The sequence below is a fragment of the Hemicordylus capensis genome, chromosome 2, assembly GCF_027244095.1.
Source record: "Hemicordylus capensis ecotype Gifberg chromosome 2, rHemCap1.1.pri, whole genome shotgun sequence".
Classification (NCBI taxonomy): Eukaryota; Metazoa; Chordata; class Lepidosauria; order Squamata; family Cordylidae; genus Hemicordylus; species Hemicordylus capensis.
Window position 1 is genome coordinate 188,970,741 of NC_069658.1, and position 55,032 is coordinate 189,025,772.

The 55,032-nt window shown below is 46.2% G+C and overlaps 2 protein-coding genes and 1 non-coding gene across 8 annotated transcripts; 1 reads left to right on the forward strand and 2 right to left on the reverse strand.

The window, feature by feature from the left end:
* Positions 1–12,081: 12,081 nt before the first annotated feature.
* TRNAE-UUC (transfer RNA glutamic acid (anticodon UUC)) lies at positions 12,082–12,153 on the reverse strand. Its single transcript has one exon. It is a non-coding gene; the product is annotated as a tRNA-Glu (tRNA).
* Positions 12,154–12,683: 530 nt separating this feature from the next.
* LOC128346920 (uncharacterized) lies at positions 12,684–36,711 on the forward strand. 3 transcript variants are annotated; one of them, XM_053300701.1, is made up of 21 exons: positions 12,684–12,770; positions 14,708–14,766; positions 16,143–16,235; positions 17,053–17,180; positions 18,301–18,447; positions 21,189–21,272; positions 21,378–21,545; positions 22,275–22,371; positions 22,500–22,723; positions 23,227–23,380; positions 24,071–24,282; positions 25,368–25,485; positions 27,851–28,056; positions 29,143–29,260; positions 29,795–29,964; positions 31,537–31,610; positions 31,990–32,117; positions 32,869–33,058; positions 34,125–34,263; positions 35,400–35,496; positions 36,524–36,711. In XM_053300701.1, exons 3-21 carry the CDS (start codon positions 16,154–16,156, stop codon positions 36,613–36,615), a joined length of 2,628 nt encoding a protein of 875 aa, XP_053156676.1. In that variant the 5' UTR covers positions 12,684–12,770; positions 14,708–14,766; positions 16,143–16,153; the 3' UTR covers positions 36,616–36,711. The 3 variants fall into 3 exon arrangements, with proteins under 3 accessions (XP_053156676.1, XP_053156674.1, XP_053156675.1); XM_053300699.1 differs by lacking the exon at positions 12,684–12,770 and adding an exon at positions 12,780–12,922 and having other exon boundaries at positions 16,122–16,235; XM_053300700.1 differs by lacking the exon at positions 12,684–12,770 and adding an exon at positions 12,780–12,922.
* A 5,085-nt stretch (positions 36,712–41,796) lies between these two features.
* On the reverse strand, positions 41,797–54,536 carry LOC128346925 (transforming protein RhoA-like). Of its 4 annotated transcripts, none has more exons than XM_053300725.1 (6): positions 54,253–54,536; positions 50,612–50,772; positions 46,568–46,725; positions 44,469–44,589; positions 43,900–44,030; positions 41,797–43,068 (listed from the first exon to the last, which is right to left on the reverse strand). In XM_053300725.1, exons 3-6 carry the CDS (start codon positions 46,721–46,723, stop codon positions 42,895–42,897), a joined length of 582 nt encoding a protein of 193 aa, XP_053156700.1. In that variant the 5' UTR covers positions 46,724–46,725; positions 50,612–50,772; positions 54,253–54,536; the 3' UTR covers positions 41,797–42,894. The 4 variants fall into 4 exon arrangements, with proteins under 4 accessions (XP_053156700.1, XP_053156701.1, XP_053156699.1 ...); XM_053300726.1 differs by having other exon boundaries at positions 46,568–46,728; XM_053300724.1 differs by lacking the exon at positions 50,612–50,772 and having other exon boundaries at positions 54,253–54,535.
* Between the last annotated feature and the right edge of the window lie 496 nt (positions 54,537–55,032).

Consider the following 55,032-nt stretch of genomic DNA (forward strand, 5'->3'; position numbering starts at 1 on the left):
CTATATAAGATTACTTTGTGTTTGTGAGGGGAGCAGCTATAAAACAACTTGCTTCCTAATAAGGGTGAAACTAAACATTACATTATGAGGAAAGCAAAGGGTTCCATACTATACTAACCTGATAGTGTTAATGAGGAAACACTGAACATATGAAACTGCCTTGTATTGAGTCAAACCATTGGTCCATCAGTGCTGTCCACACCAGATTGGGTTGGGTCCCCAGATGTTGTTGCATGACAACTCCTGTCCACCCCCCAGAAACAATGGCCTTTTGGCCCCTGTGGCTGAGGAATGATGGGAGTTGTAGTCCATCCAGCAACAACAAGGACACAAGGCTGGCAACCCCTACTATAGAGAGGGAGCACATTGACAATGCCCAGCCGCCCCTCACCACTGTGGGTCACATCCTTCAGGAACTCCTGTAATTAGAAGCTCAGCTTGTGTCAATGCTCAGAGGTGCTGTTAATTAGCGCAATTGCATCTGTTAACACAAGGATTTAAAAGCTTTTTCTTGATTCAGACCTTGTGATTGCCATTAAGCCTTTGGTATCCTATGGCTAAGCTACTACAACACACTCTTTGTGTGACTGCCTTTTATGACAATTCAAATGTATCAGCCAGTGCAGCAAAAGGCAGCCAAGCTTCTGAGAAGCGAGTCAGCACCACTGAAAGCTAATGACACCTCTACATAAGAACATAAGAACAGCCCTGCTGGATCAGGCCCAAGGCCCATCTAGTCCAGCATCCTGTTTCGCACAGTGGCCCACCAGATGCCACTGGAAGCCACAGGCAGGAGTTGAGACCTCTCCTCCATGAAGTTATCCAAACCCCTTGTAAAGCCATCCAGGTTGTTGGCTGTCACCACATCTTGTGGCAGAGAATTCCACAAGTGGATTATGCGTTGTGTGAAAAAGTACTTCCATTTGTTAGTCCTAGATTTCCTGGCAATCAATTTAATGGGTCAGTCACCCTGGTTCTAGTGTTATGGGAGAGGAAGAAGAATTTCTCTCTATCCACTTTCTCCACACCATGCATGATTTTATAGACCTCGATCATGTCTCCCCGCAGTTGTCTTTTTTCAAAAAAAAAAAAAAGCCCCAGGTGTTGTAGCCTTGCCTCATAAGAAAGGTGCTCTAGACCCCTGATCATCTTGGTTGCCCTCTTCTGCACCTTTCCCAGTTCTACAATGCCCTTCTTTAGATGTGGTGACCAGAATTGTATGCAGTACTCCAGGTGTGGCCACACCATAGTGTTGTATAAGGACATTATAATATTAGCTGTTTTATTTTCAATCCCCTTCCTAATGATCCCTAGCATGGAATTGGCCTTTTCCACAGCTGCCACACATTGCGTCAACACTTTCAACAAGCTGTCCACCACAACCCCAGGATCCCTCTCCTGGTCAGTCACCGACAGCTCAGATCCCATCAGCATATTCTTGAAGTTGGGGTTTTTCGTCCCAATGTGCATCACTTTACACTTGCCAACATTGAACCACATTTGCCTGTTTGTCGCCCACTCGCCCAGTTTGGAGAGATCCTTTTGGAGCTCCTCACAATCCGTTTTGGATTTCACTACCCGAAAGAGTTTGGTATCATCTGCAAATCTGGCCACCTCGCTGCTTACCCTTGCTTCTAGATCATTTATGAATAAATTAAAAGGTATCGGTCCCAGTACAGATCCCTGGGGGCCCCCACTTCTTACTTCCCTCCATTGTGAAAACTCTCCATTTATACCTACCCTCTGTTTCCTGTCTTTCAACCAGTTAGCAATCCACACATGTACTTGTCCCCTTATCCCATGACCGCTAAGTTTCCTCAGGAGTCTTTGATGAGGAACTTTGTCAAAAGCTGTTTGGAAGTCCAGGTATACGATGTCAACTGGATCACCTTGTTCCACACACTTCTTGACACTCTCAAAGAACTCCAAAAGGTTTGTGAGGCAAGATTTATCTTTGCAGATGCCATGCTGGTTCACTCCCAGCAGGGCCTGTTCTTCTATGTGCTTTACAATTTTATCCTTGAGGATGCTTTCCATCAATTTTTCCTGGAACGGATGTTAAGCTAACCAGTCTGTAATTTCCCAGATCACCCCTGGATCCCTTTTTGAAAATCGGTGTTACATTGGCTTCTTTCCAGTCCTCCAGTACAGAGCTCGATTGCAGGAATCTATCTAATATATTAATTCTCCTGGGTGTGCCTTGGAATGTGCATCCCAGCACCCAGCTGATTGGCTAGGCGGCGGAGGCGCCTGATTGGCTGAGGTGCACCCAGGAGAATTGGCCAGCCGCGGAGACAAAGCGGCAGCGGGCCCGGCCACGGCGGTGGTTGCGGCGGGTCCGGCCACAGAGGTGAGGCGGCAGCAGGCCTGGCCGCTGAGGTGGCACCTTGGCCGCCACTGCGGCACTCGGCCTGGCAGCCTCGGCCCGGCTGGAGACTGGGGCAGGTGGGGGGGAGAGGTAGCCAGCCCCAAAGAGTGCACAGATGCTCTGTGTGGAGGTTGGCTAGTAAGTTATATATTTTAGCAAGGAGGTCAGCAATCTTACATTTGAGTTCTTTGAGGACTCTTGGATGGATGCCATCTGGCCCTGGCAATTTGTTAGTTTTCACTTTTTACAGACAGTTTAGAACATCATCTCTCGTCACTTCTATCTGACTCAGTTCTTTAGCCTCCATCTCTGACACGGCAGGGCTTCTTAACCTTGGGCCCCCAGATGTTAATGGACTACAACTCCCATCATCCCCAGCCACATTGGACATAGCTGGGGATGATGGGAGTTGTAGTCTATCAACATCTGGGGGCCCAAGGTTAAGAAGCCCTGTTACATGGGCTTTCTGTTGCTTTCCAGGTACAGTTCAAGGTGCTTTGAAGTCTAAAACTCTGCATGGCTTGGGTCTGGAGAATTGCTTTCTCCATGATCTTTCAGAATGACCAAGCTCTATTTCATTCCAAAGAAACTGTTGTGTGAAGAGTCTGTAATTCATTGGTTAATTATGTAATGTTAAGTGAGTAATAGAATATGCATCAGTACTGGAAACTGTTCAAGTCGTTGTTGGCTATGTTAATGTAATTGGTTATGAAAGTGGATGTAATTGCCTTAATTTCTTTCAAGATTCTTGAACTGACACATGTACCGAACTTCCTATTGTAAGTTTTGGGTGCTACCTACACATCTGTAAGAAAATCCTGACACTTTAAAAAAAGAGAGAGAGAAGCAGTTCTGGAGGGGGGAGGACAATTTGGATTGGGGAATAGACAGAGTGGGCATATGCGTGCATACTTAATGCTTTCCATGTGGCCATTTCTCCATTCCAACCCACACGCCACTCCACAGCAGCTTCTCTGCTTGGTTCCAGTGACAAATTTGCAAGGGTAAACACCGATTGGGACCCTGCAGGGGAATTACCACTTCGGAGGACCATCTGGGGAAGGAAAATAGTGGGTAAGGCAATGGTTAAACACTGTCTCCCAACCATGCCTTCACTCTAAATGTCCCTCTCCAAAGAAGATTCCATTAAAAGAAGAAGTTGTTGTTTTAGGATGTTGGACTATAATTCCCACCTCACACACATTTGCGTGTAACATGCACTTAGTCCGTCAGCTGACGCCTGCTTCTCTTGGATTTATGAGCAGCCCGCCTCATGGGTGAAGGAGTGGTTGAAGAACCTGAGGGCTCTGGAGCAGGGAGTTGGGACAGTACAATAGTTGGCCGTGCATCAAGGAAACCAACCTTGACAGTCATTAACCTCACTTTTCCTATAGTGCTTGAGCAGGTATATAGGGGCATTCACAAGACATCTGCTGACCTCATCACATACCACACACCACTCCCAGCATTCCCTACAACAAACAATTCAGGCTGGACTGATTTGTTTATAGTTAGATTTCTATTCCACCGTTCACCTAATAGATGCAAGACAGTGTGCAACACAATTAAGAAGGGATAACACACACCATATAAAGTCAGTAAAAAAACAAAACACTCAAAGATGGCAGCACTGAGAGCAATTCAACAAAAACAAAACCAGTCAGAACAAGGTCTTATAGAAGTGGGCAGACAGAAGGACATCCTCCCTACTGTCCAAAGGCCTGCGTCAAGAGGAGCATCTTCAGGTGGCTGCAGAAGGGGAGGGGGGGGGCGTTTTCTCTAGGAGGGCATTCCACAATCTGGAGGCCACAACCAAGGCAATCCTGTCCCTTGTGCACACAACAACTGGGCCTCATGAAATAGCACCCCCCAGAACATCTTGTTGGGAACATTGGTTCATTTTGGTGCAGGTGGTCTAAGATATCTAGGGCTGGAAAGGTGAAAAACAGCATCTTGAGCTGGATCTAGAAACAAATCAGCAGCCAGTGCAGCTATTTCAAGATAGGAATAATATGTTTGAGAATTTTTTGTTGAAAAGTGGTGTTTGTGTCTACAAATAAATAAATAAATAAATAAATAGTAATCATCATCATCATCATCTACTTGGGCAGCCCCTGATAATAACTTGGTCACACTGCATTTTTAATTATTTATTTATTATTTACTACATCTTTATACCGCCTTTCTGCCTTGACAAAGGCACGCAAAGCAGTTTACAATATTAAAAGAGTTGTCTCAGGCTGTAGGTCTTTTCAGGAGCTGAGGACAAGAGTTCCCTGGCCTGAGTACATCCTTTCTTGAATCCTTTTTCACTAGCTATAGTTTCTGAATACCCTTCAAGGGCAGCCCCATGTAGAACATATTCAGTAATCTAAACACAACGTGACCAAGGTGTGCCAGATCTGCTTTCTCAAGGAAGGGGCACAGCTGGTACACCAGCCAAAACTCAGCAAAGGCATTCCTGCCCACTTGGGCATCCAGGAGTAATGCTAGGTCCAGGGTCTAAACTGCTTACATCTTGTAAGAACCGAATCCCATCTCTCATTGCCGAAGACTAAACTGGTGCTGAAAAGGCTTAGCTTTCCATTTCTTCTCACACTCCAGAACAGGTTGTTCCTGGCTCCAGAGACAGTGTCCTTCAAGAGAGAAAGTCTTTGTGTGCATACCCAAACCCTCCCCATGTCCAATTAAGCAGAAATCTGACTATATTGCGGTTTTCCTGCCTGAAGCACCAGGAAAATGTCTTCCCCCTCCTGCTGCCAGGATGGACATTCCCTTGTCAGATTCTGTTAAGTTAACTCAAGCATGGGCTTGTCAGGGTTCTGCCCATCAGTTTGCCTAACAAGCAGTAGAGACGGAATAAAACTGGTGGATAGCAGGGGTCCAGCTAGGACAAGCCAAGAAACCACAGGCTTCATCCGACTTGTGGGAGAGGTGCATGCAGCTCTCTTTTCAGAAGCAGGGCAAAGGACAGGATGCTGGCAGGTGGGAGCAGAATGGGGTTGCCAAATGACCAGGAAAAAGGATTTGATCTGCTCTTGTGCCATTCACAGCAGCGCAACATGCACAGATAATCCAGTAATGTTTTTCATGATATGGAGACACACATGGTCTCCAGCAAACAGAGGCAGATCAAGCTGCTGTTAGAGGCACAGGAGCTGATTAAAGTGGTAGCAATGGTAGAGAGAGACAGCCTGCTTCTATCAATGTTTACTCAGGTGGAAGCCCCATTGACTTAAATGAGATTTCCTTCCTAAGTAAATGGACATACGACTGCAGCCTTGGAGTTGTGGTTCCCATCCCCACACATATCCTAATGTCATTATCCACAGTTAGGATGTGCCTTGAAATAAAATGGGCACACCACTCACAAGCAATTGTGTGTGTTAAAAACACATAAGGGAGAAGGCGGGAGACAAGCGGAAGACTGGAGTATAAAGACACACAGAGAACAGGGTTGCCAGCTCTTGGCTGGCCCCTGCTCTTCTTCTTTACACTTGATCTTCAGGCATTAGCAGATTATAATCTTTATTTCCATGCTGCAAAAAGCTTCCCCTTTGTTTTCTTTACTCACTGTTAAAGGCACAGGCCAGGCTATTCTTGATGGCCAGCTGGTAACCCTAAAGGTAAAGTGTGCCGTCAAGTCGGTGTCAACTCCTGGCGCCCACAGAGCCCTGTGGTTTTCTTTGGTAGAATACAGGAAGGGTTGACCATTGCCTCCTCCCATGCAGTGTGAGATGATGCCTTTCAGCATCTTCCTATATCGCTGCTGCCCAATATAGGTGTTTCACCAGCAGGGGTTTGAACTGGCAACCTTCTGCTTGTTAGTCAAGTATTTCCCTGCTGCACCACTGAAGGTCAAACTATATGTGGTATTAAATATGCCAATATTTTTCTGTCTTTTAAAAAGAAAATGGCAATTGCAGAAGGCGCACCATGGCACAGGAGGATTCTCTTTTCCCCTCTGTTGCCATCCTGACAAAAATCAATACTCTTAAGCTATTGGTGTTCATAGCAGCTTTCCTGCCAGGGCAAATAACAGCTTTGGGGAGGGCAGTTTTTGTTAGGGCAACAAGATGGGGGATAAGAAGGAAACCCGCTCTCCCTTGCAGGGCAGTCTGGCGAAGGGCAAGGGGGCAGTTGCCTAGAACCCCCAATCTCTACCTGGTAGCACAGCCGCTCTTCTGGCAGGGCTGGAACAATACTGATTCATCCTAGGCGGTCTTGCAAACTATTTTCACTCTCAGCTCTGCAAAAGCTCGAGATGGGCCTCCCCTGGCACCACATTAATTTTTTTATGTTTTGAATTTGTAGACTGCCCCATACTTCTGTCTCTGGGTGGTTTACAGCAACATAAAACAGATTAAAAATGAAAACCTTAAAACAATTAAGACCACAAGTCTAGCTAAAAAGCTTGGGTGAAAAAAAGTCTTTAGAGGCTTTTAAAAAATGGTCAGAGATGGGCTGGCTCTTATTTCATCAGAGAGTGCATTCCAGAGTCTCGGGGCAGCAATGGAAAAGCCCCGCCCCTGAGAAGTCACCAGATGAGCCAGAGGCAACCACAGAGGAACCTCTCCAGATGATCTCAATGATTTCTAACCTTCTTGGGCAGACTATCCTAATAGGCCCCTCACCCCTGCGGAGGCAGGACATGGTTGCAAGATGGTGGGCCATCCATGACAATGGAGAAATCACAGGAGTCCCCATTCACAAACACCACCCTGATCAGAGTAAAAGACCAGATCAAGCATGTGACCAGCAACGTGCATCAGTCTTGAGACCACCTGAGATAGGCCCATAGTTGTCCTGGCCGCTATGAACTCCTGAGCCACCCCAGACAAATTGGTCCTGAAGTGAACATTGAAGTCTACCACCACCACCACCAGAGGGACTCCAATGCCAAGTCTGAGACCAAGCTCAGTTAGGGGCTCCATTGGGCAGCAGGGCGATTGGTACACCAACAGAAGTCCCAGCCTATCCAAACTTGGTCTTAAGGAATATGGTCAGACATTTTGACAGGGATCCTGGTCAGGGATATGTTGTTCTTATAGACCACAGCCACTCCAACTCCCTGCCCACGTCCCCTCACCTGCTCCTCAACAGAGTACCCTGGAGGGAGAAGCTGGGACCAGACCAGACCAGGCCACCAGCCTCGCTCCTCCAACTAAGTCTCTGTGATACATACCAAGGTCGGCCCCTTCATCCATGATCAAATCATGGATCATTTCTCTTTTATTCTGGACCAATTTGGCATTACAAAGGAGCAAGGTGAGGCTTTGTGGGTGGTTGGCACTGCTCCCCAAAGTCAAAGAGCTGGCAGGATAGCTGGAAGGGGCAACAGCTGTGAAATTTCAAATTTATTTTAATTCCCTTCCCTTGTAATGGCCTACTGACCTGCCACAGTTACTTCTTCTATTCCCCACCACCAGAATAGCTACCCCATAATCAGTGTTCCCTCTAACAGGGATTCCCAGATGTTGTTCACTACAACTCCAAGAATCCCCAGCTGCAATGGCTTTTGCTTGGGGATTATGGGAATTGTAGTCATCAACATCTGGGAATCTCTGTTAGAGCAGGCCTGCTCAACTTAGGCCCCCCAGCTGTTTTTGGACTACAACTCCCAGAATCCCCAGCCACAGTGGCCAATAGCCAGGGATTATGGGAGTTGTAGGCCAACATCTGCAGGAGGGCAGAAGTTGAGCAGCCCTGTGTTAGAGGGAACGCTGCCCATAGTCAATGCACACACACACACACACACACCACGTCTCCAGACAAACCTAGACACATTGTAAACCAATCTCACCCAAGACACAAAACAACAGAAGTTAAAATATAAAATACCCACCCACCATTACCACACAACATGTGAATTCAAGGGCCAGGGGACTGAGACTCACCCTCATTGTCCTCCAAAGGGGCAACCCCCTTTGGTGTCATCTCTTTGGTGGCAACCCCACCAGTGGCAAGCCTGAGGCCACAAGCATAGGCCCAGAGTTGGCTAGTTTGGGCAGGTGATATACACAGGAACTGCTGACTCACCCTGGGTCCCACTCCTGCACAAACCCCCGACAAAGCAGCAGCAGCCACAGTCCCACAAGTCACACCGGACATCACAATCCCAAACCCCTTCCTGGCAGCCACTTTTTAAAAAAAAATCATTTTAAAGACAAAAGCGGGATGATGCATTTAAGGTCATGGCCAGTTTGATCCTAGGAGAGAAGGAAAGGTAGAAATGGGCCCCATTTGACAAGCTGCATTTAATGGTGGGTAGGTCCCAGGTCTCTAAAGCTGAAGACTAACCTAACTTGCCAGCAGCTGTGATTCAGTACAGCTATTATCCGGTTTAAGAGATGCAGAAGACTGCATGATGCAGCAAGAATTCTTTTCTCACCATTCATGACCTTGAGATGGGTCAAAGAATTTTTCAGCCCCCAATTAACAGCAATGCTTCAGTTGTGCTTCCTGTCCACTTCAGATGGCTTTGACCTACTTAGCTCACTGAATATTTAATAGGAGGTGAAAACAACAAGCAAGATACGGCATCCAAGCTCTTGAAAAGCTTTTCATCACTTGGTGGTTGACATAAATTAATTCCTGCCTCTCAGTGGGCATAAAGTTCTCTCCAAACTCAATCAGATGCAGAACACCAACCAACCACTAGGGGACAGTGATGCAGAAAAGAGACAAATAGGATAGGGTGTGCGTGGGAGTGGGAGTGAGTGCAGGTACCACCAAGTCTCTGTCTCTCAGAAGATGTGATTGATACCCCAGGCCTGCACAGCTTGTGACTCTCCTGGCTGACCTCAGCCCATCAGCCCCTTATGGAGGCTTATCAAATACCTCCCCTGGTTTCTTTTGAAGGCCCAAAGAGGCTGTAGCACCAAGACACTTTTAAATACAAGTCCACTGGCCCCCTCCCTCTGCATGGTACATGGCTACAGTATTGTAGCTTAAAAACAAAAAACAAATCACAGATACTCTTGTTCTTGATTCTGAAATCCCATGTTTAGGCTTGCCCATTTAGCTTTTTCTAAAGAAATAGTTAGGAAATAGCACTGCATGATAGAGAAAGGAACCTCTGAGCATGTACAGAGTGCATCCCCCACTTTGAGCAACTGTAGCCTTTCTCTACATGCTTAGAATTAAGAAGCTGATGGCAGGATACTCATATAGGCTTGAGTCTCAGTATCTCTTTTTTTTTTTTTTGAAAAAATAAGTACTGCTCCCTCCCTCTTTTGAGATGAGATGATTTTTAAAAGGTTCTTTGAACCTATCTGCTCAATTATGGCTACACCCCTGCACCACCACCACAAACCAAACCTACCTGGAGATTAAAAATTACAACCACGTTGCAGAAAGGTTTTGGCACAGCCACTCCTTGCATGGGGTTTTGTTTTGCTTTTTACAAGGAGAGCATGTGACTACCAACCTGCAATCTGAAGTAGTATAACCTATTCTGCCACCTTATTTCCTTTCCATCTCATTCTTCTGCAGGTGTAAACCAGACTTTAGATTTATGGGGGCACCCAAATGCATTTAAAAGGATCAGTCTAATAATATATTTATTACGAGCAACCAGTATTATCAAAACAATATGTTGAGTTGTACAGATTTTTTTTTTCTTGAGTTGTATACATTTCCCCCCTCAAATACCCTTTGCAGTTGGGTATCTCAACCTTAACACACTAGTGAAAGAAGCCAGACGTGACTGGATTACCATTGTGCTGTGAGCAATTCACAACAGCCCTCTGGTGTCGTTTTAGCTATATAGATACATAGATACATCTATTTCCCTATGCTTAATATCTTATGAAATGATGATCATGCAGCATGATGATTTTTAATAAGAAACAACCAGGAGACGGTTGCCACTTACTTTCTTGACAAAGACCCTGTGCCTTTCACTGGGGCACAAACGGGCCAACATTCAACAGGTGCAACTCTTCACACTGGGAAAATTTCTGCTTGCGATTAGATTGCTAAAGCCACAGGAAACTGTCACGGAGAAGAGCCGACAAGCCACTGGCGACGCTTGCCTAGCTAGCATGTCATGCTGATGAAGTACCTTCACTAAATCGTCTTCTAGGCCAAGCGATCTTTCTGCTAGTTGCAGCCCAAGGGGAAAGCTTGGGGGGGGCGGGGGGAGCACGTTTCCATCAGCAGAAGAGCAACAGAATCACGGCTGGCCCAAGTTCCTCAGCTGAAGAGTTGCAAACCCAAACCCTCATAATTAAAGCCAAAAGCAGACCATCAGTGATGTCGTTGCCAGTTCAGAAGTGCAGGCGTTCTCCATGACAGCCGCCCTGCCCACCCCACTAGCCAGAGAAGCCGAGCAGTAGCGGCGCTCCATCCCTGCGCGTTCCCCCCCCCCCACTACACCCCGCCGGCAGACCATGAGCCACGCCCCCAATTTCTCCTCACGTGCTTTGCTGCTTTCCCTCTCCCAATCCAAGCAGCTCTTCCCTCCCTCCCTCTCTCCCCCCCCCTCCCGCCCTTCCTTCAATCAATCCAGTCTGGTTAGGGTTCACCCAGCCCGAGAATACATAAAGGAAACACCCCCTGCAGAAGATAACGGGCTACAGAATCTTCCAAATTCTATCACCAACGAAAATATTCCGTATACTATCCCCAGATTGCATTCCATTACCAGTCAGGAATCAGAAAGGACAGCTCAGTGAGGATATGGCTTGCAAGGAAGCCTGAGCTCCCGTGGCACGTCTTTTTAAATCAGCAATCCACCCCAGAATCTCTTCTCCTCTTCGCTGAATAGGAACCTATCAAGTTTGGAGGCTATGCAGCCTCAGGGCCAGACCAAGCTTTTCAGCAGGTGAATTAAAACCTGCACCTTCCCCCCGCCCGCTCCACTGCCCCAATTCTTATTGAAGGCTGACAGCATAGCAATAGCACATGCAGTGACCCCAAGTTGACCAGGGTGCCGTTTTCACATCTGAATAATGTTGAATGTCTGTCACTTCCTTCGCTTTGCCAATGTGGCTGTGGCGATCAGACACATTGGCATCAGCCAATGATCATCTCAGCCAGCGGAGAGCAGAAGACCCTTTGATTGGGTTCCCCGCCGCAATGCAAGGGATAAAGGCCCCCGGGTGAGCGGCTAAGCTTCTGCAAACCTCTCCAAAGCGGCGGCTCTCTCTCCGAGCTAAAATTTAGTCGCCAATAGCACTGAAAATTTGATAGTCTGTGAGATTGCTTGCTTCTGTGTTCGGGCCATCCTTGGGACAATACTAACCTCGGTAAATTGTTAAATTGCTCTGTGAACTCTTTTTGTTATAAAGTGGAATGATAATGATAATGTCCATGCTACTAGAAATTAGTTAATTTTCAAGGTGCCACAGGACCCTTGTTGCTACTTTCGTGGCAACACACGAACAAGGATATATACTTTACTGCTGTTGTTTAATATTGTGAGCTGCTTTGGGGACTGTAATAAATAAGCAGGATACAAATCTGATAAATGAACAAACAAATGTTTTGTGGAATGCTGTTCAGAATTGTCAGTTCAAGTTGATTTGGACGCAGATCTCACTTATGGAGAATTTCAGCATGAGTGGCTTGCCTGAATTAAAACTGCATATGGCATTTGTCTAAAAATATATTAGAGACAAAAAGAGAGTGTTTTTCTCTCCTTCAAACACGCAGACAAAACTGATCTTAATATCCTAATTAATGGTTTAATTTGAAACAAAAATAGGTCTTTCCCATACCGGGAGTCGAACCCGGGCCGCCTGGGTGAAAACCAGGAATCCTAACCGCTAGACCATATGGGAGAAACGCGCTGCTGTATTTTTTTCTGCGAGAGTCAATACCAAACTTGAAAAGGACAGCTTGTGCCCGCCATCTCCTGGAATGAAATGAAACTGCATCATTTAAAAAGTTTATTCCCATTCATTGGGAAACATCCTCTGGATTCTAGAACTTTTTAGTCCCGAATTTTAGATTGTGAGCCCTTTTGGGACAGGATACTATTTGCTCTTTCCTTTTGGTATGTAAGGGGCTTTGCGAATTTTTTCTGTTTAAAAGCGGTCTATATATATTCTAAATCACCACCACCACCATCATGCTCGGAAGTCCCCTGTATTTCACTGGGTACTTTCAAGGGTCATGTGTGTGGTGGTGGTGTGATCATGTTACCCCCTCATGTTCCGTGGGAGACGCTGAGATTAGCTTTCGATTCTTCGCGTGCAGATCCCCCCCTATAACGCAAGTTTATTAAAAAGTAAGTCCCACGGAATCCAGTGGGACTTTCTTAGGATTCTCACCTTGGAGTCTTAGGACTGCAACTTTAATTTATCTCCAGATTTCCTCCGCTTCATCATTAAAGACCAGAGAGGCAATTCGATGATGACGCTAATTGCTCGCACCTGGAACACACCACGTGGTTGAGGTATTTAAAAGGAGGCCCGGTGGCTCTTAAGCATTAAGCTTTTTCCTGGGTTGTTTTTGTGTAGAGGAGCTGGCTTGGGTCCCGAGACGGTTTCTCAAGAAGTATCTGGCCCATTTATCTCCCAGCAAAATGGGGTGGTTTCTTGTATTTAGGTGAGTTGGGGGTGGGAAGGAATGGTTGTTGCTGTCTGTAGTCTGCCTGTCCTCCCCCCCCCCATCCCTTGTGCCCATTTGGGGATTGGAGAGTTGATTTTGCAGCGAAAAACTGAGTTGCTCAAAGCTTTCTGTAGGGAAAGGGAGGGGTTTCTATGGGAAAAGGGCTTCTCTAATAGAGAGACAAGGTTTGAGTGGAAAGTAGGGGAGAGACAATTGTCTTGCTCCTTCCAAGGTGGGAGTTATGTGTAGTAATGGTCCAAAGGTGACCCACACATCTCTATGTACACCCATGGGCCCAGTATCTTAGCCTTATTAGAATGGTCTAGGTATAGTACAGATATATTCAGTGTCTCTGCTGGCTAGCCTTGAGTCTAGCCCCTTTCTGTAATTCTCCTTGGCTTGGGGTATTCTCAGTTTGGCTACTCTTATGCTGCTCAAAGCTTCCCTCCTGGCTAGACTTCTCTGGCTAGACCAGGAGAGGAAAGGGTGGATAGGATGGTGTGTGCTATTTGGGCTAATGGACAACCTTTTTGTGTTAGCTTAGCTAAGACCTACTACTCAAAGATCCTATCACTCCTCCTGTATTTCTGAGTTGCTGATAACTGAGGCATACTTCTGCCTGAAGGGCAGCAAACTCTAAACATGTGACTGTTCTCTGAGAACCCTTTGCCTTAAAGGATCCCACCCCTATATTTCTGTATGAGTCGCTGCTGGCTGGGGGAGTGATTTGTGCAGAGATGCAATAGGTAGCCTTGTTGGATGGCAGCTCAGGACCCGCCAAGGGTTTATTGTTGTCGATCTCCAAGACCACCCTTGTGCCCATAACCTGTGGAGGTGGAACAGTGCACTTCACCCAGATAGGAAGAAGGTGTGTGTGAAAAACCCTCTGAAGGCCTTGCTGAGGGTTCTCTGGGACCAGGTGGCAGCCCTATGCAGATGGAGGCATTTGGCTCTCTCAGGAACACACACCCCATTTCCTGCTTGGTGGTTTCAGGGTTACTGAAACTCTGTAGTGCCCTCTTATCCAGACAGGATCTGCTTAGGCCCTCTGTGTCTTCTTCAGCAGGGCTTGTTGTGTTAGGAAGAACAAGCAGCTGTTACTCTGCTTGGAAGTCCTGTTGCTTTCCAGTGGGGGCTGTCCACTGGGTTTGGATCATGATGCCTCCCCTCTACTTGAGGGGCGTGGGATAGGATCTTGATTTATATATATATCTTGGACTGCCTCTTATCATAGATCTCAAAGTGGCTAGCACTTTGAACACACAGGTGTAAAACAGTAGTAAACACAGACAACCTAAAAAGCATAAACTAAAACCTGGCAGTGGTCATAGGTGGCCATAAACAGCCACCTAGTAGTCTCCTCGGTGACCAAAATGTTGCCTGTAGAGAAACCTTTTAATGGTCAACAAAAGGCCAGGAGAGGGGGGAGGGAGCAGACCTTCCCGGAAAGGGGTTTCCACAACTTGAGGGCAATTGCTGAGAAGTCCCTGCCTGGCTACATTCTAGAACAGGGCTGGGCACACTCAGTCCTCTCCAGATGTTGTTGAACTAGAACTACAATTCCCAACAACATCTGGAAGGCTGAGTTTGCCCAGCCCTGTTCTAGAAGTATCTCCACACAGTGTGTGGCCCCCTCCTGCCACAGAAGGTCTTAAAGGGTAGGCAGAACTACTTGAAAGCAAAATGTATTTGAGCTCAGCATCTTCTGGAGTAGCTCAGGGTGGTCTGGTGCTTGGACTTGTTGCTTGTGTTGCTTGGACTTGTTGCTTGTGTTTCCTTCAGGCTCTTTCTTGTTGGTCTTTTGGCCCCTCGAGCGTGGCTTCAAGCTGTTCCTGCAACAGGTAAACTATATGGTTGTGTAAATGCAACCCCTCAACTTTAACAAGTGTGTATGTACATGAAATATTAAGCTCTTACTTGGGGATGGGCAACCTGAAGCTTTCCAGTTGTTGGACTACGGCTCCCATCATCCCCAGCTGCAATTGCTGGAGAGCCTAGGAACATAGGAAGCTGCCATATACTGAGTCAGACCCTGGGTCCATCTAGCTCAGTATTGTCTACACAGACTGGCAGCAGCTTCTCCAGCATTGCAGGCAGGAGTCTCTCTGAGCCTTGCATTCAGGAATGCCAGGGAGGGAATTTGGAACCTCGGATGCTCTTCCTAGAGTGGTCCCATCCCCTAAGGGGAATACTTTGCCCTGTTGATGCAGATAGTCTCCCATTCAAATGCAAACCAGGGTGGACCATGCTTCGCAAAGAGGACAACTCATGCTTGCAGCCTCAAGATCAGATCTCTGCCTCAGGTAGCCTATCCCCAAATCAGAGCTTAACACTACTTATGGGCACATACAACCTATCCCTGCATTCTACCAACACTGGGGGAGAAGTTCAGTCTCTGGAACTGCACAGCTTTGGCCTTCCACCTATCATTGGCCTACAGCTCCCAGCCACAGTGGTCAATAGTTGGGGATGGTGGGAGATGTGCAGCCCTACTCCAGAGTCTAAACAAACCCAGTGAATGTATTGGCTGGTGGGGAAGTCTGAATAATGCTGGCCACTTTGACCAAAGGGCTTGATGACCAAGTACGTGGTCCATCTAGAGGAAGGTGGATGCACTGATCATAGAGTTATGCTAGGCAGGAGTTAACCTGGCCAAAATAAGGAGCCCAAACATCAGGAGTGCCTGCTGCTGCTATTAAAATGTCTTGGAGAGCCCCTGCCTAGGAGGAGGTATGTAGACAGCTTAGCAACTCACTGGCTGGGCAATATCCTTTGTGGTCCAGGCGATTGTGTTCAAATATCTTGGGAGCTTCTTTGGGCAGCATGGGGCATAAACATGGTTGTGCTTACACTTACAGTGCAAATGATGTTTTCACACAACTCCTAATGCCCTTGACTGGCATAACAATGGGAAGTAGCATCCTGGCCAACTCTTGGCAACTGAATGATCTAGTCAGCATAGGGAGGTTTGTCCACTTCTGAACTGACTTGTGTATTTGCACCTCTTTCTATATGTTAGGTGGTTCTAAAAGGTATGGGGTTATGTGGGGGTGGGAAGGTGAGAAATTGGGAATTGAACTGGGGCTTGGAGGTCTACTGCACATCACTGATGGACCTCTGGCCTTGGGGTAGAACCTACGCAATTTGAGAACTTGGCTCTCTCACTGGCTTGAGGCTGGCTTGAAGCCCAGTTCAGTGATTCTCTCTTTCCTACCAGATCAAGTTAAGATGGAATGTCTAGGTAGCTTTGCCCGACTCATATTGAAACCAAGCTATTTCCATAACAAGTATGTCGGCTTTGCAGCTATTGGTGAGTCTTGATCTGTTTCCCACTTTTGGTATAGACTAGAGTAGTATAATGTACAAGGCAAGAGCTTTTCACTGGGTGTGATCCAGAGTCTGGATTCCAGATGAAGTTACTCATGAGTCACTTGCATTGACATAGGATTTTTGTCTTGTTTGGATCCTGCCCTATGTGTCAAAATGGAGGAATCAATGGATGCCCCAAATGTGCCTTAATATTCTTCCAATTATGAACAGCAGAATTGGTTCACCTGATTTTCATTAATCTCCTAACTGAAGCACTAGTGGGCAGTGGTGGCACCAGAAGAAAATTGGTGGGTAGATGGGCCAAAGTGCATTTATGGGTGGGGGAGCTGTGTCCAACAAATGACTTATTTATTTGATTTATATACTGCCCTTCCAAAGGTGGTTTACACTAAAATAAATAAAATATAACAATTAAAATTATAACAAGATTAAACAAATTAAGACTTGTGACACAAATGGGGGCAGTAGGGGGGGTGCTTGCCTCATGCCTAGCTCCGTAGCTGTCCTTGCTAGTGGGCATCCTTGGCACAGGTTGCAGAACTACTTCAATGCAAAATGTCTCTTGCTGCCACCATTCATGCTACGTGGCCAAATTCTGAGGCTGGTGCCAGAGACGGTGAGTGTGAAGCACTCGCTGGGGCCTCCTGCTGGGGCCTCCTGCTAGGGCTGTTACCTTTGTGGTCACATTCCTCAGCCGCTCACAGGAACTAAACTTCTCCCCACAATGCTGATGTTCTAGACTTGGGCAGGACTCCAAAGCAACTCTTCCTAAACTGCCTACATCTTTATCCTTCCAGATAAGTATGGCAGGTCCTGGCTTATTGATGAGGTCCTAGCTACACAATGTGGCTACACGGTTGTCCAGGATGTCTGGGGAAACCTTGAGCTCCATGTCTCCCTGATTGGCTGCTATGCTCAGATGGTGGTATGTAAGACAGGTGTATACTGTGAAAGAGATGTCTGGACTGTGTGCAGCTGCCTTAATATCAGTGGTGGCTCTCCAAGGCCTCCCTGTTCCCATTTGCAGAGCAAGATCTCTCTCCTTGCTGGAGTAATACTTCCTGCGTGTGAAGCACCTGCTTTATTGCTGAGCCTCTTGCCTGTAAGAGTCCTGGTTCTGGATGCCTCTTATTGGGAGAAACTAGGTTGAGTTTCTGGCTACTCAACTTCCTTAGCCTATTGCAGACCTATATGCCTAGCTACCTTGAGGTGCACAAGTTACCACATCGGCTGGATAGAAATAGCGGAAGTCAGCTCTCAGTTGCAAGAAACCGTGCATTTAACTTGAATGAACCTTCTCTTCCACAAAACCTGAAACTGCACCCACAAATAAAATGCAGATTGCATGCATGTTTGATTTTCAGGGATGATAATACTACATGCAGAAGGATCAAAGGCCCTGGTATTGAATGAAAGAGAGAGAAGTGTGCTCCCATGTAGTAGAACTAGCACTTAAACGTCTTTACAACAAAGTTGTATGGCAAATCTTGGACTAGAAGTCTGTAGCCACAGAACTGGCTAGCTCAATATTAACAGCCCTCATTGTTAACCTGGGAATCCTAAGGGGACAGCATTCTAGTTGCTGACAAAATTGTGCTTCTGTGCAAAACCCCCCCCCCAATAAGTAGCCCTGTATCCATTTTTATACCCATCAAAACTACTTGCTGTCGCAATCCCTTTAAACTTTGTTCCTTACTTACTGATGACTCCAAACATTATTCCTTTAGGTCCTTAAATTCTGAACCCTACCTCTTGGGACAGGATCCCAGTCTTTGACCTACCCCTATAGGGTAGGGTCAAATACTGTTGCCATCTCTAAGGCAACATGAAACCTTAATCCCAGACAAATGACTTCCTTTCCTGCATAGACATCGCACTTCAGACATTCTAATAGCTTGTCCCCTGAGCAGCTGGAATACTGAGGTTGCATCCCAACTTGGCCAATTGCTGTTGGGAGGGCTTCACCACCATCACTTAAATGTTATGGAATGAAGTCTGTGATCTAACTAGACTGATCCTTTTTCTTCCTGCCATTCCATACTCAGGATGACCAGCACTTCACTCTGACCATACAAATAACGGCAGCAACAAATCCAGCGATGCGTGATGCTGCTACATTCAGAGTCCCAGTGAGCTGTTCATATGGCCCATGGCAGCCACGGGAAGTTGTCTGTGAGGCAAATTACATGGAGGTAAGTTCAGGGGGAGGCCAAATAGCAGCCCTAAAATGCTGAAGGGGATTGCTGGCAAGTGCGATAGCAGCCTGGCTTGGAAATAGCAAGGTTTAACTTGCTGGGTTATAGATCAGGGAAGGCAACCTGGGTTCTCCAGCTGTTGCCTATGACTCCCAGATCAACCCCAATGATTTATTTTGACTGGGCATGATGGGAGTTGTAGTTCATCCACAACTGGAGAGCTCTTCAATACTGTCGACCACACGAATGCAGAAGAGAAATTGCATGCGTTCTAGCACTGCAGGACCTCTGACTTCTCTTGGTTTGTCTTTAGTATATTACAGAGCCAGGATGATACAGTGGTTAGCATGTCTCCATTGGACTAAGGAGATCTGAGTTCAAATCCTGCTCTGCTATGAGTCACTGGATGGCTTCAGGCCAGTTGCATGCACTCGTCCTAACCCACCTCACAAGATTGTTGTGGAGTTGTGAAGAACTGTGAGAGCTGCCCGGGGCTGCTTGTAACAAGGGTGGGGCGCAAACAAAATACTAAGTGGGTAAAGCCTTGTATAAAAATTCTATTTCCGAAAGCCAGGCTGTGACAGGGATGGCAAATAGATTCTGCTGCTGTGTCATACAGAATCTGTGCCAAAAACCAGATTTGGCAACTTGCATAAGTCAGACAAAGCTATAATTCTACTGCCTTCCTTGCAGTGTTGCACAATCCTGGCTGTTAGTCATGGGAAAAGGCAAGGACACTGAACTTCACTCAACATCCTGTTTCTGGAGAGCTTGGCAGGCTTTGTCCTCCACATACATTCAAGCATATCTCTCTAGTCTTCATGACTAGAAACTTCACTTCTTAATAATGAAAGTTAAGATTCTCAGAGGTACCACAGTTCTGCATTCAATACCATGTTCTCTCCTGCAGAAATGCACCATATGGATGTACTTGAATTGCTTGAGGAAGGGGCCCAGCCTGCTTTAGGTACTACTCAAAAGGCTGGCCCGGCTGCAAGCGGTCTTATATTGGCTTAAACTTACTAGCTGTCCCCAAGGGTTAGGTTCACTAACTTTGGTGGATGATTTCTGTTCCACTTGGAAGAGAAATATACATGACACCCTGGGTAAGTATGGCCTTTCGGAGCAATATATATAATTGTTAAATTATGATCAGGCAAAAAAAAAAATCATTACACAGATGGTAAGAGACATAGAAAAGCAGAGTGATCTTAGCCTGATTGCTTCCAGATATAATTATATTAGCTTTTCAAATTACTCGAGACCAGCTGCGTACCTTACACATTTTCCTACACCCAGGCTGAGAAGGGTCTTCTCTCAAGCCTGTTTTAATGTCCTCCCTTCTGCTGTTTTGGAGGGCAGATTTCAAGGGATCCCCTTGGAGGAACATTTGTGCCCATGTGGAGCTGCTGAGGTGGAAACATTAACACGTACTTTAATTGCCCTTTATATGATATTGCCCATTCCATTCAGATTACCCCCTATCAAAAGAAACATTTGGACTGGTCTGAGGAACATTTTATAGTTTTTTAAGGAGATAAGCATGAGGAAGTTACTCATAGGATTGCTTGTTTTTGTTTGGAGGCATGTAAAATAAGCTGTCTGCAACCTGGCTTTTAAATTTTTTCTTATGTTATTGCATTCTTTGCTGTAGTATCTATTTGGTCGACCATAAATAAATGAATTCAATCAAAAGGCTATAGGGAAGCTATGATCTGGCTAAATTCTGGAGGAGTAGATTGGCCCCATAACCTAAGCACTAGTCCGAGGTGTAGCCAGTGCCCTTGTTAAGCTTTGCATCAGCTCTGGACCTTTCAATTAGGCTTCCAGAACTTGGAGTGCTGTACTGAATAGTTGGAGCAGAACTGAAGATGCTTGACTCGTGATGGGGAAAGTGCAGCTTAAACCAGGAGTGTGTATGTGCATTTCAAATTAGACAACTTTGCTTAATTATGAGAAGCAATAACAGGTGTCCAGCCTAGAGGCTGAATTGTTGACCAAACTCCTTCAAAAGGCAGCAAGGACTCATCTCTTCTAGCAGAGAAGCCTCTTTCAGAGCTGAGCCACCAAAGTTGGATCACTTTTCTAAGTGGGAGGAAGATCACCCTTAAACTAGAATGTGGGGTTCTGTTTGGAGTTGCCCAGTTTCCCGATAATATATGAGCCTGGACTAAATGACTTTAGAACAGGTCTTCACATCAATGTGTGGTCCACCAAGCCAAATGCAGGGATTGCTAGCTATGCAGAGTGGCCTGCCAGGTACCCAATAACATCACCCCTCATTCCTGTCCATGCATTCTTGGGTGGCAAAAACAGGAGGTTTATTGAGATTGTGGTCAGCTATTATATGTGGCCTTCTAGTTTGGGTTGCAAGTTACTGAAGAGGTCTAGGTTTATAAACCTCACTCCACCTCTAAAACCTCATGGCTCAACGCAATTGTTTTTAGAATTCTCAACTGAATGAGGACTCCTGAATCCAGGGGAAAGAACAGGAGAAGGCAGGGTGGAGTGTAGCATGTTCAGTGGTGACTATTGGTGCAAAAGCTCTGTCTGTGAATTGAGGGTATATACTTCAAAAGATGGCACTTAACCAGTCTTTCCTTTCCTAGTAACTATCCTGAAAGCAAACTAGTCCAGATGCATGTGGTCGACTGGCAACCCTAATGTCAAGGAAAGTAGGGGGGTGGGGCAACTTGCCTGTACAGAGTCCATCAAATATGTCATGTTTCCTCCTCCAGGTCTCTGTGAGAAGGAATGTACCACCCATCCCAGATGGCTTCCTTCAAGACCAACCTGAAGACTGGGTAGCTGCCTTCCCTGAGGTATCTCTCTCCCCCTCCTGCCGCCCTGGTTTGGGCTACTCCTTGGGTGAGAGAACACCTGAATCTGGAGTTCTCATCCCCCTCCCCCATCTCAACCCCCTGCAGGTCCAGGAAGGAGCACCCTCCATCTGGCAAATCGTCTTCCACATGGACACTGGGAAAAAGGCCATGCTGGTTGCAGAAGCTCACACTGCTGGTTACGGGATCAACACAACAGACACAAGGATTGTGTTGAGGGCTTCCTACAATGCAACGGAGGCACAAATGGTAGAGGTGGGTGTTTCTTGGGTTGGAGGATGATGGGCTAGTCTTTCAAACATGGATGGGCAAAAGGTTGTGGAGAAATCCTCTGAGATTCTTCTGGGGGAGAGCCCTGGAATAGTCTACCTCTGCTAGGGGGGAATCTTGTTTCCAGCCCTGAAGTATAACACATGTTTGGATATGCTGCCCAAGTAACTATTCCTTCTAGTTCATATACTTACTACAGCAGTTATTCCCTCTTGTGTGAGAAGGGATGCCTCAAAGTTGGTACCTGTGACCCACAGTTTGCTGCCTGTACTTGGATAAGCATTTGCTGGTTTATAGTGGCAGCATTAAGAAGCATCAGCTGCATTATCTATGGATTAGTCCTCTTGCTGCATCATCCCATCTTCAGCAGGTCAGAATTGGCTTGGATGACCAGAGACAACGTGATCACTTCAGCTAGGAAGCGTCTAGTTTTGTCATGGACAAAGTAAGTCTGAAACTCATGGGCGGCCGACCCTGGCAGCATTCAGCTGATAAAGCCCGGTCTCCTACCATTGCACTTCTAGCTGTTAACCGTCTGAGCATTCCATTCCGCACACTCTGAGCTATGAGCTGGGATATGTAGAATCCTAAACTTATTAGGAGACAGAGTTCAAGATGTGGTGTGAGATGCCACACTCCATGCTTTGCCAAGTCTAGGAATCTGCTGCAGCCTCTTTGGTTGAGCCATTGAGGAGTGTCTTGCTGCTTTTTCAGGTTCATGGAGTCCCCTTCTCTGCTGTGAGATCCAGCACTTACTACAAGCAGCGCTGGATGCTCCTGATGGTAGACACAGCTGTGGCTTGTCCAGTAGGTGGGTAAATGGTGTAACTCCAATCTCTGAATGCTCTTATGTTCACAAGGCTATTGGATGAAGCACTGCATGCCTGGGCTCCCCTCTCTGTGGCTAGAAGACTGAGCTGTGATCTCCTTTGCCCATAGATGGAGTCAGCTACACAAAGGAAACCATCACCTGGACTATCCCAAAAGACATCTCTCCCCTCATGTCTGGAGTAAGCAATATCAAAGAGCTGCATGTGAAGATGGGTGTTGACCTGCACAAACTGCCTGAACAAGACATAGCCAGTCGAGGGTACTTGGTGGCCAGTGACAAGGATGCCATCACAGTCAAGCTCCCCATTGGTGCAGTGGGTGGTAACTATAAAGTGAGTATAGCAGATGCAGTTCTTGAGTATCTAAGGCTCTAGGACAGGCATCCCCAAACTGCGGCCCTCCAGATGTTGCTGAACTACAACTTCCAGCATACCCAGCCACAAAAAATTGTGTCTAGGGATGCTGGGAGTTGTAGTTCAGCAACATCTGGAGGGCCGCAGTTTGGGGATGCCTGCTCTAGGATAAGGTGTTCTCGAATGGGGTGCAACCCCACAGTGTGGAAGGGGAGATGGATGACCATGAATTACTTCATTTGTCATGTGACAAATGGTGGTGGTATCCAAAATGGCAGCATTGAGATGGCCGAAGCAGAATGAAAGGCTTCTAAAATTGATGCACATCTAGAACTAACTTAAATCCTGTGTGCCCTTCAGAGTCCTTGATCCTATGTGGAGGGTTCATTGGCAACTAGGGTGGGATGTTGGGCGCCTCCCACCCATACATTGGTGCTAATATTGGGCTTCCTTAACCAAAGACGAAGCATTTGATCTTTCAGAGCGATGTGGTGGCTGGACAGCTAGGTGTTGTCTACAAAATCAGACCGTTTGTAGAGCATCTGTGGGAAGATGACAAGAGAGGCATTACAAAGCACACCATCCTGAAGGAGATCAGCACCCCTCTGCAGCTTGTTCCAATCAAGGTCATAGATGGTGAGTCTTGAACAAAGCTCCTGTGCTCTCAAGTTGGGAGCTGCCCAACAGCTAACTTCTGGTGTGTAATAAGGAGAAGCCTGAGATCCTGGCAAGCACAACAGCCCAGATGGACAAGGCTACCAGGAAGGATGGGCTTTCATCAAGGGGATAATGGTCTGGCTTACTAGGATCAAGAAAAGACTTGGCAGAGAACTTTTTGAAGATGGATTTATAGGGGGACACTGCGTAGTATAGACTGGCATTTCCCAGCTGGACTGCCATGCTATTTAGGAGAGTTGGCGCTAAAAGCCGGGAGTTCAGACTGCCTGACAGAAGCTGTCTTGCCCCATAATACACCAGGAAGGATGCATCCCTCATGATGCACAGGGGAGTAAGCCACCTCTAAAGTAGAGAGCGTGAACTCCCTGCTCTGGAAGCAGACTCAAAATAACACTTTAAAACTTGCACGATGGCTTTGCCACTGCAAAACTCTGTTGGGAGGGACAGTGTTTCACGACCAAAGTTCATGTTCCATGACCAAAGGCTGGGGAACACTAGTGCAGATGCAAAGGGGGTTTGATGGCAGAGCAGGAGAAGGAAGCTGCTGAGGAAGGCTACAAGTCAAGTCTAGGAACCCAAGTGTAATGAAGCAAACTGGCCCATAATGTTCCCCTTCATCCAAAAAAAGCCCTCATCTTCTCCATGCAGCCACCAATGTTCCACTCCAGCTCTTCAATACAACAGTTGGGAACTTCTTACCAGATGTAGAGTTGACCAGTGTCACCGTGAATGACATGGGACCTTTGTCACTGCCCGAGGCTATTGAGCAGTGCTGTGCAATCCATGGAATTGAACATCCAAATGGTAGCAAGGACTACGTACTGCAGTTCCCTTTTGATACACCTGGAGTCAAGAAGGAGGCAAGTCCTGCCCTTAACCTAGCTTGGAGGAGGGTGGGGTGGGGGTGTCTGGGTGGGCAGTGGCAAGAACAGAATTGTATCTCTGTATTTTGGCCAAGAGAATGTCTTGTTCATATTGTGTTTGGTATCTAAACGTTATGTTCAAGAGAAATTGCACAAAGTCTAATGTGCAAGATTGGAGGCTGCAAACTCAAAATGTAGTACCTCTTTAGTCGCTTTAGATCCTAGTGTCTTAACTCAAGCAGCATAATCTAAATACTACTGCTGTAATGCTCCCAGAGTAACTTCACCATTCAACCTTAATTCATTGAAGTGAGCCAACAAACATGGCATGATAGCTCTGGAAAGAGCTCACCTGGGACTCAGATTATCTCCTAACCAATCAAGGAGAAAATGGGAATTCTCAGCAACTTGCATCTCCACTCCAAAAACTGCCTCTAACAAATAGTTGTTGGGCAAGGTCTATAGGAGCATCGGGGTGAATTGTCATGCCTGCTGGAACTCTGAGCTTTCTCCGTGAGAGTTCCTCCAGTGCCTTTGCCTTGTAAGCCTTCTAACAAAGGGCATGTGAATATTTCCGGAGGAGTGAAAGCATGGCCACTTCCTCTGGAGTACAGGCAACAAGCCACCCTACTGAGGCAAGGACCAGTGTGTGCCATGATATCCTAAAGTAAAGCCATGTTGCATGTAAACTGCTCTGAACCACTTCACGAAGGGCGGCATATAAATGGAATAGAATCCAGCGGCATGTGAAAGTCACAGTTGCCTGTGGCCTGATCCACCCAGCTGAATATGACCTTTAAGCAGAGTGATGTGTAGTCTCCCCCTGGAGGCTGGATGAACCTCCTCGGTGGCTTGCTTGGGACTGCCAAAAGTGGGCACAGCAGAGTATCTTGTAGGCCACACTTCAGGGTTTCTGGGTCACAAACACCATGGGTTCTCCCTGGGGTGGGGTGAGGCATCCAGCTGAACTGCCAGAACACAAAGTCCATAGAGGACATCTTCCTTGAGGGCTGATCACCTCTGGATGATGGGGGCATCCTGACACTTGGTTGGATAACCAGCCTTTTGCCTTCTCTTCACAGTATGTAGTGGATGGTGTCAGAAATTATACTGCGAACATCACACTGCACTTTACGGTGATTCCCCAGGCGAAGAATTTTGAGGTTCCAGTCACTGTGACGGCCTTGGTGAGGGATGCAGGTGAGAGCTGGGAATTGCACTTCCAACACTCCATGGCAGACAGACGGAGGCAAGGGGCAGAAATAGCAAGAGGAAGTTTAGATATTGGGATAATCCATAGTGATGCAGCTGTGGCTCAAAACACTCCAGAAATGGATCATTTTAATTACTACTTAATGGCCAGGGGTACTTGCTACTAAGCTGCCAATGTTACCTACGAATTTCTTTACAACCCATTCAGCCAGCATCGGTTACTTATGTCTCCAAAGACAACTAGTTAGTTATGACTTGGTTAGTCCCCTTCTGAGCAGAGGCACCTTTCTTTTAAAGTGGCGATTCTCTTTATTGAGCAGAGGGACAACAACTGGCCCTATCCAGCCCCAGCACAGCATCCCTCCAGTGACTGTTGCTGGTGTCTGTCTCTAGGCTTCTTTTTAGATTGTGAGCTCTTTGGGGGCAGGGAACCATTTTATTCTTATTTCTCTATGTAAACTGCTTGAACTTTGGTTAAAAAGCAATATAAAAATATTCATCTTCATATTAACTGAAATTTGGAAGGAGGTTTTAAAATGGTCACTACTGGGCAGTGTGAGATAGCAAGTTCTACAGTTCTCCTGGCTTAACCTACCTAAAAAGGATGAGAATGAGGGTGGAAACACCATGTCCTGGAGCCTGAGCTCTTCCAGTGGAAAGGTGTGGTACAAAAGTAATGGAGAGGCCTCTGAATAGGGATGTGCAAAACACTTTGAACTTGAAACAGGAAGTTTCAAGTGTTCCAAGCTTTAAAAAAACACTCCCTTAAAAAAATAATAAAGGTTCTGATGTGAGCTTGAGACAAATGACTCTGTTTCAAGCACCATTTTGGATGGCTGTTTTTCTGGGTAGGGCTGGTCTACCAAATGGGACGGTAGACCAGCCCTCTGCTCTGGACTTGGCACATCAACATCCACCCACCCCAGAGGACCAGTAAACCTGGTCTACCCGCCAGCTCCATTCAGTAGACCAGCTCTACCCAGAAAAAAGTCCTCCAGAATGGCACTCGAAACACTTCTATTTTCAGCTAAACAGCCGGCATGGCTGCTGTTCTAAAAAAAAAAAAAAAGTTTCAAGCACTTCATACTTCATTCCATGCTGGAAACAAAATGCAAAATCCATTCCATGAACACCCCTCGCTTTGAATTGCAACTGGTCTGGCATCTTTATATTGCAACAGAGATGAGATCATGGCTCCGGGATAGACCACACACTTTGCATGCAGAAGGTCCCAGACTGAATCATTGGGGGAGCCTCAGGAAAGGCTGGGTAAGGCCCAGCAAACCCTGGAGAGCTGCAGTTGGCATAAGTAACACTGGGCTGGATGGCTCGGTTGTAGAAGGCCGCTTAATCCCTTCACATGTCACTAAATCAGGTGAAATCTACTCTAGGGAAGAAATAGAAGGGCTTGAAGAAAAGGCTAGGCAGGCAGCCTCTAGGAGGCTGCTGTTGTGCAGTAGGCAGAGGCACATTTGCCCCTGGACTTCTGAGCCACAGTCCAGGGCCTCCACAAACCCCAGGGGCCCCCAAACCCTCTCCTTAGTCTGTCCCGGGTGTGTGGTTGCTGTGCCACATCTCCACGCAGTGGCAGAATGTGACTATGCCCTGTGCTGGGTGGCCGAGCATGACCTCTGCTTTAGAGACAGAGCGGGGAGTGGGGGAAGAAATATGTGGCACGGGAGTATGTTGAATTGTCTGTTGGAATGTGTCTGCTAATGCATCGCTGCATAAATATGCCTGTCTTATGTTCATTCTTGTTCATTTTCTGTTTGCGCCCTCGAGAACCCATGTGTTAAAAATACTGCATGTGTCATGGGTGTGTGTGTGTGTGTGTGTGTGTGTGGTGACCCAAATCACGGTGGGGGGGGGGCCCTCCAAAGGCCTTTAGGTCCAGGCTCCAAAACTACTTAGGTGCACCTCTGGCAGTAGAGCAGGAATTTCTGACACTTGTGCAACCTGTGGGTCTGTTGAGACCCTGCACTAACATGGCAGGTAGACACTCCAGGTGCTTTGACAGTCCAGAGCAGGGTACAGGAAGTGGAACAAAGCCATGCAAGGCCTGTCCAGATGAGCAGTGTTGCCCACTGATTCCTGTCCAGCTAGGACCCATGCAAAGCTGTACCTTGGCCCATGTGTGCTACAAAGATGTGGTAGTAGCAATGGGCCCCTAAACAAACAAGGTGGAGCCTCTTTAGCACTAGCCTTGTGCTGACATGACTACTGTTGAGCCTGCCTAGTCCTGCTTCCTACCACTCTTTTGTGGGGAAGCCCCAGGTAAGCAGTGGGGTGTGTGTGTGAAAGAGGAATGGTGTGAACAGGCCAGGCTCCCGCTCTCTCTCCTTTCCTCCTACAGTGCTGCCCCAAGCTGTAGGGTCCTGTGACGACCAAGCTCTTTACTTGGTGGTAAAGCGTGGCAATGTGGACCAGGACTGGCTCCCCTATGTGGAGGACACTCAGTTGACCCAGGACATGGTGCAGAGACTCGGCTATAGCTGGCAAGACAACGGAACCCACCTGGCCCTGAGGGTGCCCAGCCAGGCTGCCCATGTGGCCTATGAGGTAAGAGGAGCTTCAAGAGGCTTGGATGGGAACTGCCACTGAAAGAAGCACAAAATGTGCCACAGGCTGGGTAGGGATGGTGGTTCACTCCTTCTCCCCACCGCCCATGTGCTTCTGCTCTTGGATAACGCTTCTTCCTCTGGCTCCTGTCTGTGCACAGCAGTGGCTGCGGTGCAGGCAATCTAAACACACTTTTGGTACACACCATGATGCCTCTTCTGAGACTAGCTCTCTCCTGTGGTGGTAAACTGGAGAACCAAAAGAAAAAGGTACCAAACGCTTCTGAAACTGCACTACCTGACTGTGACATTTCTAGTTGAAATGTTCCTGAAACCTTCAAAGAACAGGCTCTCACCCCTGGCTGAGTTTGGGAGTAGTGGGGGCAGACCTGAATTCTCCATACTAATGGATGCAATCTAGGGCTTAGTTTTGAGCATCCTGGCCAAATCCCTGGATAACTTAAGTGTGGTCTTTGGCTTGGCAGCATGCGGATGCTTCTAGGCGCATATTGCATAGAAAACAATTTCAGCCCACCTAAAATGGAATTTGGGGGCATTGAGATGCCATCTGCTACCAGGAGCTTGCTGCTTCAACTGGTCTAAGCATTGACAAATGCCCAACTCTGCCAGTAGCTGATGTATTGGCCGTGGGTCATTCTCACCCTTTCCATCACCTCCTCAGTAAAACATGTGAGCTAAAAAGTGCTTGATGCCTCTCTTTCCTCCCACGCTTCGTGGACAAGATGGTGCATAACCCTAAGCTGATGTTCAGACACCCACTCCATGCCTCTGAGTAGCTCTAGAGTGACAATCTGGAGCAATTCCACCCAGGTTTTTTGTTTGCACAGAAACGAGGCCTCATCTGGCAGCAATGAGAGATTCTGGTGGGCCTCACTCCAAAAACTGGTTGTTGCCAAGGTGGTTCAATAAAAGTCACACTCTTCTGGCTTTTCCTGGGCTCCTGAAGAAGCTTGCACCTAGGCTCCTTCATCTTGGGCTGAGAGGAGTTGGATACGTAGGCTTAGCCAGCCCCAGTGCAGCAAGCTTTCTAAACCTGACCCACTATCCTGGTGGTCTCTGCCTGTAGGAAATCCATTCTTCTGGAGTTGTGGCTACCTTCCGGTTGCAGCTGAAGGAGCCTCGTACGCAAGCTGAGATGATAGACTTTGCCATTTCCTGCACCTTCTCGCCTAAAGAACTTATTGGTAACTCCCTTAAACTTTTTTGGGTGAAAAGGTTTGTGGAAACTACTTCCCACCTGGCACGTACATCAACACACTATCCCAAGTCCAATAGAGCATCGGCTTTCAGCTTCAGATTTGGGGACCCCCTTGAACCCAGCCTGCAATATGGGGGACCTGCACTTGACACATGCTCGATTTCTTGCTACGTATTCTTGGTGTGTTTCAATAGCCATTTCCTCTTCCCAAGCAGCTCCTGTTGTGTGGTGAATAGTGGGGCGGGGGACCCATATTAGTTGCCAGAGTTGTTGGCCAAACCAAGTCATGGCGTCAAGAGAACCCTGAGAGCTGACAGGGTGAAGCTATATTGCATATGCCTAGAGAAGGCCGCTGTCCATTCTCCCAACACAATAAAACTGCAGCGGTGCCACTGATGCTGACCCCCACCCTCTGGGATAAACTCCCTAACTGGAGGTGGCTGCCCTAGCAAAGGCAGACTCTTCCCTTCTCTGGCCATGCCCATTCTTGAGCACTTGGAGTGAATGGCTTCTCTTTCAGATTGCCAGCCGAATGGAACAATGATGATCTCTGCCATGAAGCTAGTTGGCATCCCTGACTTGGAACCCTCCCGTCTAATGCTGAGAGACAGACGCTGCAGGCCTGCTTCAGTGACGGAGGCAGGAGCAACCTTCCTCTTCAATGTGAGCGCATGTGGGACAACTCGGAAGGTGAGGACAGCCACATCTCTTTTGGGCGGTGGGGGGGTATAAAAGGCTTCTTGGCCTGAAATGGATGGTCCTTGCCATATTGGGTAGGTGATACATTCAGACCCTTGATGATGCCTTGGGCTTAAATCTTGCCTACTGGAGCTGCATGGCAAGACAGGAGGGAAATAAGGTTTATCTACTCATATGTACACTGCTCTGGACATGTCAATACTTGCAACAACCCTGTGAAATAGGTTGGGTAGAGATAGAAGTGACTGGCCCGGAGTTGCCCAGTGTTTCCTGACTGAGGATTTGAACTTGGGTCTCGCTCGTCCACCTAATGGCACAGCACGGAAGCAACCTGCCTAGAGAGCAGGAGGCTGTTGGTTCGAATCCCCACTGGTGTGTTGCCCAGAATATGGGGAACTCCTATATCAGGCAGCAGTGATATAGGAAGGTGCTGAAAGGCATCATCTCACACTGAGTGGGAGAAGGCAATGGTAAACCACTCCTGTACTCTACCAAGAAAACTACATGGTTCTGTGCCTGCCAGGAGTCAACATACTTGATGGCACTATCTTCCCTTTCCTCGCAAGTCCAGCACTCTAACCACTATACTGCACTGTCTCTGAAGTGAGATCTAGTGCCACACACTTCCAGGAGAAACTACAGCAGCTACTGCTACTTAGACCACTTTTCAAAAAAAAAGTTCTCAGAATTGATTTACATATAAAAGGAAGATTGTTCCCTGTCCCCAAGGCAGACACTAGTAGCAACAGCCACATCTTCAGATATTATGTTTGGGGTTGAAGAGCCCCTTCATCTCATCCACAGACATAGCATGCACTGCAGATTAACAACTGGTACCAGGTGTAGAACTTGGCATCTTGAGTGCCACATCAACTTGAGTTGGTAGTTGTTAAGGCTGCAGAAGGTACTCAAGGGGATGTGGGTAACAACCTATTGTGAAACCTCAAATTTGGGTATCTGAGTGTAGCTTCCTGTAGCTGGGAATGGTGCCTCATTACCCTGCATAGTTTGTGTGTACAGTTTACAGTCAACTGCTACAACAGCCCATTCAATGGTGCCAGTAAAAAGGGAATAGTTGCTACTAGTGGCAGCCCCCTGCAGGTCAAAGTTGAAGGAAGTATTGTAAAGGCCACAAATGGAAAACAATTCCACAGAAGCCCGGGAACAAGAAGGCTATATATAAATATCACTCTAGCTTCCTGTGTGAGACACCTAGGAGGATTGCTGTGAAATGTGCTCATTGGGTGGGAGCACTAGAGGCTTAGTTATCTCTTGGCTGGTTGTGCCATAGAGTTGGTGTTGACTCCTGGTGACCACACAGCCTTGTGGTTGTCTCTGGTAGAATACAGGAGGGGTTTACCATTGCCATCTCCTCCCATGCAGTGTGAGATGATGCCTTTCAGCACCTTCCTATATCACTGCTGCCCAATATAGGTGTTTCCCATATTCTGGGAAACACACCAGTGGGGATTCGAACCGGCAACCTCTTGCTACCTAGGCAAGTTACTTCCCCACTGTGCCATTAGATTGCTGCATATCTAACCTGATATAATCCACTTGTAGTTTGAGAATGCCACCATGACATATGAAAACGAAGTCCTGTATTTCCTCACAGGCCAAACGGCACCAGTTTATCGGTAAGTACTTACAACTTAAGTGCAGGGGAAATGAAGGCTAAAGCGATGCTAGGAGGGTGGTCCAAGCTAGATGTCCATTAGGTCTTGAGTTGCTGTAACATCATGTTGAGTGCAAATCTGGGACAATGATACAATGCCCAGCTGAAACAGGTGTGGTGCTCTAGGGTGTCTGCCATAATTATGGGGAGAACCCACCCAGGTTTTTGACACTAGCTGCACCTTTCCTTCAAACATGGCCAACTACAGCATTTTTGACTCCATGTAGCTTTTACAGTCTTCCCTGCCCCGTTCTGGAAAGGTGGGCTACACCTAAACTGTTCTTGGGTGGGATGGGGTGAGAGTATAGCCTCTTCTCACTAGTCGCTTCCCTATCTTCAAGGTTGAAATGTGCTTGCCAGTACTTCATCGGTGATGCTCTGTTGCTCCAGTACAGCCCTAGAGAAGCCCCTTCGCCAAGTGTCCTGCCTGGAGTTGGGCTGCTGGCCCTTGCCCTTAAAGTGGCTAGAGGTAATCCACTCCTCCAAAAAGAGGAAGCATGGGGCCATCAGGGATCCGTAACCATCGGAGGGGGGAACAACCTGTTGCTAGGGTGGCCCAAGCATGTCTAGATCATGTGAACCTTGCATGGGGTGGGTGGCTCTCAACAGCCTCTTGGCTGCCCACTTGCAGTGCTTTCTGGAACTTGCAAGTAACGCTATAAAACAGTCATGAGCTGAAGATCTGGGCATGAATTGTCCCACTTTTCAAGTTACGTAAGTCTTGAGGGCTCCATAAGTCAGACTCCAGGCTAATGCAAGTTGCATGTAATGGGCTAATGCCACTTGGCTAGTGTCCTCCTAAATCCATGAATGCGGCCGTGGGTGGGGATGGGGGCTTTCTAGAGCAGCCAAGAATGTCTCTACTTGAGCAATTGACTTAAAGGCAGCTCCTTAACGTTCACTAGCAGCCTGCTCAGATTTGGCACATTGACTAGCAATGCCAAAAGGTTATGGGCAGAAGCTCTTCCCCAGTTCTGTGTCCATCTTAAGTGGAGATGCAAGAGCTGAACCCAGATCAAGTGCATTCTTTACCACTCTGTGTTTCTGTGAGACCACTCTAACTCCAGGATCTAGGTTCAGTTCTCAGACTGGTGTCTAGGTTAACCTTGCTCTTAGTCTTGTGTGGACAAAAACCTTGTGGAGAGACATGTGCATGCCCTGCTGGAACTAACTGGACTGAGGCAGTGCATCCCAAATAACAAATGCTGCTTCCTCTCCAGACAACTCCTACAGGGACTTCTACCAGGACACAGAGTACCCAGTGATGCGCTACCTGAGAGACCCTCTCCACTTGCAGGTAGAGCTCCTTCACAGCCAGGACCCACAACTGGAACTATTCCTGGAAGACTGCTGGGCCACAGCCTCACCTGACAGGAACAGTTCCCCACAGTGGAACATAGTGACTGACAGGTAATGCTCCATTGGCACCTACTTTATATGAAGGTGGGGGTGATGTTACCATGTCCAACTAAAAGGCCCATGCTGTGAGTGAGGAGGATACCGGTGGGGCCCAAATAGAATGCAGCTGAGGGCACGCCCAGGGCTGGAGACAGTAGTGTTACTTACCTGTAACTGTAGCTCTCATCGTGGTCCATTCACACTTGGGTTGTCTGCACATGTGCAGACCACACCCTGGAACAGGGGCATAGCTAGGGGAGAGGGGGCACAAGTTCACCCCTCACAATGAGGGAAAATAGGGGAGGAGTGGAACTGGGCGGGGGGTCTCAGGAGCTGGGGGCCCAGATTCTTTGAACCCATCTGCTCAGTTATAGCTACACCCCTGCCCTGGAACCTTCCAGAGCTGTATTTACGATCACAACAGAGAAACTTCTGTAGAAGCATGGGACTGAGTGTAGAGGATATAGAAATCCTGTGCTCTGTACCCTATACTCTAATGCACATGAGCACATTACTGTGAAGATGCACATACTATATATGTGATACTGTGAAGTATGTGGGCCATTATTGTGTCTTCCCAGCTTTCAGAGTCCTACTAAGTGGTGAAGGGTGCAGGGTAGAGTTGCAATACGTTGCATAGCTCATTGGGCTCATTCTCACCCCTGCCTTGACGACTAGAAGTGAAATAAGTTGGCCAAACAGGCAGCTGTGGTGGCCCATTAGGAGTGCCTCCATTGGGACTGATGGAAGTTGTGCTAGCAAGCATTCAAGTTCCAGATCTTAGGAAGACGTTGGGTAGATTCAAACTAGTTTTGTTTGAATCCAAGCATAGTCTGTCTGGCTGCACCAAAGCCTGTTGGGACCGAGAAGTAACGGCACCTCTCCCTTGGAAAAGCTGAAAGTCTAGCAGACTCGGATCTGAATGGACTAATTTACGTTGTCAAGAGTTCTACGTTGCAGGGTCTGGATTTTAGCAATGTGTGTGTGCTGTCAGTGATGTGTTTGCCCATAATGTACACAGTCCAAACGAACTGGATGGTGTGAGCTAGTTTGCATGATTTCTTGAACTTTCCTTAAGCTGCGAGAACACGGAGGACTCCCATCAAACCATCTTCTACAGTGTTCCGCGCGGCTCTGTCATGTTTCCAACACACTTGAAGAGGTTTGAAGTGAAAATGTTCACATTCATGGTGAATGGCCAAGCTCTGCAGGGACAGGTAAGGAGGCTCTCTGTCCAAAACATTGTCTAGTGAAATGCAGGAAGCTGCCATATACTGAGTCAGACCCTTGGTCCATCTAGCTCAGTCTTGTCTACACAGACTGGCAGCGGCTTCTCCAAGGTGGCAGGCAGGAATCTCTCTCAGCCCTATCTTGGAGAAGCCAGGGAGAGAACTTGAAACCTAGATGCTCTTCCCAGAGCGACTCTATCCCCTGAGGGGAATCTCTTACAGTGCTCACACATCAAGTCTCCCATTCATATGCAACCAGGGTGGACCCTGCTTAGCTAAGGGGACAAGTCATGGTTGCTGCCACAAGACCAGCTCTCCTAGTGCTATTCTTGGTCCCTGTGATAGGATAGTGCACGGAACCAGCACCTGCTAGTTCGAAGGTGTGGGTGCTCTTACTCCTCCTGCTGTTTCTCCTGCCGGCACTCTCTCTTAAATGGTCTGGCAGGGCAGCAGTGAACCTCCTTGCTGCCCTGGTGCCACTTTGGACCAGAAGTGGCTAGTGCGCATGCACATGTGCACTGGCCACTTCCGGTCCAAAGTGGCACCAGGGCAGCAAGGAGGTTCACTGCTGCCCTGCCAGACCATCTTAAGACAGCGTTGGCAGGGGAAACATGGCTGGAGGGGTAAGAGCACCTCCCCATCCTTAAAGATACCCCCTTCAAACAGGTTCAGAGACCTGTAAAAGGGCTTCCAAAACCAGTTTGCACACATCCCTAGTAGTCTACCCTCACCCATAAGCTTTGTTCTCCTCCCATATCTCCTAAAAGGGAATCGTTGGCTTGATTTTTTTTCACTTGAGCAAAATAAAGCCAGTAAAGAAGAATTTTGGACTCTCTTGCCATAAAGCAAAAAGTCTAACATGGCTTTGACCGCAGCCTCCTCTCTTCCCCTCCCCTTTTTGACACTTTGCTCAGCATCCAGTCACGTGAGTACTGGGACTTGAATGCTCATTCACTAGTGTAATTTCAGCTGGTCCCAGTCTGGCTAGTTCTCTCCCCAACCTGCCTGCCCACCTCCCCAGTCCAGTGCAGTGAACTCTGTTGCTGCCAAGAGCTTGGGTGCTGAAGAGTTAGTGTAATTCTTGACTCAAAACTACTTGTGATACAAGAAACTCCTGTCTTCAGATCTACTTCCACTGCAGTGTAGTCATCTGTGATGCCAGCTACCCAGCATCTGATGCCCTCTGTGCCAGGCATTGCATCCCTAGAAGGCAGAGAGTAGGTAAGTGTCTTAACTGGTATTTCCTGAGCAAATGTAAAACACTACTGTGCTTCTCCCACCCAGCCCAGTCTCTGGAGAAACCTGCTCCAAGTATTCAGGCCTCAGAGCATTTTGAAGATACCTGGTTCAATTCTTGGACAGCATGCTGTCTCCAGCAAAAAACCTTTGGCCATGTTATGAATAGGAGTTGATCAAACATGAGGCTTCTGCCCAGTTGGGAGGAGGAACTGTTCAGTCTAGGGGAATGCATCTCCATTCCTGTAATCTGTGCAATTGCCTAACTTAATGTACAGCTTTGTGCTCCTTACTATATTGCTTTCTTAGAACAGGCTAATGCCATTCTCTGAAATGGTGCCAAAAATGTGGCTAGTACCAACCATGTATATCTAACTGGTTCATAAGAACTAGACATGCAATTCTTGGGCAATTGTAGGACCATGGCTAAAATAGAAATGGGCTGTTTCCTATGTCACATGGAATGCACAATACCAGAGAGTCCAAGAAACTCTTAAAGATAAGGGCATCACTTAATTAAAACACCAAAAGATGAATCGAGATCTGCATCTTGAAGGAATGGTAGCCTGGCAATTACCGTAGAAGGCCATATGCTTAGGGATCAGGCAACATTGGAATCTGCTGTGGGAATACTACTACTGGTCTCAGTGGACACTTTGTGTATACACAGACACACATGTGCTAGCTGGAAAATTTCCATACAGATGTGGGCTGTGTGAGACTTCCCTCCCACTTTGGGTTGCCCAGAAGTTGAAGATTGACTACCAAGGGTGTTGGTAGATGAGGTGCTGAATGACTGAGTGCAACCCTTGCCCCTTCACCCATGGTGCATAACCAGGATTATTTGAAAGAATAAAATTCCCAGTTTCATCAGGATGGCAAAAGAGGACTCTCACACTGAAAATGGGTGGCTGTTGTAGAGTGAGGCTATGCCAATGTTTCAGGCTAGAGCCCTCTGGCTTGCTTCCAACTACAAAGGTGTGACCATGTGTGCTGCTCTTTCTTTTACTAGGTCGTAGTATTGATCACACCAGTGATCTCCATGGTTATGTCTCATCGGGAGCAATTGTGATGGGAAGGAGAAACCACACCAAAACCTCTTAAATCAAGTGGACTACCAGAGTGGTACCAATCTGCTGAAATGGTGGTGTGCTCACTGGCTGTTCTTGCTGTACATATAATAAAGGCTTGGAACAGGGATATTCAGACCTTTTGATCTTTCTTCTGTGCTTAAGGGAAGGATAAGCAGAGGACAGAAGCCTGAGACAGGACAGGCAAAAATCCAAATGAAACTGGGAGAGCATGCCACCTTTGCCAGTAAGGCAATTTGCCCAGTCTAGAGTGAAGAAACAGAGAAGGTCAAACAGACCTTGCAAGAAGTTGCCCTTTAGAGGGCTCTAAAGCAGAGGTCAGAAGGCACTACGGAAAGAAAGCAACTGCAGCTCTGGGTCTAATGTGACAAATAGCCACAGATATACGTACCTGCCTATCACCTTTAAATAGCACAGCAGGGAAATGCTTGACTAGCAAGCAGAAGGTTGACAGTTTGAATCCCCACCAGTATGTTCCCTAGAGACTATGGGGAAACTCCTATACTGGGCAGCAGTGATACAGGAAGATGCTGAAAGGCATCATCTCATACTGCACGGGAGGAGGCAATGGTAAACACCTCCTATATTGACACTGACTCAACGGCACTTTACTTTAATCCTCTGGTGCAGGGATGGAAAAAAATGTGAGGACTGACCACCCCCCAGCCTGCACAGCTGCCTGACGAACACAGCAATTCTTACACTGGCAGCAACTGAGGCCCTCATTATATAGAAAATGGTTCCATTAACACAGGTTCTCTTGGACTGCAATTCCCTGTGAATATTGAGTTTGCATAGTGTTTGAGCCAGTGTATTGGTTTTAAAGAGAAAGAGCACAAGCTGAAGGCTGCTGAACATTCACTGTAGATCCCTCATGGTCATTGCTCCACAAAGTTGGTACTGACACTGAAATGCCCATGTGCCTTTTCTTTCACTTGAAAAGACTTAGTGCTGAGCTCTGTATACCATGAACAAGTTGTATAGATGTTAGTATTGCACAGCATAGATCTAAAATGGATTAGGCTTCTTCCTACAAAGATTTAATGAGGCCAACCCTGTTCCAGTGACCCTCTTGAGGGCACTATCTGAGTTCTCAGTGTAGTAAACTAAGTACAGGGTGCAGCTAAGGTTTAGCAAATCCTAACTTCAAAAACACTGAATGACCAGGGGTGGAGGATCACTGTCCTAGTCTAACCTATTGACCAGGTATAATATATCTTATGGCACTCCTATTCTACAGAAGAATAACACACCATATATTCTATACTGTTAGCTTTATTAGAAACAAACTTGCTACCTCCCATGATCAAATTGATCAGCAAGAGGGTGCTGATATGGATTGAGCACTTTTGTATGATACAGGGAGGTAGGTTCAGTTTCAGCTCGTTACAAAAGCAACTATCCTACTGCATTAGCAGTTCAGCCTTGAGCTGTACCTAGATGTGTCTACAACATGTAGGCCACAACAAGCCTGGTCCTAATAGTTAGAGGAAAGTAGGTATTGTAGGGCTCGAGCTTAAGGATTACAAGCAGAGGGTAAGATACAGAGCATTCAACCTGAGGCACCAAGCTATCTCCAGTTGGCCCTCCTTCACAGCTTCAAACTCACAAAAAGCCAGAATTTTGGGAGCAAATGCAGAGCTGTTTGTTAGCAGTGCTTTAAACCTGTCCTAAACTGGGGTTCTTTTAAGCACCATATGTGTTGCTCCCACCATAAATCAAAACTCAAGCATGTTGAAAGTGGTGTTTATGAACAAACACAGAAGTGGATTTTGTAGTAACTAAAGTTACTACAACCCCTGCTAACTGGGCAGAGGGGCACCTTTTACCGTGGTGATTCTCTTTATTTAGCAGGGGGAGAGTAACTGGCCCTATCCACCCCCAACACAGTACCTCCAGTGACTGCTGCTGGTGTCTATCTTGTGTTTCTTTTTAGAATGTGAGCCCTTTGGGGACAGGGAGCCATCTTATTTGTTTGATGTTTCTCTTTGTAAATTGCCCTGAGCCATTTTTGGAAGGGCAGTATAGAAATCAAAATAATAATAATAAAGTACCAGTTACGTGTCTTTCCATTTACGGTAAAGGACTAGAGCTGACACTAAGTGGAAACTGAATGTGCAAGTCTTCCTACTAAGTGCTGTAACAGGATGGTTTTCAAACAGGTTATCTACTTGAAGCCCCACTGAGCTTAGCTTGTTATGGCAGATGGCTTGCTCACCATTACCAGTACCTGCAAGGGACAGCAGTACTGCTCTGAGCTGAGTGTTCTAGAAACGTCCGTAACTTGCAGGCATTCAATGCTAGACAAGCAACTGAACCCACTTCTTGGAGGTAGTTTGACTGACAGTTTATGTACATAATCAGAACTTAAATTATATAACTGGGAACTAGATTGGGAGATGTGCCTCAGCCTACAGGAGCTTTAAAATATCATTACTCCTTGGGAGATGGAGCCACAGTTCAGCACAAGAGGCCAGCTGCAGTCCCTGGCATCTGCAGGCTAGGAAAGACTCTTGCCTGAAACCTTGTTGCAAGTCAGGTTGGATGAGTAGTCTGACTTGGTAGTAGGCAGCTTCCTATGTATGTTCCCTTGGTCTATAGTTCAACTGTATATAGTATAACTGTGGGCCGTAAGAACTGCTACTGTTCAAATTGCTACCAAACAAGTATTACAAAGCATGCAAGTTTTTAAACCTAAAGGCTCTAAGTTAGATTCACTGACACAAGCTGTAATTAAGAGATACAAACTGAATACAACTACTTTAATTGCTATAAAATGCAAGAAAACATGCATAATTGGAAATACCTTTGATAGAAGCCAATGCAAACCTAGTATAAAAGCATAATGGACAAAGATAACTCGGTGTGCCTCTGGAAGCTTCGTTTCTGAAACAAATTTTATGTATGCAGATAATCAGATTCAATCTTCTGCTGCTGATAAATCCCTTAAGTTTTTTAATAAGCAACTCATACAAAGTCACCGTGTGTGTATAAAATGCTGGGGGGAACTTAGCAAGACAGCTGTAACCATTTTCTCAGAAATTAACAGAATCAGTAATCAAGATTCAACTAATTATATTCAGATTGATTAAATGCCATCAGGTAAGTGTCAACTCTTAGCAACCACAGATTTTCTCCAGGATGAGCTGTCTTCACATTACAAACAGTAAAATGTTGTCTTTAGTGAAAGTCATGACTGGCTTGCTTTGAGTTTTACTTGACTCTTGCATCTGATTCTTCTTTTATAGGGGCTCTTGTCAGACATGTCTGCCTGAACTCAAATTATTTTGAAAAGTTCTCCTTCTGGATATATTGTGCAATCAGGCCATTAATTTAAGGTTCAGAATTAAAGGAAAACCATTTGTCAAATTTTGCTTCATTTTAATAATTCTAGACATGTAAGCTTGGCTGGTCAGTTTCTGCAGGTATGTAAACTGCTCAGAAGACTGACAGGAGGTAAACTGACTTTAACCCTTATGTATAAGTTGCTTATTGTAAAGTTGTTCAAACTAGTTATCAAAGCCTCATGGAAATCTAGACAAGATACTTGGACAAGTTTATCTGGAGATGGATACTTTTCTTAGCTTTCCCTCAACATTGGATTCAGGCAGGAACATGTGGAAGAGCTCCTTGTCCTAGCAGCTAGTCCCTATCTCCCCTCCTCCTCCCTTCTAAGCACTACTTGCCAAAGAATGGCAGAAAATAGCATATGATGAAAACAATAATGGATCCAACTTAGTCTTCCATGCAGTGGGTTTTGTTGAACCATTAGGAAACAGCAACACAGCTACATGGGATGAACTACTAATCTTCCTCCAGTCTGCTAATGGTGCATTTAAACTGCTGTTTCAGCTTAATCAGGAATAAGCAGTAGTATGTGTGCTGCAACTCAGCTGTAGAATGTGGGGCTGGGAACATGTTTCAGCTTCAAGGGTATTTCATAAAGAAACGGATCTAGCCCTCATCTTGGGATGCTTCACTAGGTAATGCCTACTGAAGGCACAGGTAGGAACATAGGAAACTGCCATATACTGAGTCAGACCATTGGTCTATCTAGCTCAGTATTGTCTTCACAGACTGGCAGCGGCTTCTCCAAGGTTGCAGGCAGGAATCTCTCTCAGCCCTATCTTGGAGAAGCCAGGGAGGGAACTTGGAGCCTAGATGTTCTTCCCAGAGCGGCTCCATCCCGAGGGGAATATCTTGCAGTGCTCACACATCAAGTCTCCCATTCATATGCAACCAGGGCAGACCTTGCTTAGCTAGGGGACAAGTCGTGCTTGCTACCACAAGACCAGCTCTCCTCTCCTGAAGTAGCTTCCAGTAGTACTGCAGCCCTTTCCAACTCCTAATGGCAAACACAGTATAAGGTACAGATAAGTGCATGAAACTAAACAATTCTGAAAATTCAGCTTTTCTTGCTGCAAGATTTCTGCTTCTGTGGTAAAACTTATCAAAATGCTGCCATTTTGTACAACATGAGAAATGAACCACCAGTGCTCATTTCATGATGTTCAAAAGGGCAGCACTGTGAGGACAGCCATCAGAAATGGGACAGACATCTGAGACCACAGCACCTCTGAGGGAGAGGGGCACAGCTTATAACCACTACTCTTGGGGAAAATGGAGCAGTTGCCGTAGAGGATGTTGGCACTAAGTCATGCTCACTTCAGAGTTGATGATTAGGAATCTAGTCCAAGTAGGCTGCTGAATGAAGTATGTTCCAAACTTGTCAGATTGAGAATCCAGCCACTTCAGGTGCTAAACCTCAAGCAAAAGAGTTTACTTGTTCTTCCCCACCAATTGTTTCATTGAACTGGAGCAATTCAAGTTGTATTGTCCTCCATCCTTTAGAGATGCTGGGCATTGCCCAGGATTTGGGTAATTTTGAGTCACTTAAGCCCAAGTGAACTTCACCAATAGCTTATACCTTCATTCGGTATCCATTGGGCTACTGAAAGGAATATTTGTAGAAGGGACAGGGCTCCTGTCAACACTTCTTAGTTCCTTGATTATTCTATTGCTCCTCCTGCCTTGTAAATGTTCCATTTACTGTCCAAGGTATGCAGTTGTCCCAGTGTGCTTTAAGAGTTTCCTTGGCTTAGAAGTTGGATTTTCTAGTGACAAACAGCACACTATCCTACCCACCTTTTTATTGTATGCAGCTTTTTAAAAAAAGACAAGCAACAATGCCACATACTAAACATCGCTACAAATTTATTACAGATTTGTCTTTCAAGTACATTTGAAAAGTAACAACCACTTTTTAAACATGTGAATACAAATTAAACACAAAAACCATACACCCTGGTGGCAATGCAGTGAGTACAAAAGGGGAGGGGAGAGAAGAAGCAGGAGTGAAGGGGGAGCAGAGAGAGAGACAGACGCAACAGAGTAGATCCTTTGCCCGTGGAGCGGTGGTAGTGGCTACTCCAGTCACAAAAGGCCCAGAGAGCTGCCCAACAGCGACAAACTGGCCCATAGCATCTCTGCTTACAAATATAGTTATTTTGCTAGAAAGGGGCCAGGCTGTAAGGCCCAGTCTCCTTGGCCAGTTTGGAAGAAAGGAAGCTCCCTGCTCTGTCGCCAGGAGATAAATATTGAAGTGGAGAAAGTTCTATTCAAGAGCAGGATGGGGGGAAAGGTGGAGGGACCTGATGCCACTTTGAGACAGCCCTCAAGAGAAGCCAATCTTAGGTGGCCTTTGAACTGGTCTATGTTCTTCTTGGTGAAGGGAACCTAGCCCAGAGTGGTTCTGCTATCTGCAGAAGAGCCAGCCAAGGGATCGATTTGTCTGCCAAATAAGGGGTGCAAAGTGGACCGCTTATCCACTGTGCTGGAGGACTAGATTCCCCAACTCAAATGCATGACAATTGTTTACAGAACAGCAGCCCTGGGGCTGGATGTTCCAATTCAAGGCTCTGACCATGACTGAAGCGAAGAGCTTTCACACTTTGGCAGGAAAAAGTCTTCAAGAAGAGAGCCAAGGCTGCTGTGAGCAAGCACAGAAGGCCAAGCGGCTCTCCCACTGACCCTCAGGGACCTTCTGAGGGCAGGCCAGAGGCCTTGATGGAAGGGAAAAATGCCACCCCTGCACAGTGATGAGAGGAGCCTAGGAACCCCACCTCCAGAGTTAGTTGCCATGCTCCAGAAGAACCCCTGCCCAGATTTAGCAGGCTCCCCCTCTGAGGAGCCATGCCAGTCCTGCCTCCAGCAGAGCATCAGAGGGGAGGCAAGCCTGGAAGCAAACAGCTCACTGGCTTGGCTGGCAGGCAGGAGAGGCAGGCTGGGGGAATTACAGCAGCTGGCACGAGGTCTTCTTGCGCCCACGCTTGGCCTGCAGGGCAGCCCGGGTGGCCATCTCAAATACTTCCCGGACTCCATCCTTCGTCTTGGCAGAGCATTCCAGGTAGCCAAAAGCGCTAATCCTGTTGGCCATGTCCCGACCCTCTTCTGGCTTCACTGGCTCCTGTGAAGGGAAAGAAAGAGGCAGTGAGGTTTCCTGGAGTCTGTCCAGTTTAGGAAGTAGGAGTGGAATCTAGCGGTCAGAGTTAGGGATGTGCACAAAACCAGCAGGGGCTGGTTTGACGATGGGGGGGGAGCTTTAAGGGTGGGGGAGTATACACTTAACACCCCCCTCCCCGCTGGTGCTTGATTTTCTAGAAGTCTGTCGGGGGCAGCAGCATACCTCCCTGGCACCCCGTTGCCCCTTTACTGGATGTAACCAGAAATACTAGATGTGCCTGCACTCGCCCAACGCACATGCATGCCGGGTGCATGTGTTCACGCCTGACGTGCACAGGCGTGTCGAGTACTTCCAGTTACATTTGATAAAGGGGGCAATGGGGTGGCAGGGAGGTACACTGCCACCTCGATGGACTTTTAGGAAATCGAGCACCAGTGTGGGAAGCGTGGCGGGGGGGGGAGTGGAGAGGAGTGCATCCTCCCTCGCCATTGAACCTCTGAGTCAGCCAGTGTTCGAACCTGTTCGGAGGCCCGTAAAAGGCCCTCCGAAAAGGTTCGTGCACAGCACTAGTTAGAGTAAGCAAACAACCAATCACAACCCTGGTCTCTATACCCATCTTTCAAAACTGGGACAGTTTTTTCTAAGCCGAAATAGTGCTCAGCCCTCGCTAGGACTGGGATCATGGAGATTTACTATGTGGCATCCTGTAAAGCAAGCACAATCTCTGCAGGCCACATAGACAGTGCTGCTATTTAAGAGCTCCTTGGAATATTAAGAACACTCCTGAGAGCTGGAATGGATCCCAGCCAGGGATGTGACATGTTCAGGCCTCACCTGCTTCATCTTGGCCAGCTCCCGTCGTGTGTGCTCATCATTACGCAGATCCTTCTTGTTCCCCACCAAGATGATAGGCACATTGGGACAGAAGTGCTTCACCTCTGGAGTCCACTTCTCAGGGATATTCTCTGCGGGGGTATAAAGACCCAGAAATCCCATAAGCATAAGCTTACACAGACACTTTGAAGCTGCCACTTGTAGATGATGTATCCCATAGCAGATTGATTCAGCTACCTCCAGATATTTGCTGAAAGGAATATGAGCACCCTCCCTCATATTTCTCCTCCCTCTTGAGATCAAAGTGGCAGCCTGGGGCATGTATGCATATGGGGCGGAGGAGAAATGGGAAGGGACAAGTGACAGAACAGCAGGTGTGTATGTGGCTTGGTGAGGGGGAATTCAGCTGTATCTCCACCAAGCAAGCTACTTTCACAGCTTAGCTCAAGGATAATGACTGCCATTTCAGAGATCTCAAACTGCTGAAGACAGACTAGAAAAAAAGGACTCGATATCTCTGGACTTTACACTCAGCCACACCCCCACACACAGAAGAGGTAAGAACTTACCTAAACTGTCAGGGCTGTCAATGGAGAAGCACATGAGGATGACGTCTGTGTCGGGGTAAGAGAGCGGTCTCAAACGGTCATAGTCCTCTTGGCCAGCTGTATCCCACAGGGCAAGCTCTACCTGTACAAGTAGAAATGTAGCAGCTTAGGAGGGGCATGTCCTTGAAGTGCTGTCACTGTCACCCCATTAGCTCAAACTCAAGTTCTGAAATCGAGTGGCTCGACCCACTACACTCTTAAAACGCTCCGGTGAACCAGAATTGAATCAGCATGAGAGGATGCTGGTACTACCTGAATTAAGCCAAACCAATTCCTGTTTTTGCTCTTTGGACAGAGGGAAGACAGACAAAAAAGGGCTGTTTCACATATTACTTTGACCAACCCAGAGAAAGGAAGCATCTTTTACATGCACCAAGAGGTGAATGCCCAAGACAGTTTTTAAAAGGCAGCTTCATACAATGCTCGACATGTTCTATTTTCAGAATTAATCTCCTCAGAAAAAGAACAAGTCAAAGGATCTCTTTCCTTTCTCAAACACATCCAAATTGTTACCACTAAAAATAAATTTTATTGCTACCCCTTCCTATCAGCTGCACTTCACGCTTTTCATGGATGGGGAAATAGGTTTAGGGAAATGGATGGGGAATCTAAACCTAGTAAAAAGGTCTACTTTTTCAGGCTCCTTGTTGATACCACATGGGCAAAATGGATATTTTCTGAGGCCAGTTTGATGCCTAAACTGTTAAATATTATTTATCTTGTTTATTTCTCTATGTAAACTGCTTTGAGAACTTTGGTTGAAGAGTAGTATATGAATATTCACAGTAGTAGTAGTATATAGTTCACTCCCTGGGAAGACCTTATGTGGAGTCACATGCAGGCCATGGGGGCCTCTGGAGTACTGTCCTCCATGGTTTCCTTCCTTCCTGGGAGAGCCCTGAGATAGTCCCTTCTAGGTGGTCTCTGGGATTAACTGTGGGCCCTCAGCTGTTGCCCACAGATGCCAGCTCTGGACAGGTCTTACCAGCCATCTTCCCACCATCCATATCACTCAACACAAGCTCTGTCCCAGAAGTCTGAGACACAGACAATCACCTCGCTTACTGGACCACAAATGTTGATGAAGCATTAAAACTGGGCCGAGTTAGCATCTGAACTTGGGCCCCTCAAATATTCACTAGACCTTCAGTATTTCTCTTTCCCTCTGTTCCATGAAAGTTGTACCTACCGAGGGTTGCTGTGCTGAGAAACAAAATAATTCACTAAGTGTAGTTTTTGATTAATCCTTCCAACTTCAGTTCTGCAGCTGTTGGACTAAAGCCACAGTAGCCAATAGTTGGGGATGATGAGAGCTGCAGTCAAATGTCTGCAGAAAGGCCAAAGTTGTGCACCCCTGTTCCAAGACATGATCTGTCCTCTGAATTAAATGCATCCCCTTCAGCAAGAGCCTGCTGAACGTTACTGTGCTAAATTCATCTAATTTTGATACTACTACTACAGCTACTTATATTCTGCTCTTCAACAAAAATGTTCTCAAAACAGTTTACATAGGACAAAAATAATATGATGGTTCCTTGTCCAGAAAAGGCTCAGTCTAAAAAGAAACAAAAAAGGTAGGCACCAGAAACAGCCACTGAAGGGATACTGTGCTGTTGGATCACTTTTCCACAGTAGTGCCCCAAAATGTGTACAATTAACAGCAATTCACCAAAATTTTAATTTAAAAGGAACACATATAGACTCTAACAGACTAAAAGAGGACAGCAGCAGTCAACTAATACCCCTAGACTTCTACAATCCTAAAAACTTCAGCACACAAATGCTTGCCAGAACAAAACAATCTTGGTCAAGTGACAAGAGGTGGCCAGTGAGGGAACCTGCTGAACCTCTAGCGGGAAGGAATTCTATACTTAAGTGCCACTGCCAAAAAGGCCCTGTCCAGAGTCTCCGCAAGTAAAGCTCTGAAGGAAACCGGACACAAAGCCAATGCGCAGCTGACGTGTTTTGAGGGAAAAGAAATTGCCCAAGGTAGTGTGCTCACAAACTTTTAATGCAGAAGGACTAGGTTCTAGCTTCATACAATAATGGGAAAGCATTACCTGCTTTCCATCCACCTCTATGTCAGCCACATAGTTCTCAAAGACAGTGGGGACATAGACCTCTGGAAATTGATCCTTGCTGAAGACAATAAGGAGGCAGGTCTTTCCACAAGCTCCATCTCCCACGATGACAAGTTTCTTGCGTATGGCAGCCATCTCTGCTGAAGTGAAAAAGAACAATTTTCATTAAGACAGACAATACAGCTCTGGTAAGCTAGCAGTTTTACGGCAGGATGGCGATTCATGGTCTCCACCCATACTCCAAAGTCAGCAAGACTCTTCATCAGAGATTCAATTCCCTTAACACAATCTTCTTCCCTCTGAGCTAACAAGTGTGTGTGTGTGTGGGGGGGGGGCAACTGGGCAGCTGCATTTACACCCTGAAGCCGCCAGTTACCAATCCCTACACTACAGATTAAAGCCAGGCGTGCACAACTCAAATGCCCCGGTGGGCCTGAACCAACCATGACTTGCTGCATGGGGCCGAGGTCAATTTAATGCACATTAATTACTACAATACAATCAATTATTTAAAATATTAATAAAAGTCAGGGGGCAGAGGGTTGGAGTCCAGGGGAAAGGCAAGGGGACAGAGGGATGGTGTCAGCAGGCTTCATTCGGGGGGCAGGGGACATTTGGTCTCAAGTGGCCGACTACATTGAGCTGCTGCCACTCATCAGTGGGAAAGGCCAAGAGCTCTTTCGTGGCTCCTGCTGTTGCTGCAGGATATTCCTTTCTGGGGGCCAGCAAAAAAGTCCCCGTGGTCCAAATTTGGCCCGCAGGCCTTATGTTGTACAAGCCTGGATTAAACACTACAGATGAAACATCAAGTGAATTTCAAGCAACAATCTCAGAAGGAAGCAGAGGTCCCTAAGGAACAAGCTGGAACCCTGTATGAACCCAAATATTAGAATTAGCTCTCTTCTACACAGCTAGTATAGAGTAGTGGTTAAGATAAGTGCAAGCATTGCACATGCAGCTTCCACAGATCCATGCTATGCCAACGCTGCACAACTACGCTTTCTCCACAGTACATCTAGTAGGCTTTGACATAACACACATGGGCTATTGATCTGCATCAATCCTACACTTCTGTCAACCTGGCCCACAAGCTGAACCAGGCTATGCAAGTGGCCGCAAGACATGGCCACTGTTTACACAAAGATTCCCCAGCCCTGTGGCACTTTGGGCTTTGCTCTGACGAAAGGGGTTCTTCTACTCTGCAAGCTTTCATCAATTTAAATGGTATGTCAACCAACTAACTCTTCAGTCAGATTCAGCCCTGACTGGTAGAGCAGAGGCTGGAAAAATGAGGAACTCGGTGCTGTGAGTGCAAATACTGATTTTAAACATTGTTTATGTTGTGTTTATATCAAGGTTGTTGCAAGCCAACCTGAGGGCTCTTGGTAGCTGAACTGGCAGAATATAAACCTGAAAATGAAAACATGCACATACATGAGAAGGCGAAAAGGCTTTTGTGCAAGGCAAAATCACCCCAAGAATAGTATGCTCAGAAACGTCATCAATACAGAAGCAATAAGCTTTGACCTCACACACAATAACGGGAAAGAGCACCAAGTACAGCCCCAGAGCTAGTTTACCTCCCTGCTGAGCACATAGTAATTCTCTCTAATCCTGCAAGCTGCTCCTATGACAAAATGTTGGTAGAAACCTTTCCTCTACTACACATCTATGCAATGTGTAGACTTCGTTATCCCTGAGGTGGTGAACCTGTATCCAGGCTCTGCCACTTCAAATTGCAGGTGAAGGTTCACATGAATGAATCACAAACTAAGATCAAGCAATAAATAAATTTCCCACACACACAGAAAGTCGGTATGTCAAAGGAAGTAGCTACAGTAGATATCTCAATTAATTTCCTATATACAAGAGCATTATTCCCCACCTCTGACCTGAAGTGGTATAGCCCAGGCACTGGTTCACCACAAGATCTAGGTCTTAGATATGGGCAGACATAATGATTTTTGGGATCTACAGCAAATCTGTATTACAGGAAACAAGAAATGGTCTCCTATGCTGTCTCCATGTTAGGGTTGTCACTGTACAAGCATTTCTGCAAGTGAACGCTATATAAAGGCAACTTCCCCACAAGATGAAGCTACGCTCACTCACACAACTCAAGGCATGGGCCCACAAGAGACAAGGAACAATAAGTGATATTTTCTTCTACACAGGCATATGATATATCATGGCGGGTGTGGGGTGAGTTATTTTTTAACGAACTATGCATCTTTCAAATAGATAGGTCCCTGTAGGAATACAGCATGCTCTAACACAGGGGTAGGCAACCTTTGACACTCCCACTGTTGACGAACTACAAGTCCTATCATTACCAGCCACAACTGTGAAGAAGCTGAAGTGCAAGGTTGCCTACCCTGATCTAACACATATGAAAGATCTTGGAGGTGGGATGAGAAGAATCAAATAGATCAAGCCAGCCAAGGGAAATGCATCAACATTAAAAGTCAGACCCTGCAATACACATAAATATAATTATTTCCAACCTTCCCATAAATACACTCAGCATTATTACAGAAAATCATAGCATTCAGAATGTTTCAATTCTTCTAACAGCCCTGTAAGGTAAAGTCAGTGTTGCTATTCCTATACTACATATGGTAGTGGGGTGGGGGAGAGAGGAACATAGGAAGCTGCCATATACTGAGTCAGACCTTTGGTCTATCTAGCTCATTATTGTCTATACAGACTGGCAGCAGCTTCTCCAAGGTTGCAGGCAGGAGTCTCTCTCAGCACTATCTTGGAGATGTTGCCAGGGAGGGAACTTGGAACCTTCTGTTCTTCCCAGAGTGGCTCCATCCCCTGAGGGGAATATCTTACAGTGCTCACACTTCTAGTCTCCCATTCATATGCAACCAGGGCAGACCCTACTTAGCTAAGGGGACAAGTCATGCTTGCTACCACAAGACCAGTTCTCCTCCTTAGGCCAAGGCTAAGACGTAACAACTTACCTAAAACCACTTTACAGCAAAAGTACCGTCTTAGCCACCACAGCATTCTATTACAACCATCAGAGCCTACAGAAAACAGCACCACGCCTTAATATTGTTGACATTTAGCGAACATTTCAAAATGATATACTGCTCTGATATATGACATATAAAGTGGAATATAATCCATCAGCTAGAAACATATCAAAGATCCTTTCAAAAACTGGAAAGCATTGCTTGGCTTATAAATATTAAGCAGCATTCATGAAAAGCTCATCCTTGTTTAAAAGGAGAATGGCATGCAACACAATCCTATGTGCATTTACTAGGCTCCATGGAGTTCAACAGGGCTCACTCCCATGCAAGCATGCATAGCATTGCAGCCTTAATTTAGGAGAGTCAAATGAGCTTATGCATGGCATGTGTAGTTTAACCAATGCATTTCCAACACTAATATAGTTTAGGCTTCTAATATGCAGAGAATAATGAAAGAGGAATGGTAGTTCTTGTTAAATTGGTTGAAGAATAGATTTTGCATCCAATTGTCCTATGAGCATCTAAAGTACTAATAAAGAAGCTGAAATGCCAATCCTGGTCATTCTTTATCCAAATAAATATCTTCCTGGCAAAAGAAAAAAGAAAGAAAGTAAAAATGGCCTGACCACATGCACCAAGAAGACACATACTATACTGGCAACTGCCATATTGAAACAGCTTATTATGAAAGGGCATCAAGGAGTTGCCGCTGACACTTCCTCCAGTTTGACTCATCCAATCCAGAACAGAAGTGTTTTTCTCTAGGAAAGTGTTCCCTGCCCAGTTCTAAAACTTGGCACTGGGGATTCAGAGCACAGTCTAGTATAGCTGGAAGCATGCATGTCGATTTTAAGGCCAGAAGGTTTGTATGCCAGGGTGTGAGGTTAGGATGGAAGGAACAGAACACCCTGGTGACTAACTGCTTTGGATGTGCATTAAGAGAGTATTTAAAGTCAGATGTTACACCCTTATCTGGAGAGCGAAACTTTTTCTTATTCACTTCAAAAGAAAGTGTTTCGTCTGCTTGGCCAAGACTTACATCGCTTGCTTTTTTAGGAGGATTTTAAGGCCAGGAATCAAACTGAACTCCAGATCAATCCTCTGGAGAGATTTTTCACTGCTCAAGTATCGTCGATTACTGCTAGAAATGCCACATCTAGAGATTTTTTCTTTTTTTTCTTCTATAGCTACGAGAAGCTCCTGAAGGGAAAACAGAAAGCCGTTGATCTAAAATTAGGAACAGATTATTTTATGGGTTCTTAATTTGCAAAGCTCAACCAACATTCAACTTTAGGGTAATCTTCCTCTTAGCAGAAGACTCCAATGGTTGTAAGTTTGCCAGAAACTAAATCTACAGAACAAGTTATTCTTATCTAACACATGATTAGGGCCAACATCCTCCAGTGACTCAGCAAGCTGGAAAACACACTTATTGTGGTATAAGAAGAGGGAGGAGGAGGAACATAAATATACAGAAAGAATCTAAAGAAAAACATCAATCTCCTAATCCTCCAAAGTAGTGCTCAAATTCTAGTAGAAGTAATCCAGACTGACCCTCCTTAGGGTCTCATCTCATCTGAGCAATAAATATTCAAGAATTCAGTTGCCCTCTTACTCCCATGCAATGGAACCTTCTTCCATAAAAGAGAAACAATTATTTGTTGCTTCCTCTTTAATTGTCACATGAATACAGATCATTTTCCCATTCTTTCAACAGGAAGGAGGTGGCCATCCCCCTTCCCCACACTCTTGCCCTCAACAGAGTAGTAAAAGTGACACCTATCCATATAAGACAATGGAGAAATCCAGAACTTTATCACTGTAGTGACGTGACAGTATCATGCCTCCCTCAAAAGTAGAAGCTCATTTTAAAAAATCCAGATACCCTTGTGTAAGAAAAAAGGCAATTTAAAAAACTTTTTAACACTTCAATTGCCTCCCATGCCCCCACAATGTTTCCTGTGCTTGGTAGGTGAGAAGAGAACTTTCCACCATGATTGTCTCTACATTACTGGTGGGCAGATGAGGCTGAAAGATATAGATGTTAAGCCCATTCTACAAGAAGTGTGGGCTGAGGCTTAAAGAGTGGTTTATGACAATCCCATAACATGTTATCCTCATACTGCAGGCTGGGGAAGATAGCTGAGTAACTTAGGCATAACCCAAGAAATCTGAAGGCTGAGGAAATAGGTTTTTCCACTGGGAAAACAGTATGTTTTGGAGGAAAGCACAGAACAAAGTTGTATGCAATTTCCCCCCCCTCAGAATTACAGAAGTCTTATTAAAAGTTGTGCTCTATTGTTATACAGCTGCAGAACTCCTAGATCCAAGATTTAAAATGAAAAAAACATTAGTGTTAACAGCATTGCTATTCTGTGTGCTTGGATGAAACCACAAGCAATGCCCATTGGACCAAACTAAAGAGTTTCTCAAACACATTTCTCCTGCAACAGTGTGACAAAGTCTTTTTGTAATAGCCTCTTACTTTTCTTACTTGCCTCAGGTTTTACCATCTTTTAGTGTGCATGCATGTGATCACAGACAGGTGAAAATCTTGATTCATGCAAACCTATTTTCTGTACGAAGCACAAAGCAAAAGTTCTGAACTTGATAATTTGGATGCCAATTGTTAAAAGCACCAAACGTTAGTTTGTTCCTTGTATTTTCAAGCATACATTATTTATAGAGATGGAGAAAAATAAAAACACATATGGGCTCAAGAAAGCTACTTATTTCTGTAGTTACTATGACACTTGCAGCCGGCTCCTCTGCATATTTACACTGAAACAAGACCTAGCAAGTTCAGTCAGACTCACTCCAAATTAAGTCTGCACAGAATTACTGTCTTTGTGTAATTCTACTACTAATATCCAAGTGTATTGGCATTCCTTAACTATATTATAGGAATGCTTATTTCCTATAGCCAGTGTGGTGTAGTGGTTAGAATGTTGGATTAGGACTGGAGAGACCAGAGTTCTAATCCCCATTCAGCCATGAAACTCAATGGGTGATTCTGGGCCAATCATGTATCTCTCAACCTAATCTACCTCACAGGGTTGTTGTGAGGATAAATAACCATGTACACCGCTCTGGGCTCCTTCAAGGAAGAGCAGGATATAAATGTAAAAGTAAATTTTCTCAGCCTTTTCTCCAATATGGATTTCTCCAGTTTCCATATAATGCTGAGTTTTACATACTGCTTAAGATGTTGACTTTTTTAAAAGTTTAGTTTATGCAGTGGGGAAATGACTCAACTAGCAAGCTAGAGGTTGCCGGTTCGAATCCCCACTGGTATGTTTCCCAGCAATATATGAAGATGCTGAAAGGCATCATTTCACACTGTGTGAGAGATGGCAATGGTAAACCCCTCCTGTATTCTACCAAAGACAACCACATGGCTCCGTGGTCGCCAGGAATCAATACTGACTCAATGGCACACTTTACCTTCACTATATTATTTGTGGTTTCTATTTTCAACTTAAGCCTGCTTTCCCTATTTTTCAAACCACCACAAATTTACTTAGGAAAAATGTTAGTGTAACATTGCAACTTCCTCTAACACTGGCTATATGTGTAATTGCCATTTAAATAAAGCTAAGGTACTTATACCTAGCAATCCAGTTTTAAGTGCTAGATTATATACAATATATTTCGTTTTGTTAGAGTATGAAATATTGCTTATATTTCAATCTTTCCTCATCTAAGGTATTCCCCCACACCAGAAGAGATGGGAGAAGAAAAGCAGTTTTTGTCCTATGATTTTAAAGTGCCCAGAAACTGCACATCCTTAGAAAATCATGAAATGCAAGGTACTTCACTGTTAGTATTCCCATACTGAAGGTTGTGGTGGGGCAGTTTCAATCATTTTGTACCACCATCTCCACATTTTGGATGGAAGGTTGATATGCGGCAGCTTACTTCAACTCTCTAGTAACAGCGTCAATAATTGAACTGATCTTTTATTAGCAAGATACATAATCAAAAATATAGGTCACCATCTTATCAAGAGACAGGCAAGTAAAACAGTTACACACAATACAGGAAGATATTTCATGCGAACTCGTTTCGCTAAAGAGTATCCTGTGTCCAGGTCAGCTGAAAGCAGGCAAGACAACGATACACCCCAGATTTCAGCCAAGATAATTCTAGTTTATGCCATTTGTCTTGCCCCGATCAAAACTCTCTCTCCAACGCAGCACTCACTTGAACGCAGACTGCTTTCACCATCTTAACACTATAAAATGGAGCTACCAAGTCAAACCGGAAACCAGGGGGCGTGTGTTACTCTGGGGTTTTTTAATCTGTCACCCCCTCATTTTATAGTACCACGGCGCGCATGCGCGAAGGAGCCCTAAACTCCACACCCCAGCCTCATAACTACACCCCGAGTCGGAGGATTCCGCCCAATCAAGCCCTCCTCAGGCATCTTTCAACGCGCCCCCCGCCGGGTGCTCGCGACCCACCCTGTCCTCAACCGTCCCCTTTATTTCGCGCATGCGTTTAACAGCCTCCTCAGTTCCGCTCTTCTCTCCCCACCCCCAATCCAACTTTCCACCAACGGCTTTTTAAAGGAACCCAATACTATCGACTGCTACTTGGGGCGTGGGGGGGATAGTCAGTTCACGTTCATCATAAAGATAACTATTTCCAACCTAGCCACCGCCACAGCGTTCGTCTTACCGGGTTCAATCAGCTGCCTTCACTGCCGGCTCCGCCCGGCTCACCCGCCGCCGCCCGGAGTCTCCACAGCTGCCCCCTCACAAACCCCACCTACGTGTGATTGACAGAAAGTACTAGCCTATTGTAGAGTACTACACAAGCGTCTCCTCCCGTCACTGTCGTACAAATGAGGGAGGATCACAAGCTTGAACCACCCCACATCAGATTGGCACAAGACGGAAGCCAATGGAAAAGTATCGTTCTCCCTTAACTCGAGGTTTTCCGCGTCATCGGGCGCTGCCTGATTCCGGAATGATAAACCTCAGCAACCAATCGTCACCCTCTCCTAAACAGCCTGATAGGCAGATACAATCAGCCAATCGCAGCTGGCATAGGCAGATATCTGCCCAATGGAAGACGGAGGACGGGATTTCTCCTATAGTTTGGCGGGGACTGACAGTCTACCCTGGCCAATTGAAGCATGTTATGAACGAACAAATCCTTGTGATTTCCCGGCAAAGGCTGGACTAAAGCCTTAGAAGGCACTGCCCATTCAGTAACATGTGGCTATCAGTAACCAATAGCAACAAGTTTCTCCCAGTTCTTCCGCTCCGTTTCAAGCTTCGCTTCGCGCCCAGTTGTTGCTTGGGGATGGGCAGACAAACCGGACTGGCTCGGCGGCCATCTTGGGAGTCTCCATCCGTAGCGCCGCCCACAGGCTCGAGTGGCAATGCAGCCCTTTACCCTTCGCCTCGTCAACGTAATCAGGACTTTATGCAAATGAGGCCTCCCGCCATTGAC

What these genes read in the sequence shown, in the direction of transcription:
- LOC128346925 (XM_053300725.1), bottom strand. Translation starts at nt 46,723, where the DNA reads ATGGCTGCCATACGCAAGAAACTTGTCATCGTGGGAGATGGAGCTTGT. An exon ending in TAGAGGTGGATGGAAAGCAG is followed by an intron (nt 44,590 to 46,567) that starts GTAATGCTTTCC and finishes CTACTTGTACAG; the next exon opens with GTAGAGCTTGCCCTGTGGGA. An exon ending in TGACAGCCCTGACAGTTTAG is followed by an intron (nt 44,031 to 44,468) that starts GTAAGTTCTTAC and finishes ATACCCCCGCAG; the next exon opens with AGAATATCCCTGAGAAGTGG.
- LOC128346920 (XM_053300699.1), top strand. Translation starts at nt 12,900, where the DNA reads ATGGGGTGGTTTCTTGTATTTAG. An exon ending in AGCTGTGGCTTGTCCAGTAG is followed by an intron (nt 22,372 to 22,499) that starts GTGGGTAAATGG and finishes CTTTGCCCATAG; the next exon opens with ATGGAGTCAGCTACACAAAG. An exon ending in CACCTGGAGTCAAGAAGGAG is followed by an intron (nt 24,283 to 25,367) that starts GCAAGTCCTGCC and finishes TTCTCTTCACAG; the next exon opens with TATGTAGTGGATGGTGTCAG.